The 72,089-nt window shown below is 40.7% G+C and overlaps 6 protein-coding genes across 6 annotated transcripts; all 6 read left to right on the plus strand.

Moving 5' to 3' along the window:
- Positions 1-9,955: 9,955 nt before the first annotated feature.
- Positions 9,956-10,882, plus strand: LOC116055569 (olfactory receptor 2A12-like). The gene has a single exon (XM_031307578.1). The coding sequence runs from the start codon at positions 9,956-9,958 to the stop codon at positions 10,880-10,882; it is 927 nt and encodes a 308-aa protein (XP_031163438.1).
- A 10,595-nt stretch (positions 10,883-21,477) lies between these two features.
- LOC116055570 (olfactory receptor 1-like) lies at positions 21,478-22,443 on the plus strand. The gene has a single exon (XM_031307579.1). The coding sequence runs from the start codon at positions 21,478-21,480 to the stop codon at positions 22,441-22,443; it is 966 nt and encodes a 321-aa protein (XP_031163439.1).
- Positions 22,444-27,800: 5,357 nt separating this feature from the next.
- Positions 27,801-28,810, plus strand: LOC116055571 (olfactory receptor 11A1-like). Its single transcript, XM_031307580.2, has one exon. The coding sequence runs from the start codon at positions 27,801-27,803 to the stop codon at positions 28,791-28,793; it is 993 nt and encodes a 330-aa protein (XP_031163440.1). The 3' UTR covers positions 28,794-28,810.
- Positions 28,811-41,030: 12,220 nt separating this feature from the next.
- Positions 41,031-42,136, plus strand: LOC116055572 (olfactory receptor 11A1-like). The gene has a single exon (XM_031307581.2). The coding sequence runs from the start codon at positions 41,031-41,033 to the stop codon at positions 42,021-42,023; it is 993 nt and encodes a 330-aa protein (XP_031163441.1). The 3' UTR covers positions 42,024-42,136.
- Positions 42,137-48,068: 5,932 nt separating this feature from the next.
- Positions 48,069-50,323, plus strand: LOC116055573 (olfactory receptor 11A1-like). Its single transcript, XM_031307582.1, has 2 exons — positions 48,069-49,005; positions 50,313-50,323. The coding sequence occupies exons 1-2, from the start codon at positions 48,069-48,071 to the stop codon at positions 50,321-50,323; spliced, it is 948 nt and encodes a 315-aa protein (XP_031163442.1).
- A 15,726-nt stretch (positions 50,324-66,049) lies between these two features.
- Positions 66,050-67,229, plus strand: LOC116055574 (olfactory receptor 11A1-like). The gene has a single exon (XM_031307584.2). It carries the CDS (start codon positions 66,174-66,176, stop codon positions 67,227-67,229), a length of 1,056 nt encoding a protein of 351 aa, XP_031163444.2. The 5' UTR covers positions 66,050-66,173.
- Positions 67,230-72,089: the final 4,860 nt, after the last annotated feature.

Here is a 72,089-nt window from a genome sequence, read left to right on the forward strand (position 1 = left end):
GTTCTAGGAACTGCAAAAATTCCTCCGGTCGCAAACCGGAAAAAGTCCCGACTCTCCCGGTTGCCACTCCGCTACTGTATGTGGACAGTTCTGTCCTCATTCATCTTGTTTCCTTCTTGCACAGCAGTCGTTTAGTTGGTGGTTCAGTTACCCCAGTATAGGTGACTGAGGGCTGGGTACAGAGCACCGCAAACTGCCGGTCGTGTAGCTCCGTCAGTTGAGCGGTAGTTGGTGGTGTAGTTACCCCAGAATAGGTGACTGTAGGCTGGGTACAGAGCACCGTGAACTGCCGGTGGTGTTACTCCATCAGGGCATAGAGCACGGCTCTGTTCTGAATGTCAGAGATAGCCACGCCCCCTGATTTGCATATAAGAAATGGAATAAACAAATGTGGTTTTAGGAAATAAAAGTCCACGGAAATTAATAAATGTGGACTTATGAAATAAAAGTACCATGAAATAATTAAAAGTCAAACCTTTTAATGTATTTATTTAACTAATTGATTCATTTGTATATGAATATTTACATTGATTTAATTATTTATGTATTTATAGTTTTAGTCTAGTAAAGTCGTTAAGACTAAATCTAGTCTTAACGACTACTCAAAGCGCTTTTACATAGTACAGGAACCATTCACCATTCACACACATTCATACACTGTGGCCTAGGCTGCCGTACAAGGTGCCACCTGCTCATCAGATAAACATTCACACACATTTACAAACCCATTGTCATTGTATTTTCTGACGTGCCAACCGATCTGTAATTTACGGCCTCAACATGTCCAAAATACGCATCATGTGTCAAAGTCTGCTTTCAAGTTCTGTGTTGGGAGGTTGCTGTAATTTATTTTATTGTTCAGGAACTGGCAAGGTATCGGGATCGAAAATGTTTTAACGATGTCCAGCCCAACTGAAGAGGTACATGAGTCATGACATTAGAATTTAATTTGAAGTTTCCTTGATGTGCTCTTTTTTAATTTTTGCTTTGTTTATTAGGTTTATATTGTTTTCACTTGATCTGAGAGACATGGTTTAGATGTTTTTGTTATTAAGTGGAATAGCAGCTAGATGCAAATAATAATAATAACTAAGAGCAAACTAGAAATGCAAAAGAATATGGTCCCTGTTAGAGTCAGTAACTGCTTTTGCTAGACATTTTAGAGTCAATAGCTTTATTTGTCAAAAACATTTTAGAGTTAGTATCTGCATTTGTTAAAAACATTTTACAGTCAGTAACTGTGCATGGGCAGTTCAGCTGAATACTAATGAGGTACCCACTTAACCTTGTAGTCTTGAACATATATTGAGCAGGTTTAATTTGTACAGTGGGCCTCAACATGTCCAAAATACGCATTGTGTGTAAAAGTATGCTTTCAAGTTATGTTCGGAAGTTAAACATATTAAAAAAACATTAAATGTTTGCCCTTGGCTCAATAGTGTCGGCAGTAATCATTTCTTTAGTTAACATATTGTATCAAAAGGTAGGACATTTATCATGCAGATGTCCACACAAAGTTTATCCAGTCAGTGAAAGGGAATCTCCTTATGCCTATTATTGTTGTATGCTCACATTATTATGTTTTAGTTTGGGCTGTGAATCGAATAAAATATATAAGGTACCGTTCGGTATTTATGGAATCAGGGGCGGATTGGCCATCTGGCAACTCTGGCAAATGCCAGAGGGGCCGGACCATTTTTTATAATGTGGGCTGGTTAGATTTTTTATATATTTTTTTAACATACCAATAAATTGTCTTTACAGACTGACAGCGCATCGGACGAGTTTTTCTCGCTTGCACGATTTCACTATGGTTATAATAATATTATTATTAATAATAAATATTAAGCATTTTGCCGGTCGGCAACGGGCAGCCTGGTCCCGAGATGGGCCGACCAACCCAATCAGAAGTTACTCAAATTGGGACATTCAGTCACAATCAAGCACGTCACCTTCAAACGGGATGTCCGTTTGCAGGGTTCAGACAGTACCGGACCTTCCCAGTGATCATGCTGCTCTGGGGGACCGGCTGCAGTAGCGAGAAGCCACTGCTGATGGGCAGAGAGTTCCACCGGAGCTCCACCGGACGGCATCAGTATTAAATTGACAGTTTCTTCACCGGTTAAAAAAAACTCATTGTTGCATTAAATAATAGTCCAGGTCAGTGTTTTGGTACAGTTAGTTTTAACACCTTATGCGAAGTGTAGGCCTATAGGAGTACACATGACAACCCTGAACCCTTTCTGCTGTGCCCTATTCACGTAGTGTCATGTTTTACACTATGAAGGTTAAACTCTGCAATTAATCCGCGGTTCACATGTATGCATGAACTGTGGTGGTCCATTACACTGTAGTCTCAACATCACTGATCATTTTTGATCAATAGAATGTAGAAAACATAACACTTCACAATGTTTTGTATCCATAACATGAATGTGTTATTGTACAATTTAGCAGTAAAAGCAGTAGCCTCTGTAAGTCAATCCTACTTTTATCAACTTGGGAGCAAAATGTGCTCTTTGGGGAAAAAAAGTTACCATAAAGCCTTGTTCATGCTATTTTAAACAACTGGACCTTGGGGTCAAGTGTTGTCCAATCCGGCCCATGTCCCGGATGTGAAAGCCCCCTTACTGGACTACTATATACTGAATATAATAATATTCCATTATATTTTTTACTCTAAATTGTTACCTGCCACCAGAATTTTGTGATTTCCTTGCCATAAATATAGATGTTTTTAAAATTGGTGCCCAAAAATGTATCAGAATGCAGGAATTGAAGTCTTTTACCCTCAACATCTCCTGGGGGAGACTTACATTAAATGTTTAAAAATCTGTTACATAAGGTACTGCTTATATTATTTCACCATCTGTACACAAATGTAATTAGTGAATGCATGTGTCCGTGGAAGGGGCTGCATGGTAACGTGGGCTGGTGTGGCTACAGTGTCAGGACTGAATTTTTGTCCCAGTCCTCCCCTGTACAGAATAGACCACCGGAGGAAAATAGGGGAGGGTCATGTCTTTATATTCTTTGTTGAGGGGAGGGTCACATTTTTTAGTCTAGCAGGGGGGGTCACCCAACTTTTGTATTCATAAATAAAGCAACATATCAAAGTGGCTTGTTTGGTGCATATTTTTTCATGTAGCTCTTAGTCTCTGCCCTCCTTCGTTACCAGATGGGTCTGACCCATGAGTTTGCAGGGGGGCAGAGGGAGCACTGCCCCCTGTTGGCTGAAACTGGTAATTGCATTGTTTAAAAAATTAGTGGAATAATTAATTATATCTGGCATGACCAGATATTTTATAAATATCTTAAATAACACATCACATCAGATTTCATATACTGCTTTAGTAAAAAAAATATTACCTGGCTGACGATGGGAGCAGCAGGACGCAAAAAACGAAAGTTATTGTTGCACTAGTCTGGACATCTTGCCGTGCCAACCTTGCAGTAAAGGTTTCCTAAATGCCATGTATATAAATGTGATGTCAGCTTACTAATTGATTGCGGGTTTTGTGTAGATTTGGACGTTTATACTTTTATTCCACTTTGTTTAAACGGCGAAGTGGAGAGGCCTCGTTCACCTGCTTGGAGCTGTCTGGTGAATGTGACGCCTTGCTGGATACACCGTGACTCTGTTTGTGGATTACTTTTTTTTCGTGTCATTGGATTACGGCAAAATACGTATCTTTTTTCTCAGTGTGTCTTAATGTTTTATGGTGAGTTTGGAGACTCACAGACTCAACAGACTGTAGGTCCAACACTGATTGTTCACTGTTACATTTTAGTTGAATTTCAGTGTCGGGGCATTCCGCCACATCTGTCTATTGCGTTCCAAGACAGCCGTGCCGCGATTGGATTTCATAAGGGCGAATTGTTAAATTGTTACAATGTAATTTAAAATCTGCTTTAAAAATAAACGTATATGTTTTGGAATATAATGTTCAGCTTCGGCAGCTTTACCTATGTGCTAAATATGCGACTGAGAAAGCCTAGTGACGAGTCCATAGCAACCAATGTTGAATTGGTTATTTCCCAGTGTCCTTTGCTGAATGGTCTCAATGTTTTATTGTTTTATTTCATGTGAATACTAGTTTACTAGAGGAGTAACTTAGTATTTGAAGTAATGCAGTAATGCAGAAAGTGTGCATTTAGTTTCCATGCTCATTGTGTTTTCACAACTATGTTAGTGAGTAAATCTACTGAAATGGCCCCCACACCATGACAGAGGAGTGTGATGTGTAAGATGAGAATGCAGAGGTTAACTCATGTATGTCATGGCTGTAAAAAATCAAATGGCATCTGTATATATTTGCTAAGCGCAAGCTAGCATATAAGGGCAGGGTCATGCTTCTTTTTCATATCATTTTGAAGGGTCATAGAAAAATTACTGGCGAGGGGAGGGTCAAGTCTTTTTAGCCTAAAGGTCCCAAAACTCCTCTGGTGGCCCCTTAAATAAATAATGAACTGTCCCTAATCGTGATGAATCGCATGATGTCCATATATTAAAACAATTGTTTAAAGACTGCCTTGAAAGAGGAAACAAAAGCACATACAAATCAATACACATATACACATCATTGTAAAAGTGAAAACAAAAGATGGCAATTCAATCAGATCACAGAACATGCGTGCATAAATTGCGTATGAAAGGAAATGAGTGGTGCTGAAAGGAATTTGCACTATTATAGCATTCATTTTCATAGTCCTAGTTTTAATCATATGAAGCAAAGACACATGATCTAAAACCCTAAAACGTTAGCATTCTCAGCCAAGAATGTATTAGTTGATATTTTGAAAGTTATTTGAAATATCAGCTGGTAGTCTCGCAGACCTTCCTCCACAGCACCGCAAAGGAGGGTCTGGCCAGTCCACACAGCATTCCTGGATGGGAGAAAAACGTACTCTGATTTATTGGCATTTATTTAAACCAATCACAATTGTCTTGGGCGGTGCTAAGCGCCGAACAGAGCCACAGTGTCAAAATAGCCTCTGGAAGGAACTTGTTTTGATGGAACGTTGACGTTCAAAAGTAGTTTTAGTCGTGCAAAAGAAAACTCAGATTGGACAGATAGTCTAGCTAGCTGTCTGGATTTACCCTGCAGAGATCTGAAGAGCAGTTAACCATAGTCCTCTTGAATCCACCGCAGAACGCCAACACAAAGAAAGAGGAAGGGGACAGACATCCGGCCTAAATGAGAGACATCCGGCAGAATTTCCGGTGGCACCGGAGCAATCCCGGAAACGAAACATTGTCGATATAGACCAACCAGCCGCTAAGCTAATCTTACCCTGTCTTTAGCTGCATGCTACCAGACGTGCGAAAGCAGGCAGGCTTCAAGCTAGAAAAATTACTGCAGGAATCGCCGTTCCTGCTTTTCAACGTTCTTTTCGATGGATTTCTGCTTTGTTGTGGACAAAGACACACGGAGATACACTGGTAAGAGCCAATGAGGTTTAACCATGTATCAGCTAATTTAAATAGCTCACGTTACTGTATTGTGTCAACAGTTAACTTCATTTAATATTGTATGGGGCGTTTTCTTTTGTTCCACCAAAACAACACTCTTCCTGAGACTATTTAGCAGAACGCAGCTTTAGAAATTATATTTTATGTCATTAAATTCCGCCAAACACAACAACCGGGTTGTTCCTTGGAGAATGCAATGTTAAGCTAGCTGTATTGCTGAAGATTATATTGTCTGCTACAACTTTCTACATCAACAACGGTTGGTGCAACGATGTGACAGTGACCCAGCAGCACTGTTCTCCTGACCTGGAATCTTTCATCATAAACTGTAAGCCTTTTTATTCACCCCGTGATTTTGCCTCATTCATTCTGGTCGGTGTTTACATCCTGCCGCAGGCCAACGTGCAGGTCGCATAGCGCATGCTCACCGACCAGATACTGTGTGTGGAGCGGACCAACCCGGACTCCTTAGTTATTGTCCTTGGTGACTTTAACAAGGGAACCCTCACTCACATACTCCCTAAATACAGACAGGATATTAAATGCCCGACCAGAGAGGAGAACATTCTGGATCACTGTTACACCACAGTCAGGGATGCTTATCACGCCGTCCCCCGTGCTGCACTGGGACACTCTGATCACGTCATGGTCCACCTGCTCCCCGTGTACAGGCAGAAACTAAAGCTCTGCAAACCTGTAGTGAGGACATCAAGGCAGTGGACCAGTGAGGCTGTGGAGGATCTCCAGATGTGTTTGGACTCTACTGACTGGGACGTGTTCAGCACTGCTACCAACAGTCTGGATGAGTACACAGAGGCTGTGACGTCATACTGTACATCAGCTTCTGTAAGGACTGTTGTGTTCCATTTTGCACCAGGGTGAGTTACAACAATGACAAACCCTGGTTCACAGCCAAACTCAGAAGGTTAGGGTTGGATAAGGAAGAAGCCTTCAGGAGTGGGGACAAATACAGATTTAAAGAGGCGAAGTACAAGCTTAGCAAGGTGGTGAAAGAGGCTAAACGGCGGTACTCTGAGAAGCTCCAACACCAGTTCTCAGCCAACTGCTTCTGTCTGGAAAGGACTCACCAACCACAAGCCTAAAGCCCTCCGCTCCATCAATGACCGACACCTAGCCAACGAGTTCTACAGCCGCTTTGAAAGACAAAGGGACAGTCCTGTAACCATCCCCCACGACACCTCCCAACAAAGGGACAGTCCTGAAAACCATCCCCCGCGACACCGCCCAACAGCTCCAGCTACAGTGCATCACCTCCACCCACCTCAGTGACAACTCGTTCCATCCATGAGAAGGACGTCAACAAACTCTTCAGGAGACAGAACCCCCGGGTTGCTGCTGGACCGGATGCTGTCTCCCCATCCAGCTTGAAGCACTGCGCTGACCAGCTGTCTCCAGTGTTCACAGACATTTTCAACACCTCACTGAATACATGACATGTGCCAGCCTGCTTCAAGTCCTCTATTATCATCCCTGTTCCTAAGAAGTCAAGGACCACAGGATTTAGCGACTTCAGACACACCGCCCTGAACTCTGTGGGTATGAAGTCCTTTCAGCGCCTTGTGATTTCCCACCTCAAAGACATCTCCGACCCCCTCCTGGACCCCCTGCAGTTTGCCTACAGAGCCAATAGGTCTGTAGATGATGCAGTTAACTTGGCCCTCCACTACATCCTCCGGCACCTGGACTCCACAGGAACCTCCGCCACGATCCTGTTTGTGGATTTCAGCTCTGCCTTTAACACCATCATCCTGGCTCTGCTCCAGGAGAAGCTTTCCCAGCTAGGTGTGCCTGACTCCACCTGCAGGTGGATCACTGACTTCCTGTCTGACAGGAAGCAGCATGTGAAGCTGAGGAAACACGTCTCCGACTCACAGACCATCAGCACCAGATCGCCCCAGGGCTATGTTCTTTCTCCTCTGCTCTTCTCCCTGTACACCAACAGCTGCACCTCCGGTCACCAGTCTGTCAAGCTTCTGAAGTTCGCGGATGACACCTCCCTCATCAGACTCATCTCTGATGGTGACGAGTCCGCCTACAGGTGAGAGGCTGACCACCTGGTGACCTGGTGCAATCAAAACAACCTAGAGCTCAACGCTCTAAAGACAGTGGAGATGGTTGTGGACTTCAGGAAGAACTCAGCGACACCTGCCCCCATCACCCTCTGTGACTCCACAATTGACACTGTGGAGTCTTTCCGCTTCCTGGGAACTATCATCTCCCAGGACCTCAAGTGGGAGCTGAACATCAGCTCCCTCGTCAAGAAAGCACAACAGAGTATGTACTTCCTGCGGCAGCTGAAGAAATTCAACCTGCCAAAGACAATGATGGTGCAGTTCTACACAGCCATCATCGAGTCCATCCGTACATCCTCTATCGCCATCTGGTATGCTGCTATCACTGCCAAGGACAAGGGCATACTGCAGCATGTCATTTGGTCTACAGAGAAGGTGATTAGCTGCAATCTGCTGCCGCTCCAGGACCTGTACGCCACCAGGACTCTGAAGCGTGCTGGAAAGATAGTGGCTGGTCCCTCCCACCCTGGCCACAAACTCTTTGAGTCACTCCCCTCTGGCAAGAGGCTGAGGTCCATTAGGGCCAAAACCTCACGCCACAAGAACAGTTTTTTCCCATCCGCCACTAGCCTTATCAACAAGGCCCCGAACCCACCCTGACACTCTCCACACTCCACCTCTGGCTCTACATGCCATTGTACTTACTCTGCTGTACTGCTCTTTCTAGTTTTATTTTTAATACATACTGTGTATATATATTTATACTTATATTGTTTATATTCTAATACTTGATTTTCTTAACCTTCTTATATTTAGAGAATGTGTGACATGCACCTACAACACCAAAACAAATTCCTTGTATGTGTAAAAAACATACTTGGCAATAAAGCTTTTTCTGATTATAATTCGGATTCTTTTAGAACATAAAAGTCTTTCACTATCTCTTATTGTTTCTGAATGTAGCACTTGAAGCATTTCAGCATATTTGATGAAGTTGATCTGCTTGCATCATTCTTGCAATTTTGGGTTGTATCCACATGGTTGAATGTACTTCTCATGGGTCACTTTGGATAAGGCAGCAGCTAAGTAAATGAAATGCAGTGTTTTCCCTACAGGAATCCCCGCCAAGCCAGAAATCCTTTTTTGTAATGCCAAAAATAACATCAAATATCTATTGTGTTGCCCTAATTCATTCAGTGTTGCACTGCAGCGAGTCTGTGAACGAGGCAGCTGTGTGTTGTTAGTTCACGTCTGTAACAGCAGGACAGTAGAGTCTGAACTCTAAACTGCTAAAGTCCGTTGAAAAGTAGACAGTTACAAACAGGCTCTACTGTTGTCTCTCTACATACTACTCTCTACTGTTGTCTCTCTACATACTACTCTCTACTGTTGTCTCTCTACATACTACTCTCTACTGTTGTCTCTCTACATACTACTCTCTACTGTTGTCTCTCTACATACTACTCTCTACTGTTGTCTCTCTACATACTACTCTCTACTGATGTCTCTCTACATACTACTCTCTACTTTTGTCTCTCTACATACTACTCTCTACTGTTGTCACTCTACCTACTACTCTCTACTGTTGTCTCTCTACATACTACTCTCTACTTTTGTCTCTCTACATACTACTCTCTACTGTTGTCTCTCTTCATACTACTCTCTACTGTTGTCTCTCTACATACTACTCTCTACTGTTGTCTCTCTACTGATGTCTCTCTACATACTACTCTCTACTGTTATCATCTTACAGCACCAGGGTTGAGCTGCTGCTCTGCCCGGTGCATTCCATACAGACGCTAAAGGGTGATGTTTGCGTCGGTATCTCACACTGAGACACTGACCAAGTGTTAGTATTTTACGAATTGGGAGTGAGAACTGGTTTACAGAACAGGAGGGGACAACAGAGCATTTCTGTGAACACGTAACGATATGTTGAATATATGACTTATAAACTTGAATTTGAAGTGATTACACCACTTTAAATATTTAAATATTTCTTTAGATCGCTTTTACATGAAATTGTTTTTAACTACCAACAAATTAAAACTATTTTCTGAGCCTCAGTTAGAAAATCAGTAACTGGTTTCTTTGACGATGACGTCAGTCGGCTGCTGTGGGCGTCCACTGACTCTCAACGTTTAGAAGAAGCAGAAGCAGAGTTACAGTTCAGTACGGAGGGACACACAGTATCATTCACACAACATCACAAACTGTTTGTAGTTTCTCCCCTAACCATTATGTTGTCTTTAAATAAGAGTGGTAAGTTGTAAGATGTTTGTCACACGATTCCTCACTCATTTGTTGACTGTAAGAATACTGTTTGTGTTGATGCTTTAGCTGCACTCTGTGATACATGTTAATATTTAAACAGTTGCACACTTGTAACAGACAACACGTGACATAATACTCATATTGTGATACAGTATTTTGAACCAAAAGGAGAATTATGATAAACTCTTCATATGTTTCATATTTCACTTTTGGTGCATACTTTGATATTGGACTCTTTAAATACTTATTTTTTCTGATCATTATGTGTTTTTATGCTTTAATTGTTTGTGCCAATCTTTTGTTGATTGTGGTTATCTGCATGAACAGAAGCTTACATGAACCTATGTACCTTTTTCTGTGCAGCCTGTTTGTAAATGAACTGTTTGGTAGTACAGGGTTGTTTCCATTCCTTCTGGTTCAGATCCTCTCTGACATTCACATTGTTTCTGCTCATTTTTGTTTTATACAGATTTATTGTTTGAATGCATATGCAACTATACAATTTCATAATTTATCCATTCTGTCTTATGACAGATATCTTGCTATCTGTTATCCTCTGCAATATAACACACGTATGACATATAACAAGGTTACCGTGCTTGTTGCTCTAACATGGTTATACCCATTTGTTGGAGTTGCTGTCTTGATATCTTTAAGTGCTCCTTTACAGCTGTGTGGGAACATCATTAACAAAGTTTACTGTAACAACTATTCTGTTGTCAAACTGGCCTGTTCTGACACCACAGTGAACAACATTTATGGACTCATTTGCACTTGTCTTGTAATCTTTGGTCCTCTCATTTTAATCCTTTACACCTACGTTAAGATCCTTAAAGTTTGTTTTTCTGGTTCTAAACAGACCAGACAGAAAGCTGTCAGTACCTGCACACCTCACCTTGCTTCTCTGCTCAACTTTTCTTTTGGGGGTTTCTTTGAAATAGTGCAGAGCAGGTTTGATATGAGCAGTGTACCCATGATGTTGCGGATTATTTTGTCATTGTACTTTCTGACCTGCCAACCGATCTTCAACCCTTTAATATATGGACTGCAAATGTCTAAAATACGTAGCTTATGTAAAAATCTTATCTTTGGTAAAACATAAACTGATGTTTAAAAGTATCTTGCTGGTTGGTGAACCCGTGAATGAATTTGTAGGAAAATTATGTAGAAACTAGGAACTCCCTACGCATACACATCTGTAACTCTACTGACCTGGACACATGCAAATGACTCATCAAAACCATTAAAACTTACCTCTTTAGATTATCATTTACCCTCTAATAATATTACACTCCACCTGATGTTAGTTAATGGATTTATTGTTTCACTTGCTTTCATGGTGCTTGATGTACTGGTTTTATTATAAATTGACATTCACACTGTTTCTGCTCCTTTTTGTTTCCTGCAGATTTTCTATGTGAACATATACTTATGGCAGTGTACAGTTTACTAATGGCTTTCAAGTGCTATTTTTTGGAGGTTGTTGTGATTTTGTTTTTGTTAAAAAGGATTTTGTAAAATTGGTTTCAAAGGAACTGGTATCATTTTTGAACAATAACCAGTCCTACTGAAGAGGTACATGAGTCATGACATTAGAATTCAAATTTGAAGTTAAAAGAAAACTTGAATTTTTTGTCATGAACATACAGAGGCGCAACTACCCAGTGTCAGAGGGATATGCAGCAACAATTTTGGCGCCCCCTCCCCATAAAATACAAATAAATAAATAAGTGTATCATGTATGGGCTTTAAATAATAAAGGTTCAGCCACTAGTAAGCCTACCATAATTACAAATAATGTATGTATATATATATTTGTGTGGTCTAACTACAGTAATAGAACTCCTACCTGATGTCATCACTGGTCTCATCTCTACTTGATGTCATGTCTGTCTCATTCACTCCTTGCCTATATTCTTCTCCACTAAGACACATTGTCAAACAAACATGTAATAGATTTCGCATATTAGTTTTTCCATATTAATAATAATAAGAAATTAATCTATTGGTATCACATGGCTCCCCTTATACTTCCACCTAATGTTAGACCTACCTGTTGCCTTCCCCTGTCTTTCCTGATCCACCATCCTTACACCTGAATGAAATGAACTCACTGTTAAATATAGCAGCCTAAATTCAATTCTTAAATCAGCCTAGTGATGGCATCAGATAAGACAACTATTATGCAGTAAGGTTGTGCTGCTGTTGAAATTACATTCACATTTTAGATTTTAAAAATTACCAATATGGACAGCCACTTAGCACAGACTTTCAAAGAGAGAGAGATGTGACGCTGTAATTACAGCTTCCATGTCACCCAAAAGATGTAAATATACCCTGTATGTCTGACAGCACAGCTAACATGAACAGCTAATGGTAAAACAAAATCTATTAATGATTCCATGGTAAAGGTGGTATCCTGTGCAAATCTCACATTTTGAAACTGCCGCTGAAAACGGGCAAATCTCAACAAAGCTAGATGATGACGTCATGATCTCAACTCCTAGTCTTGGTCACGCCCCAAAATTTGCATAGGCTACACCAATAACCTGAGGTCAGCTTAGTCTTCTGAATCTAGCTAGGTCATACAGATCTCCAGAGGTCTGCTATTTAATTGCATGACCTAGCTTCACTTCTGAGTCTTTTTTTATGCGAGAAATCAACTATATAGAGGTCAAATATGGGCCGTTTTATGAAAATGTATGGCTGTTTGCAAATTTTGTTAACTTTTTTTTGTTTGTTGATTCTGTGACTGTGTGTCGCAGTTCAGCAGGAGCTCAGCAGGCTACGTGACAGCAGCTGCTGCTGCCTCGCCACCCGGAGTGTCCTACTTCATAGACTCGCTGTGAGCGAGCTGGATCTCCGTCACAAAGGGAAGCCAGCGGCACTCCATACCCACGCAAAGTCACCGGTTACTGGGTTACTGGACTACAAAATGCCAAGGCCCTGATGGAGCTCCAGGGCCTGCAGCTAGCTGCGATCTTTACCCATAGGATTTAAGGGACAGTAGCAGCTAACAAAATCCCTAATGTTAACAAAAATGCATTAAATTGAAATTGGACAACATTGTTAGGTATATGTTCTATAAGTGGCGTGACGAAATTCAAACTGTAATTAAAGCTGCAAGCAGTGATAGACGGGCCCTCGCTCCTCTGCGCGCGTCGGGGTTACCGGCGGTCGCCGCTCCTTGCGACCATGCATTTGCGCGGCACTCAGACACTGCAAATCGTCACCAATGAAAAGGGAACTCCCTGCTCCGTTTAATGATACCTCACACAAGACCCTACCTTAGATGGGTCAGCATTTATGAAAGGGGGCGTGGCTTGAACATAGGGGGCGGGCCAAACCATCACCAATGAAGAAGGAACTCTCTGCTGAGTTCATTGATACCTCACACAATGGTCAACCTTAAATCGTTCAAATGTTATGAAAGGGGGCGTGGCTTAAGTATAGGGGGCGGGCCAAAACATCACCAATGAAGAAGGAACTCTCTGCTGAGTTCATTGATACCTCACACAATGGTCAACCTTAAATCGTTCAAATGTTATGAAAGGGGGCGTGGCTTAAGCATAGGGGGCAGGCCAAACCATCACCAATGAAGAAGGAACTCTCTGCTGAGTTCATTGATACCTCACACAATGGTCAACCTTAAATCGTTCAAATGTTATGAAAGGGGGCGTGGCTTAAGTATAGGGGGCGGGCCAAAACATCACCAATGAAGAAGGAACTCTCTGCTGAGTTCATTGATACCTCACACAATGGTCAACCTTAAATCGTTCAAATGTTATGAAAGGGGGCGTGGCTTAAGTATAGGGGGCGGGCCAAAACATCACCAATGAAGAAGGAACTCTCTGCTGATTTCATTGATACCTCACACAATGGTCAACCTTAAATCGTTCAAATGTTATGAAAGGGGGCGTGGCTTAAGCATAGGGGGCGGACCAAACCATCACCAATGAAGAAGCAACTCTCTGCTGAGTTCAATGACACCTCACACAGGACTCTACCTTAGATGGATCAGCATTCATGAAAGGGGGCGTGGCTTAAACATAGGGGGCGGGCCAAACCATCACCAATGAAGAAGCAACTCTCTGCTGAGTTCAATGACACCTCACACAAGACTCTACGCCATACAGTTCATTAGCTGTGAAAGGGGGCGTGGCTGACGCATAGGGGGCGGGCCAAACCATCACCAATGAAGAAGCAACTCTCTGCTGAGTTCAATGACACCTCACACAAGACTCTACCTTAAACGGTTCAAATGTTATGAAAGGGGCGTGGCCTGAGTAAGTGGGCGTGGTTATATCATAGGGGCCAGCTCATTATCACATGTAGACCACACATTCTAAGTTTCATGTAAATCAGATGATGTTTGTCATATAAGGTGCATTTCCTGTTGCCAGCGGGGGGCGCTATGACCAAAAGTCAAATTTGGCCTGTAGGTGTCCTCAGGCCTGGACCCTTGTTAATCGTGAGAATTTTCGGGCAGATACGACAACGTACACTCAAGTTACAACAACTTCTTTGTTCATCGCTAAACACTCAAAATGGCCGCCACGCCACGCCCACACCGTCTGACGAAAAGTTTTTCTTTTAATAACTTTTCATCTTTAAGGTGTTGGGATGATACAGATCAAGTTTGAAGTCCATCGGATGAAATCTCTAGGAGGAGTTCGTTAAAGTATAGCACCTTGTCTTTTGGGCCTACTTCCTGTTGCCACTAGGGGGCGCTATGACTTTAAGTAAATACCGGCCTTTATTTGTCCTCAGGGTTGGACTCTTATGAATCCTGAAAAGTTTCGAGCCAATTGGACAATGTACACTTGAGTTACACCCACTTCCTGTTTCGGCGGCGAAACGCACAAAATGGCCGCCCCGCCACAGCCACGCCCTATGACGAAAAGTTTTTCTTTTAACAACTTTTCATCTTTAATGTCTTACGATGGCACAGACCGAATTTGAAGTTGATCGGATGAAATCTCTAGGAGGAGTTCGTTAAAGTACGACGTGGAATTTCGAACTTTCAATTCGAAATGGCGGACTTCCTGTTGGGTTTAGGATATGGCTCCAATGACGTTTTGTGTGCGTCCTGACTTGATACACATGTGTACCAAATTACGTGAGTCTACGTTAAACGCACTGCAGGGGCTCAATTTTTTTAACTTTGTAGGGGGCGCTAGCGAGGCATTTTTGAGCGCCTATTCCCGAAACCCTTAAAATACGTAAATCTTCACCAGACTTGATGCGACCGCCAAATTTGGTGAGTTTTTGAATATGTTAAGCCCCTCAAAAAGCCAATTCATTTGCCGGGAAAAAGAATAATAATTCCTTCAGTTTCAATAGGGCCTTCGCCGCTGTCGGCGCTCGGGCCCTAATAATTCCTTCAGTTTCAATAGGGCCTTCACCGCTGTCGGCGCTCGGGCCCTAATAATTCCAGTTTCAATAGGGCCTTTGCCACTGTCGGCGCTCGGGCCCTAATTAAAGTTGCAAGCAGCGATGAACGGGCCCTCGCCTTCTTGCAGTCGGGGGTATTGGCTAGACGCAACATCACATGTAGACCACACATTCTAAGTTTCATGTAAATCGGAATATCTTTTGCCAAGATACAACCGTTCATGTTTTAACAGCCACCTACAGGAAGTTGTTCCTCCATAACTTGCGCACTGTTTTAGCTATCAAAATTCTTTTGATAACTTTTAGTCACGAGGGTCCACCGAGTCTATATCCAAGTTTTCATGCAAATTGGACTCACGGCCCAGGAGGAGTTAGACCAAGTATGTTTCCCATATATCACGCTGTGGCTAATTAATAAGAAAAATTCTAACAGCGCCATCTAATTTCCAGTTCTAATAAATCTTGGTAAGATACAACCGTTCCTGTTTCGACACCCACCTAAAGGTAGTTGGTCCTCTGTAACTTGCGCATTGTTTTAGCTATTAAAATTCTTTTGATAACTTTTTGTCACGAGGGTCCTCCGAGTCTATATGCCAGTTTTCGTGCAGATCGGACTCACGCCCCAGGAGTAGTTAGACAGAGTAGGTTTCCCATATATCAATATTTTACTGATTAATTAAAAAAAATTAAAACAGCGCCATCTAATGGCCGATTGATGCCAAGTTTGGCACAGATGCTAAACCGCCAATGTTGAACAACCTTGTCAAGTTTCGGGGCAATCGGAATAATTGTGCCAAGATAACGCAAATTCCTGTTTAGACAGGAAGTTGCTGTAACTTGCGCATTTTTTCAACTATCAAAATTGTCTGGATAACTTTTCGTCATGAGGGTCAACAGATACTACCTGCAAAGATTCAAGAAGATTGAAATCACGGCCTAGGACGAGTTCGAAAGAATGTAAACCACATGAAAAATGCATAATTAAAAATGGCCGCCTTCCGGTTGGGCGGAGCTAATGAAGGTAAATGGGAAATATGTTCGCAATGATTAGAGCAATATGGGTATTAAATGAGGTGAAGATCGAAGCAACTATGTCCAAGTTAAGGCCTTCCAGGCATTAGGGGGCGCTATGGAGCCCACTTACAGGTTTGGGCCAAATCGCTGTACAGTCTTGCAAAGCTCCCAGGTGTTTATGTGGGCGCCAATTTTTGTGAGTTTTCGTATATATTGAGGCCGTCAAAAATGTGCCCAATGGCTAAAACGAATTAGGGTCCCATAGGCCACGCCCACTTTGACCAATCAGTACCTTACTGTAGGGGTGGCCTCATGAGTGGCCCTAGATGGTACCCAACAAATTTTGTAAAAATCGGATTAGCCGTTCATGAGGTATAAACTTTATGTACTTGTAGCGCCCCCTAGTGGCCAATTTTCGTAAAATGTGTGGTGCACCTCCAGAGGGTCATGGCAAACAAGAATCTTAAGTTTTGCGTTGATAGCAATTGTTTTGGTCGAGATATGGCAAAGTTGGCGTTTTCATACTTAGCTACACAAATTTCTTAATGCGTAATATGTGCAATTTTTATCCTATAAAAATTCTTTGCATAACATTTTGTCAGGTCCGTCTGGAGATGCTACCTGCCAAGTTTCGTGCAGATCGGTCGCACGGCCTAGGAGGAGTTCGGCAAAGTAGGTTTTCGATAAATCGCGATTTTTCACGTATAAAAGTCTAGGCGGAAATGGGCGTGGCCTATATCAGGAGATTCAGCTGGTTCCAGGGAATATGGTTTTTGAATGTGAGATGTACGGTTTGGGACTTATAGGGCCAAACGCTTTTTTTACTGCAATAGCGCCACCTAGTGGTGGATATGTGTAATTTTTTTGAATATTTGCAATGTTCACCAGTTGTGACAGTTTTCGTGCATGCTAACCCTCTCAAAAATGCAACGAGGAATTAGTAAAAATAATCTTATGAAAAACAATAGGTTCCTTCGCACTTTCAGTGCAAGGCACCGTTGGGGCCTTGCACTTTCGTGCTCGGGCCCTAATAATTCCTTCAGTTTCAATAGGGCCTTCGCCGCTGTCGGCGCTCGGGCCCTAAATATAGCTACTCTAGTTATGCCGGCAGCTGGCAGTCAGCCAGCTCCCAAACCCGAGAAACGGTGACTTTCACTGGGTATGGAGGTTCAGGTTGCCGCTTTCTCGTCAGACTGTGTGGAGCTCCTAGCTAAAGTCCGACATGTCTTACCAAGTTTGCAATTAGCCATCAATTTTCGTAAAACGGCCCATATTTGAGCGTTATATAGTTGATTTCTTGCTTAAAAAAGTCTCAGAAGTGAATTTAATAACGAAATAGCCCAACAAACAATGTATAACTTTGCAGTGTCTGAAATATGAGACCTGCTGTCTCGTCTCCACTGTGTTTCTATGTGGTTCGCTCAAACCAATCAGCGCGCAGCTCATCTAAATATTCATGAGCATACCATATTTGGAAGAAAAGCTCTTGTTCCAAATAGAGCCATATTCACAGGGTAGTTAAGGGCCCATAAAATAGCATTTGAACAATTTCAGCCCAACCAATGTTACATACCCTATTAGGAGACCTTAAGGAACAGTGTAAAATACCCTATATAATCATTCTATCACCACTTTAAACTTTAGCTTTCTCAGCCAAGAATTTATTTGTTGATATTTTGAAAGTTATTTGGAATTGTCCATTGAGCATGGAATTAATCAGCTGGTAAGCTAACATTGCCACTAAGCTATGTTCAGTGCTTAATTTGTAAAGTGGGAGGGGGGGTGGACTGGAAAACGGGGGTTGGAGGTAACGAAAAAAAAAAATAATTACACTGCCTACGTAGCTTCTCTGACTAAAAAACCTAAACAACGCTGTGTGTACACCAGGGCAATGTTTATTTTTATTTCAGAACATGCACTGCATGGGTGCGAAATGTAAAAAATAAAAAAATAAAAATACACTGCAACAATCGTTTTCACAAGCAGCAATTATCTATATTAAATTAACCAAAAAAAAACACCGTGGTCTCCACATTCTTGATCGGCAGAAACGGTTTTTGCTTGTTTGGGATCCGACTGGCCAGCGTATTTGAAAAAGTTAAGCAAACTTTGTTGTCTTTTTGACATTTTTCCCCTGAGTGAAATGAGGCTATAACAGCAATCTCAACCAGCACAAGCGCTTGTGTCACTTGAAGTGCAGCGCCGCGCTGTTGAAGTGCCTCCCCTCCCTCCGTCCCTCTCCCTCCTCTGTCTTACCCTGAAAATTCACCTCAAAACGCATCGAAAATGCAAACACAAGATTTTTGTGGAACTTCAATGGGGAATGAAGACTAACAAGACAGATAACAACACTGAATACTACACAAACAGTATTTTTTATTTTTTTTCATTTAGGCGATTCATTTTTCATAGTGACACAGGAGGTGCCGGATCCAATAGAAAAGGTTCCAGATCCAACATCGGAGGTGCCGGAACATGTTCCGGCTCAAATTAAGCCCTGGCTATGTTGTGGCTGTTGTTTTTTTCTTCAGATTTGGGGCTTGAAGAGAGAAAGAAACTATGGGGAATTACCGAGCCAGTTTTAATTTCGATCATTTACCGCGTTTATCATGACTTTATCTTCCCAGTCTACCTGGACAGAAGGCAAGAGTTAGACAGGCTCTGAGCGGCAACTTAGTTCTTAATTATATTTTATTACAGAGCATGTCTTCTACCAATATCACAAATCCGTCTCCAGAAAAGCCTACATCGTCTAGTCCAACACTCCCCTCAACTGGTCCGTCCTCGACACCAAATAACTGGTGATGATCGTCGGAGTGCTCAATCACCTATTTTTGAGGGGGAAATAAACTTTTTTCGCCGCAAATATTTCACCGCGAAAGCATGAACTGTACTCTGGAGGACATCCACCAGACCAGCAGGCGTCCGTGGATTGTTGTCGGCCGCGGCAGGCAGGGAAAGCGGGGAGGAAGTAGAAGGATGCCGGTCGGTCCTGCTAGCCCGGCTAAGGCAACTAACACACTGTTCGCCACTGCAGAGACTACTATTCAGCAACGCGAGATGGATCGCACACAAAATGGATATATATGCTACAAATACACAGGGAACTGCTGCTTGTTGATTATTACCCAAGCCGGGCTGAACACACTCACTCATCCCAGACGGCAGCTAGCAGCTAACAGGGTAGGTGAATTTAAACAATGTCTGAGTTGAAAACGCATCTCATTGTCATGTAAGGGTCTTGTTCATGTTGCACAGACATTTTAATTGCATTTTGTGTCTGTTAAGAGGCACAAAGGCACTCTTTACCTTATACCCTCAAAACTGCCGTTTTAGCTAAGTGGGAGCTCTCGGCTTTAGCTGCAGCAGCTCCATGTAGCTAGCACCGATTCGGCTCATTTTTTTTGCTATCGACAGTACTCACATACGTATAGCGATCAAGATTAACGTTAAAATTGCTCGGAGTTCTCCTTTAACATCACTGAAACAACCGCTAAAAGACAGCTACCTTGCAGAGCTCTGTGCCAGACTGACAGCCACCCTTTCTGGGCTTAACAACACTGCAACAACCGTTAAGAAGACAGAGACCTTGCGGTCCTCTGGCCCGACTGAAAGCCAACCTTTCTCGGCTTAACGTCACTAAAACAACCGCTAAAATACAGCAAGGTCGCAGTCATCTGTACCCAGGTCACAGAATTTCGGCAGGAGGGAGATTTTCGGTTCTACTTACCAGACCTCGTTATATATAAAAATTAAATAAAATATAGCCTTTCTTCCATAAAGACTTTGTCTAAGTTTAGTAGATAGAAAATATGTTGTGATCTACAAGGTGATGTACAAAAAGTAGCTTGCCTATACACTGTACATTACACATTATGATTGCATGTCAGTTCTTAATGAAGTAGGAATCATCTTACTGTCCAATATTTCATAACCTTGAAGCTATCGATGGTAACGTTAGACTAGAATATTCCATAATGTAACATACCACACATTGCAGAGCGACCTGTAGATAACATGAGCTGTGTCCCAATTCAACAATTTATGCTACAGGGTTGCTTTGCCAAAGTAAAATTTCATGTTTCCATTATGAGTAAGTCAAACTTGCGGTCAGCCATGGCTCGCCAGGTTGATTGGTCCTTTGGTAACGTTAGGAAGTTGCATGTGTTAGCATGGCTAAGTTAGCACCAGTAGGGATCACTTCACCGGCTGTCTCTTTTTTTGTTGCGAGTAACTGTGAGTACACTATATAATTTAATGCAAGCACACAAATTAGCGTAAACTGTGTAGAATATTGATAGTTAAAATTGTTTGTGCTCATGTCAAAAGAGCTGCGTGTAGTCATTGAGGAAGAGGAAGTTAGTTTAGGACTTATATGGCATAAATGTGCATTGTGTACCAGACAGACAAGGAGAGGGAGAGAATAGATTGGCGCTCATTTCGGAGGACAACTTGTTGGACCGAGCTCTGACATGTCTGTCGCTAGGGAAACTTAGTCTCTGTGTTGTGAACCAACAGCTGTGTTGTAACTCTTATGCTGGACTCAGTAAACTTGGCTGACTGAACTCATCGTCTCCGATTGGTCCTTGTGTATGGTGAACGTAAATCCAATAAAAGAAGGCGCGGGAATTAAATAACGGGTCAGATTAGTCCGGCCTTAGGGCCTCTTTGGACAATTCCCACTACAACCGTTGTCGCTCTTAATGCTCCGTCATCTCACAGCGCCGCGGTCAAGCTGTGCGTTCCATACAGATGCTAAAGGTTGATTTAGCCAAGCATCAGTATTTTACAGAACAGGAGGGGACAACAAAGCATTACACTAAACGATGTAAAATATGTTGAATATATGATTCATATTCATATTCATGATTCCAGTAACTGGTTTCTTTGACGATGATGTCTTTGACGATGACGTCAGTCTGCTGCTGTGGGCGGCCACAGACTCTCGTTTAGAAGAAGCAGAAGCAGAGTTACAGTTCAGTACGGAGGGACTCACAGTATCATTCACACAATGTCACAAACTGTTTGTAGTTTCTCCCCTAACCATTATGTTGACTTTAAATAAGAGTGGTAAGTTTTAATAATTATTAGTATAGTACTGGAAAAGGGTTAGGATTACATTACTGTTACATTACATTATTTTTGACTGTAAGAATACTGTTTGTGTTGATGCTTTAGCTGCACTCTGTGATACATGTTAACATTTAAAACTGCTGCACACTTGTAACAGACAACATATGACATAATACTCGTATTGTGATACAGTCTGTTGAACATAAAAGGGGAATCATGATAAACTCTTCATATGTTTCATATTTCGCACTTGCTGCTTACTTTGACACTGGGTTGTTTAAATATTTATATTTCTTGCTCATTATGTCTTTGTATGTTTTCATAGTTTGTGCTAATCTTTTACTGATTGTGGTTATCTGTATGAACAGAAGCTTACATGAACCTATGTACCTTTTTCTGTGCAGCCTGTTTGTAAATGAACTGTATGGTAGTACAGGGTTGTTTCCATTCCTTCTGGTTCAGATCCTCTCTGACATTCACGCTGTTTCTGCTCCCTTCTGTTTCCTGCAGATGTTCTGTGTGTATACTTATGGTGGTGTGGAGTTTACTAACTTAGCCGTTATTTCTTATGACAGATATCTTGCTATTTGTTATCCTCTGCAATATCACGTACATATGACCTCTAGTAAGGTTGTTGTGCTTATTGCTGTAACATGGTCTCTTCCTTTTTTTGCTGTTTTTGTCACAACATTATTGAGTGTCTCCTTACAGCTGTGTGGGAACATCATTAATATAGTTTACTGTGACAACTATTCCATCATAAAATTGGCTTGCTATGAAACAAGAGTAAATGATGTCTATGAACTCGTTGCTGCTTCTCTAATAGTCTGTGTTCCTGTATCTATAATCTTTTACACTTACATTAAGATCCTTAAAGTGTGTTTTTCTGGTTCTAAACAGACCAGACAGAAAGCTGTCAGTACCTGCACACCTCACCTCGCTTCTCTGATCAACTTTTTCTTTGGTTCTTTCTTTGAAATATTACAGAGCAGGTTTGATATGAGCAGTGTACCCAACGTGTTACGAATATTGTTGTCATTGTATTTTCTGACATGCCAACCGATCTTTAACCCTGTAATGTACGGCCTCAACATGTCCAAAATACGCATCATGTGTCAAAGTCTGCTTTCAACTTCTGTTTTGGGAGGTTGCCGTAATTTCTTTTATCATTCAGGAACATGAGCCATGACATTAGAATTTAATTTGAAATTGTCCTTGAAGTTGTTTTTTAAAATTTTTGCTTTGATTGTTAGGTTTATATCGTTTTCACTTGATCTGAGAGACATGGTGTAGATGTGGCAGTGGATATGACACATGCATTTGGTGTGGGAGACCCGGGTTTGATTCCCACTGTGATACATCAACCAATGTGTCCCTGAGCAAGCCACTTAACCCCTAGTTGCTCCAGAGGAGTGTGACCTCTGATGTATAGCAATTGTAAGTCGCTTTGGATAAAAGCGTTAGCTAAATGACATGTAATGTTTTTGTTATTACGTGACATAGCAGCTAGACGCATTTGTTAAAGACATTTTAGAGTCAGTAACTGTGCATGGGCAGTTCAGGTGAATACTAATGAGGTACCCACTTAACCTTGTAGTCTTGAACATATATTGAGTGGTCCTCAACATGTCCAAAATACGCATTGTGTGTAAAAGTATGCTTTCAAGTTATGTTGGGAAGTTAAACAAATAAAACAAAGTTGATCTAGTCAGTGAAAGGGGATTTCCTTATGCCTATTATTGTTTCATGCTCGCAATGCTATGTTTTAATTCGGGCTGTCAATCGAATAAAATATATAATCATGATGAATTGCATGATGTTCATATATAAAAACAATAGTTTAAAAAGTGCCTTGAAAGAGGAAACAAAAGCACATACAAATCAATACACATCATTGTAAAAGTGAAAACAGAAGACAGGGCAGCTTTTAAGGACAGGACAAAATGGCAATTCAATCAGATCACAGAACATGCTTGCATTATTGCGCTTATTTATTTATTTTATTCATTTTAGGTTTATTTAACAGGGACAATGCACACTAATAATACATATAAAAATGTAAAATGTGCCAGAATTAGCCAAAAGGCTATTTAACATCTGCTGTCCCTGGACAGATCGTACAATGTCACACCTAAAAAGATAAAAGGATTATAATAGTACATATAGGTTTAGCCCAGTACAAGTAAAATTGACAATGAATGTAAAAATTAAACAAATGACAAGATCAACATATAAACAAGAACAGATGGTCAATATCAACATCAATACCAACACACACATACACACACAAGCTAAACGTTCAGTCCATGTAACAGACAACCTCATAGGCATAGCACAGGTGGCACAAACAGGCAGGACAGGAAAGACAAAATAGCAGCAAGATTTAGTGTCTACATGTAATGTCGACAGTCCCGATGACCTGTTAGCCACTTATTTAAGTTAAATTTAATAGAAACGTATGTTTTAAAATTTCTAATGTGAGTTGGAATGAGGTTCCATTCATGAGCAGCGCTGACTGAAAAAGCTGTTTGACTAAATGCACTTTTCCTCAACGGGACAATGCAGACCTCTTGCTGCACTCCTTGTAGATCTGTAAGCGTTTGGTACTGTGTTTACAAACTGGCTCAATACCTGAGGAGCCAGTCCATGGAGAATTTTGTACATAAGACAGAGATCTGTATATCTAATCAAATTTTCGAAACTGAAAAGATTGTATTTTTTTAAAACATGACAATGATGATAATATATGGGTTTCCTATCAAGTACTTTAAGAGTTTTTTATATAGGGAGAGTAGTGGATTGAGAAAAGTGTTGCACGTTTGTGACCAGGTTGTCAAACAGTAGGTGATATGGGATAAAATCATTGAGTGCATAAACATCATTGCAGCCCTTGATGACATGCTATTGCGGACATGTCTAAAGTTTGCCAGGTTGAACTTAATTCGATTACAAACCTTCTTAATATGTGATTTAAAATTAAGATTGTTATCAATGTATACTCCAAGGTATTTAAAATTTGAGACGACTTGTATTCTCTCCTCTGCTACGACTACATCCGGTTAAGCACAGCAACTTTTAGATTTATTAAAAAGCATACATAAAATTATGGATACATTCAGTTGAAGGCAATTGTGATTTAGCCATTCTGTTATCTTTTGCATTGAGTTTGTTAGCAGATCACAGTAACAGTGTTGGCATTAAGAAAAACATTTGGCAGGTCATTTACATACAAAGAAAATAAAAGTGGACCCAAATAACATCTGATTGATGATTCCTAACTCTAACAAACTGAGTCCGATGTGTTAAGTAAGATTCTACCCATTTAATAGTGCCTGCGCAGAAGTTAAACGTTTGTAATTTAGATAGAACTTCATGATTAATGGTATCAAAGGCTTTTTTTAAATCTAGAAAAACAGCACCAACAACCCCTCCTCGATCCAACAGTGACTTGACTTTTTCAACGAAATAGCAATTGGCTGTTTCTGTTGAATGATTAATACGGAAGCTGAATTGATTTGGTTGTAAAGGATTGGAACTGGTATTTAAATAATTTGTCATTTGTTCTGAGACAAGTTTTTCAGCCACCTTGGAAAACACCAGCAGGATACTAATGGGTCTGTAGTTGCAGATGGACAAGCGATCACCTCCTTTAAATACAGGAAAGACTGCAGCTAATTTCCACACATTTGGGAACAATCCCCGAGCAAATGAAAGGTTAACTATTTTCGTAATTGGGTAGACTAAGATTCAGAAAGGTCTTTCAACATAATAGTGTTCATACCAATGACATCTTTCGCTCGAGATGGCCTCAGAGTTGGAATCACTCTCATAACATCTGCCTCACTGATATATTCTATATTGAAAGCTGGTTCTGTCTGTCTGACTTGGCAAGGAGTATTGTTATATTCAGAGGAAAAATACTTGATGATGTTTTCTACTGAGTCAATGAAATGATTATTGAGAGCATCAGCTACTTCAGCTGGCTTGTTTATTAATTTTCCACTATCTCTGCTTGCTCTAGATTTAATGGCAGATTTTAAAGCCATATCCCGTTTTTTCATTAGATTTAAGATTTCTGTGGTTATCCAAGGAATGGTGTTCCTTTTTTTTCCTATGTCGTCTGCATGTGAAAGCATTAATTGATCGCTTCAGTTGTTGCGTAACTCTTTCTTCTTCCAAAGATTTTCCTACAAGTACGTTCTCCCAGTTGATGCTCTGAACAGCATTTCATTTCAAAGGAAATGAGTGGTGCTGAGAGGAATTTGCGCTATTATAGCATTCATTTTCACAGTCCTAGTTTTAATCATATGAAGCAAATTCACATGATCTAAAACCCTAAAACGTTAACATTATCAGCCAAGAATTTATTAGTTGATATTTTGAAAGTTATTTGAAATTGTCCATTGAGCATGACCTTCCTCCACAGCGCTGTGGAGGAAGGTCTGGCTAGTCCACACAGCATTCCTGGATGCGATATTACGAATCCTACTATGGACACGCCAAGACCCGCCTTTCAATAGAAGCTCGATTGGTCAAGGTTAGGATAGCCGATTGGTCAGGGGATAGGACCTGTACAAATCGGGTTACGTTACCTTGTGTAAGCATGGACGCCTGGCCAATAGTAGTGATTGAAGGGCGGGTCTTGGCGTGGCCATAGTAGGATTCGTAATTTCGCTTCTGTTAGAATATATTTTGTAAAAGTGTTGAGAAAAGGTTTTAGAGTTCATGGGGCTGACCTCAATGCCTCTGTTTCCCTGGGTTAAAGGAAGAGTGAGAAAGAAACTCTGATCAGGGGAGGGGACGAGGCAAAACAATGGTCAGCACTATGCAAGCGCGGGATTTGTGACACTGTATGGAAATGACCTGGCTCTCATGAAAACTCCTTAAAGTTTGCAGGAGATTAAAACACAGGTGTTCAAAATCCAACAATAGCGGCTTGCTTCTTCTGAGCTGAGAATTGGAAGTCAAGGTCATGTTTTTTATACAGTGTTACAAATTAGTCAGGAGCCGGCTGGAGCCAGAAGATCTGGACTGGATCCAAACTGATGAGGGCCCCACCAGGGATGGGACAGAAATGGATAAATAGACAGCATTTTAACTTAGCAGCACCTGATGCCAGGGGAAACTCTGTCAGTTCGTTAGGAGATAGAGACTCTGCCTTGTATCAGATCCATGTACATGTACTTGTATTTCTGCAATATCATTCACTAAACTTGTTATTAACTTTAACTGGACGAATCTTGGTCTTGATTTGATTCCTGAGTTTTATTTCTCTGATCTACCAGTAAACGAACACAAATAGTGACTAAAGAATTGGAGTCAGGTTAAGTCTGGCCTTTTTAGGGCCAGACCGGTCAAATCGGTCACTTCTTAGAACTAAATCCTACACTTTCTGGATGGGAGAAAAACATGCTCTGGTTTATTGCCATTTCTTTAAACCAATCACAATCGTCTTGCGCGGTGCTAAGCTCCGGACAGAACCACGGTGCCTCTGTGAAATAGTCTCAGGAAGGAACTTGTCTTGGTGGAACGTGTCAATCAAAAGTAGTTTTAGTCGTGCAACATAAAACTCAGATTGTCTCTCTACATACTACTCACTACTGTTATCTCTCTACATACTACTCTCTACTCCTGTCTCTCTACATACTACTCTCTACTCCTGTCTCTCTACATACTACTCTCTACTGTTGTCTCTCTACATACTACTCTCTACTGCTGTCTCTCTACATACTACTTTCTACTGCTGTCTCTCTACATACTACTCTCTACTGCTGTCTCTCTACATACTACTCTCTACTGCTGTCTCTCTACATACTACTCTCTACTGTTGTCTCTCTACATACTACTCTCTACTGTTGTCTCTCTACATACTACTCTACTGTTGTCTCTCTACATACTACTCTCTACTGTTGTCTCTCTACATACTACTCTCTACTGATATCGCTCTACATACTACTCTCTAATGTCTCTACATACAGAACAGGAGGGGACAACAAAGCATTTCACTGAACATGTAACGTTATGTTGAATATATGACAAACTTGAATTTGAAGTGATCCCACCACTTTAAATATTTTAATATTTCTGTAGATCGCTTTTAAATGAAATTGTTTTTAACTACCAACAAATTAAAATTATTTTCTGAGCATCAGTTAGAAAATCAGTAATTGGTTTCTACGCAATGACGTCAGTCTGCTGCTGTGGGCGTCCACTGACTCTCAATGTTTAGAAGAAGCAGAAGCAGAGTTACAGTTCAGTACGGAGGGACTCACAGTATCATTCACACAATGTCACAAACTGTTTGTAGTTTCTCCTCTAACCATTATGTTGACTTTAAATAAGAGCGGTAAGTTGTAAGATGTTTGTCACACATGATGCATCACTCATTTGTTGACTGTAAGAATAGTGTTTGTGTTGATGCTTTAGCTGCACTCTGTGATACATGTTAACATTTAAACAGTTGCACACTTGTAACAGACAACATGTTACATTATAATACTCATATTGTGATACAGTCTTTTGAACATAAAAGGAGAATCATGATAAACTCTTCATATGTTTCATATTTCACACTTGCTGCTTACTTTGACACTGGGTTGTTTAAATATTTATATTTCTTGCTCATTTTGTCTTTGTATGTTTTCATAGTTTGTGCTAATCTTTTACTGATTGTGGTTATCTGTATGAACAGGAGCTTACATGAACCTATGTACCTTTTTCTGTGCAGCCTGTTTGTAAATGAACTGTTTGGTAGTACAGGGTTGTTTCCATTCCTTCTGGTTCAGATCCTCTCTGACATTCACACTGTTTCTGCTCCATTCTGTTTCCTGCAGATTTTCTGTTTGTATACTTATGGCAGTGTAGAGTTTACTAACTTAGCCGTCATTTCTTATGACAGATATCTTGCTATCTGTTATCCTCTACAATATCACATGCATATGACATCTAATAAGGTTGTTGTGCTTATTGCTGTAACATGGTCTCTTCCTTTTTTTGCTGTTTTTGTCACAACATTATTGAGTGCCTCCTTACAGCTGTGTGGGAACATCATTACTAAAGTTTACTGTGACAACTATTCCATCATAAAATTGGCTTGCTATGACACCAGAGTTAATAATGTGTATGAACTTGTGGCTGCTTATCTAATATTCTGTGTTCCTGTAACTGTAATTGTTTACACTTACATTAAGATCCTTAAAGTGTGTTTTTCTGGTTCTAAACAGACCAGACAGAAAGCTGTCAGTACCTGCACACCTCACCTCGCTTCTCTGCTCAACTTTTTCTTTGGTTCTTTCTTTGAAATATTACAGAGCAGGTTTGATATGAGCAGTGTACCCAACATGTTACGAATATTGTTGTCATTGTATTTTGTGACATGCCAACCGATCTTTAACCCTGTAATGTACGGCCTCAACATGTCCAAAATACGCATCATGTGTCAAAGTCTACTTTCAAGTTCTGTGTTGGGAGGTTGCTTTAATTTCTTTTATCGTTCAGGAACTGGCACGGTATCGGGATCGAACATTTCTTAACGATACCCAGCCCAACTGAAGAGGTACATGAGTTAGAATTAGAATTAGAATTTAATTTGAAGTTGTCCTTGAAGTGCTTTTTTAAATTGTTGCTTTGTTTGTTACGTTTAAATCGTTTTCACTTGATCTGAGAGACATGGTGTAGATGCTTTTGTTATTAAGTGGAATAGCAGCTAGATGCAAACAACTAAGAGTAAACTAGAAATGCAAAAGAATATGGTCCTTTTGTCAAAGACATTTCGAGTCAGTAACTGCCTTAATTATAGACATTTTACAGTCAGTAGCTGCATTTGTTAAAGACCTTTTAGAGTCAGTAACTGCATTTGTTAAAGACATTTTAGAGTCCGTTAATGAATTTGTTAAAGACATTTTAGAGTCAGTAACTGTGCATAGGCAGTTCAGGTGAATGCTAATGATGTATATTGAGCAGGTTTAATTTGTACAGTGGGCCTTAACATGTCCAAAATATGCATTGTGTGTAAAAGTATGCTTTCAAGTTATGTTTGCCCTTGGCCGATACCCAGCCGAACTGAAGAGGTACATGAGTCATGACATTAGAATTTAATCCTTCAAGTGCTCTTTTTTAATTTTTGCTTTGTTTGTTACGTTTATATCGTCTTCACTTGATCCGAGAGACATGGTTTAGATGTTTTTGTAATTAAGTGGAATAGCAGCTAGATGCAAACTAGAAATGCAAAAGAATATGGTCCATTTGTTAAAGACATTTTAGAGTCAGTAACTGTGTATAGGCAGTTCAGGAGAATACTAATGAGGTACAGACTTGCATATGCATTGTGTGTAAAAGTATGCTTTCAAGTTATGTTGGGAAGTTAAACAAATAAAAAGTTTCAATAGTGCAACAGTAATAATTTCTCTAGTTAACAAATTGTATCAACAGGTAGGACATTTATCATGCAGATGTCCAAACAAAGTTGATCCAGTCAGTGAAAAAGGATCTCCTTATGCCTATTATTGTTGTATGCTCACATTGTTATGTTTTAATTTGGGCTGTCAATCGAATAAAATATATAATCGTGATGAATCGTATGATGTCCATATATTAATACAATAGTTTAAAAAGTGCTTTGAAAGAGGAAACAAAAGCACATACTAATCATACACATACTGTATACACATCATTGTAAAAGTGAAAACAGATCATAGGGCAGCTTTTAAGGACAGGACAAAATGGAAATTCAATCAGATCACAGAACATGCTTGCATTATTGCGCTTTAAAGGAAATGAGGAATTTGCGCTATTATAGCATTCATTTTCACACCTAGTTTTAATCATATGAAGCAAAGGCATGATCTAAAATCCGAAAACTTTAGCAGTCTCAGCCAAGAATTTATTAGTTGATATTTTGAAAGTTATTTGAAATTGTCCATTGAGCATGAATTAACCAACCGGTAATCTTGCCTTGCCAGACCTTCCTCCACAGCACTGCGGAGGAAGGTCTGGCAAGGATTCCTGGATGCAAAATTACGAATCCTACTATGGACATGCCAAGATCCGCCCTTCAATAGCAGCTCGATTGGTTAAGGTTAGGATAGCCGATTGGTCAGGGGATAGGACTATAGTGGAAGTTTTTGTTGTTAGCAGCAGGAGTGCGTATCAAAAACACCAGATGAAACAAATAAGGACGATTTGAGGATTAAACCAAAGTTTGGTCTTTGAGTATTTATTTACATTTGCAAATGCAGAGAAAACAGTTTCACAAGTGCCCATGGCACATCTGAAAGGGTCTTCTGACCCAGCTAGAAAACCATACATCTATATAGTAAAAACTCACTTAAACCACCCCCCTCCAGGATAAGTTTAGCAGCTACGCAGATGAAAAAACACCACAAACAGTCACAATGACTTTACTACCTTTCCCCTCTGATCCTGCTCTCTACTTAGCCTAAACGCCTGTTAAAGCAAGAGACAGAAGGAGACACAGAGCAAATGTTATGGCCCTTCTTCACCCTTATCTGCTAAAGGTAAACAGTAGGAACGCTGAGTTCCAAAAACAAAAAATAACTTTCACAAATAATAGCTTCACCTAGGCTCAAGGTTTTATGATGCCAGTTGCTTCTTCTCTTGGAGTCTCTAAGTCTATAACAAAACTAAAGATTATTGGGAAACTCCTGTAAAGTATATAAGAGAATCTTGTAAGATATCAAACTATAATGTTAAAATAAAATTCCCAATACAGGACCTGTACAAATCGGGTTACGTTACCTTGCATGAGCATTGACGCCTGGCCATAGTAGAATTCCTAATTTCGCTTCCTGGATGGGAGAAAAACATGCTCTGGTTTATTGCCATTTCATTAAACCAATCACAATTGTCTTGGACGGTGCTAAGCTCCGGACAGAGCCACGGTGCCTCTGTGAAGGAAGGAACTTGTTTTGGTGGAACATGTGTACGTTCAAAAGTAGTTTTAGTCGCACAACAGACAACTCAGATTGGACAGGTAGTCTAGCTAGCTGTCTGGATTTACCCTGCGTGATATGAGGAGCAGTTAAAGGTACAATATGTAACTTTTCTGCATTAAAATGTCTAAAAATGACCATACCTATGTTATATATTTTTTGGAGTTGTGTAGTTACACTATCCCAAATGTTTCCATCAAATGGCAAACCCAGAGAAATCTGTTATTTTATTTTCAGACACGTCACGTTTCATTTAGTCGCCCGTCATATAACCTTTCACCATCTAGTTACTCATAACTTCCGCCAACATGAGCACCCAGATGCTACTTTCGATACATTTATTGATTTATTTATTGATACATATCAATATTAATCCAGCTTAATGTTACTACAGTGTATGTGCTGGTTGACAAGTAGCTAACGTTAATGCTAGCTAACGCTTGGTGGATAACATTATAGGGTTACAGCATCACACTCATAAGTTATTAGTAGTATGATTTTTTTGACCATGCATAAAAGCAGCACTGCGCTAACCCACAAAAAGTTCCCTAGTAACGTTAACGTTAGCTGTATAGATAGACGATTAATCTAATGCTAATTTAGCCAGCTAGCACACCCTGCTCTGCCTGCCTCACTCCCCCGGCACAAAGAGACTTCATTCGGGATGATAGCTGACAACACAGCCGGGACATGTAACAATAGCTAGTACTGCTAACGACTCTAACGGCAGTTTAATGAAGCGTCGGGAAACAGAGAATAGCAGACCCAGGCATCCTAGGTGATATGCGAAATGGCGCTGTGTCGTGCGGTAGCCTGTTGCAGCAGCTCCTGATGTGTGTGTGTATTTTGTGTGTTTTAAGTTATTTTTTGGTCTTTAAGTTCAGTTGTTTTTTATAGTAATTAAGAACATCTGTGTAGAGATGGCTTCTGACAACTTCGGAATTTTTCTCTTGGTTCTGTTCTTACTTTGGACGACTTTTGTAAAAAGGAAATATAAGCCTGCTGTCCCAGCGATCGTTATGGGGAATGTACGGTCTCTGGGAAATAAGACGGACGAACTGGCGGCGCTCATTAAAACCCAGAGGGAGTTCCGCGAGTGCAGCATACTGTGTTTTAGAGACATGGCTACACTCGCACATCCCGGACCATGGCGTGGCGGTACCCGGCTTTTTGACGGTTCGGGTGGACAGGGACGTTACAGAAAGCGGTAAGAAGAAAGGAGGGGGGGTTGCACTGTATGTGAGTGAAAAGTGGTGCAATCCCGGACATGTGAATGTGAAGGAACGTTTCTGTAGCCCGGACATTGAACTGCTAGCTGTGGGGTTTCGCCCGTATTATCTCCTGAGGGAGTTTACGTCCGCCATAGTGATCGTTGTGTACATTCCACCATCTGCTGATGGGGAGGCAGCTGCTGACGTCATCCACACCACTGTCTCACAACTTTAAACACAGCAGCCCAATGCGTTCATGGTTATCACTGGGGATTTTAATCATGTTTCACTGGACAAATCCCTCCCGGACTTTCAACAATATATTAACTGCCCCACAAGAGACAATAAAACTCTGGACCTCCTGTATGCTAATGCCAAGGATGCATACAGTGCCACTGCCCTTCCCCCCCTTGGCAAATCAGATCACAACCTTGTCTTGCTGTCTCCTGAGTATGTTCCTCTTGTCCAGCGGCAGCCTGTCCAAAAAAGGACTGTGAGGAGGTGGACTCAGGAGGCTGAGGAGGCTCTGCAGGACTGTTTTGAGTCTACAGACTGGGACGTGCTCTGTGAACCACATGGGGAGGACATCAATAATATGACAGACTGCATCACATCAAATTCTGTGAGAATGTCACCACGCCCTCCCAGACTGTACGCTGCCTTCTCACTCACAAGCCGTGGATCACCAGTGACTTTCAGGTCATGGGACAGACAGGAGCTGAGGGACAGGAGCTGAGGGAAGCACAGCACAAACTACGGGATAAACTGAGGGAATGTAAAAACTCCTACAGGAGGAAGCTGGAGGCCAGTCTACAGGAGAACAATAATAGGGAGGTGTGGACAGGGATGAAAGAGATCACCGGGTGTGGGGGTAGAAGAAGACCAACACCAGGCAGCCATGAGAGAGCAAACGAGCTGAACTGTTACTTTAACAGGTTTAGCTCACAGCCATCCCCTGCCTCTTCTACCACTCCACCAACCCCCCACACCCCCTCTCTGCCTCCTCCCCCCCTCTCTTGCTCCCACACCTCCCCCCTCACTCCACTGTGGTCTGCCCACTCCCCCCACAACTACAGCACATCTCATCTCCCCCCACAGACACTTCAAGCACCCCGCTTTTCATTCACACCTGGCCAGGTGAGGAGACAGCTGGAGAGGCTTCACCAGCGCAAGGCTGCCGGCCCGGATGGCATCAGCCCCAGGGTCCTGAAGACCTGCGCCAGTCAGCTGTCTGGTTTTCTCCAAGATGCCTTCAACCTGAGCCTGCAGAGGGTGCCGCTGCTGTGGAAGACGTCCTGCCTTGTCCCGGTCCCCAAGAAGTCGACTCCATCTAGCCTCAAGGACTACCGCCCAGTGGCTCTCACATCCCATGTGATGAAGGTGCTGGAGAGGCTGGTCTTAGCCCACCTGAGGCCGCAGGTGAGATCTTCTCTGGACCCTCTACAGTTTGCCTACCAGCCTCATCTGGGAGTGGACGACGCTGTCATCTGTCTTCTGCAGCAAGCTCATTTGCACCTGGATGGCGGTGGCAGCACTGTGAGAATCACATTTTTTGATTTCTCCAGTGCATTCAACACCATCCAGCCACTGCTACTAGATGAGAAGCTGCAGATGATGGGTGTCAGTGCGCCCACAGCCTCCTGGATCACTGACTACCTGACAGACAGACCACAGTTTGTCCACCTGGACCGTGTTCTGTCTGATGTGGTGGTGAGTGGTACGGGGGCTCCACAGGGGACTGTGCTGTCTCCTTTTCTGTTCATCTTATACACCACAGACTTCCAGTACAACTCAGAGTCGTGTCACCAGAAGTTCTCTGATGACTCTGCAGTTGTTGGGTGTATAAGGGATGGACAGGAGGGAGAGTACAGAGCGCTGGTGGACAACTTTGTGGAGTGGTCTGGTAAGCCCTTCGGGCCCTTCGGATCCTTCGGGCCCTTCGGTACCTTGCAACTTCCTCCGGAGTCCTCTGGGATAACATATCCCGGAAAGACTCCTTCTTCAGTCCACGGTGTTCGTGGGTTACCGCCCCTTGAGGCACCTAAGACCACAGCTCCTCGCCGCAGCTTCAGCAGTGGAAACTTTGAACATTGTCCACTCGGGTTCATCTGTGGTGTAGCTAGAATGCAAGACTAGTTTATTGTCAACTACATATGGTTGTATTCATATTTGGTTTTTGAAGCATTGGTGCTTGTGTAAATTGTATTTAGTGTTGTATTTTCAACTTTAATCACATAAAACAACACAGGACTTTCACCTGGGCAGGCGGGCATCGCGTCCCGCGTGTGTTGCTTTGTTTCCCGGGGATAGTGGCGCTTTGTTTCCCGGGGATAGTGGTGCTTTGTTTCCCGGGGATGGCGTCCCCGCGTGTAGCGTTTTGTCCCGCGTGTTACTGTGTTACTGTTGCACTTTTGTGTAATTTTTCGCAGCTTTAGAAGTTATATTTTCTGTCATTAAAATCTGCCAAACGCAACAACCTGCCTGTTCGTTGGAGAATGCAATGTTAAGCTAGCAGTATACCTGAAGATTACGTGGTCTGCAACAACTTTTAGAACATAAAAGTCTTTCACTATCTTTTATTGTTTCTGAATGTAGCACTTGAAGCATTTCAGCATATTTGATGAAGCTGATGTACCGGCATCATTCTTGAGAGTTTGGTTTGTATCCACATGGTTGAATGCACTTATTGTAAGTCACTTTGGATATGGCATCAGGTAAGTAAATGAAATGCAGTGTTTTCCCTACAGGAACCCCAGCCAGGCCAGAAATCCTTTTTTGTAATGCCAGAAATAACACCAAATATCTATTGTTTCCCTAATTCATTCAGCGTTGCACTGCAGCGAGTCTGTGAGCGAGGCAGCTGTCTGTAAGGCAAGGCAAGGCAAGGCAGCTTTATTTGTATAGCACATTTCAGCAACAGGGCAATTCAAAGTGCTTTACATGAAAACAGATTAAAAAATTTAAAACAGATAAAATACAAGAATAAAAGTTACAGTGCAGTATAAGAAATGAAACATTGAAGAGCAATTAAAACAGTTAAATATATAAAAGCAGATAAAATATGAGAAAAGATGCTGGAGCTGCTACCCCCGCGACCCGTTACCGGATAAGCGGAAGAAGATGGATGGAGATAAAATAGGAATTTCTCTTTATATGCTTATATAGATTGTCATACAGTGTCAACAATGCAACTTCAGTATAAGAAATGAAGTTATTTAAAGAAAGGCAACATCAAATAGATAGGTCTTCAGCCTTGATTTAAAAGAACTGAGAGTTGCAGCAGACCTGCAGTTTTCTGGGAGTTTGTTCCAGATATGTGGAGCATAAAAACTAAACGCTGCTTCACCCTGTTTAGTTCTGACTCTGGGGACAACAAGCAGACCTGTCCCAGACCACCTGAGAGGTCTGGGTGGTTCATAGTGTACTAGCAGATCAGAAATGTATTTTGGCCCTAAACCGTTTAGTGATTTATAAACCAGCAAAAGTATTTTGAAATCAATTCTTTGAGGCACTGGAAGCCAGTGTAGAGACTTCAGAACTGGAGTGATGTGATCCACTTTCTTGGTCTTAGTGAGGACTCGAGCAGCAGCGTTCTGAATCAGCTGCAGCTGTCTGATTGATTTTTTAGGGAGACCTGTAAAGACTCCGTTACAGTAGTCTAGTCTACTGAAGATAAAAGCATGGACAAGTTTTTCCAAGTCCTGCTGAGACATAAGTCCTTTAACCCTTGATATATTTTTAAGGTGGTAATAGGCTGACTTTGTAACTGTCTTAATGTGGCTGTTAAAATTCAGGTCTGAGTCCATGACTATACCAAGATTTCTGGCTTTGTCTGTTGTTGTTAACATTATCGTTTGAAGCTGAGTGCTGACTTTTAATCGTTCCTCTTTTGCTCCAAAAACAACCACCTCAGTTTTTTCTTCATTTAATTTAAGAAAGTTCTGGCACATCCAGTCGTTAATTTGTTCAATGCACTTAGTCAGTTGTTGTATTGGACTATAGTCCCCTGGCAATAAGGTTATATAAATTTGTGTGTCATCCGCATAACTATGGTAACTTATTTTGTTGTTTTCCATAATTTGAGCCAGTGGAAGCATGTAGATGTTAAACAGGAGAGGCCCCAGAACTGAGCCTTGGGGAACTCCGCACGTCATATTTGTATGCTCAGATGTATAATTCCCACACACAAAGTAGTCCCTATTCTTTAAATAAGACTCAAACCACTTTATTACTGAGCCAGAAATGCCAACCCAGTTTTCCAATCGGTCTAGTAATATGTCATGGTCGACTGTATCAAATGCAGCACTGAGATCAAGTAATACTAAGACTGTTTAAGCACTATCTGTGTTTAAGTGGATGCCATTAAAGACTTTAACAAGAGCTGTCTCAGTGCTGTGGTGTGGTCGAAAACCCGACTGGAATGCATCAAAACTGTTGTTTAGTGACAAGAAAAGGTTCAGTTGTTGAGAAACCATTTTTTCAATGATTTTACTTAAAAATGGAAGGTTTGATATCGGCCTATAGTTGCTCATTAGTGACGTGTCTAGATTGTTCTTTTTTAAGAGTGGCTTAATGACTGCAGTTTTCAGGGCCTGTGGAAAGATACCTGAGAGAAGAGATGTGTTTACAATCTGTAGAAGATCTGGAGCCAAACAATTTGCAACATTTTTGAAAAGGCCCATTGGTAGAATATCAAGGCAGCAGGAGGAGGTTTTCAGATGTTGTATAATGTCCTCCAGGTTTTTACGGTTAATCATATGAAATTGGGTCATATTGGAATCTGTTTTGCCTGGACACTGTGACAACACATACCCTGTACTCGCTATGGAAGCACTGACTGTTTGTTTAATTTTCTGAATTTTGTCATTGAAGAAGGTGGCAAAATCATTGCTGGCCTTTGTGGATAAAAGTTCCGATGCTACTGGTACTGGAGGGTTTGTTAACCTATCAACCGTAGCAAACAAAGCACGTGAATTATTATTGTTTTTGGCAATAATGTCAGAGAAGAAGGACCGCCTTGCATTCCTCAGTTCCAAATTATAAGTGCGAAGTCTCTCTTTATAGGTGTTGTAGTGGACCTGGAGATTAGTTTTTCGCCACCTGCGTTCTGCTTTTCGACACTCTCTTTTTTCTGTTCTTACCAGTATGGCATTTCTCCACGGAGATCTTTTCTTATCAGAGACAGTTTTTACCTTAATGGGAGCAATGGCATCAATAACATTTGTAATTTTACAATTGAAATTGTCTACAAGCTCAGTGACTGAGACCCCTGAGAGGGTGGGTGTGGACGAGAAAAGCTGAATGAATGTTTCACTGGTGTTGTCAGTGATATACCATTTTCTTATTAACTTTGTTTGGACACTTTTTTGCACAGAGATAGTGCCATTAAACAAAACACAGGAATGATCAGAGAGAGCAGCATCAGTCACCACAACCTTGGAAATGTTCAAACCCTTCGAGATAATCAAGTCCAGAGTGTGCCCGTTGTTGTGTGTGGGCTCCGTCACATGCTGAGTCAGTCCATAGTTCTCAAAAACATAACACAGTTCTTTTGTCCCTCTATCCTGGGGGTTGTCAACATGAATGTTGAAATCACCAGCAATAACTACACAGTCAAAGTTAATACAGATTAAAGACAGCAGTCCACTAGAGTCGTCAAAGAAGGATGCACAGTATTTAGGTGGCCTGTAGATAATTAGAAATATAGGTCGAGAGGGGGACCTTAGCTGAAGAGCCACATATTCAAAAGAAGCAAAGTTTCCATAAGCTATTTGAGTACATTGGAACGAGTCGTTAAACAAAGTGGCGACTCCACCTCCTTTCTTATTCACTCTATTCTCACTCATAAAACTGAAGTTAGGGGGAGCTGACTCAATGAGAACAGCATCACTGTTGTTATGGTCTAACCAGGTTTAAGTTAAAAACATAAAATCAAGTTTGTGTTTAATAATAAAATCATTGATTAAAAATGATTTACCTGCCAAAGACCTGACATTTAGTAAGGCTAATGTTAGTGTGTTAAAATAATTATCTGTCTTGTTTTTTGGGACAGGCTGTGGCTGACGAGGAATGGATGCTAAATTTGCTAAGTTGGCAGTTAAGTGCTTCTTTTTCTTACTTAGCGGATTCACCATTCTTTTTCTATTACCTATCACAACATAGATTGAAGAAGAATTGAATACACAGGGCCCAGGCTTGTCCTGGAAAGAGTCATGAGTGCCACTAGGCATGCAGCCTGGGCCCAGCACATATCAGTTAAAGCTTGTTTCATTCTGTACACAAGCAGACTTATCAGTCTGTTGAGAAGGAGTTAACTGCCGTCCTGGAGGGGGCAGAGGTGCCTGGCGTTTTACTTTCAGTGGTTGAGTCCAAACAGGGTCAGTTTGATGCTGGGGAGTGATGGATCCTCAAAGGCGTCGGTGTTGGTAAGGGGGTTCGAGGAGTGTTGGACGGGTGAAGGGGGTTGAGATTTCTCATCTCCGCTCTGAGGTCCTCCATGGTCAAATCTTTGCTCAGGTGGGGGCTGTGGTGGATCACTGCCGCACTTTGTTGTGTCTTCCTCTTGTTTTGTTTGTGTTGATTTATCTTGTCCTGTGTCCTTGGCCGAGGGAGCAGATGTGTGGTGCAGAAAGTAAAGTAGGCTAGAGGTGAACAGCTTTACTCCTGGCTTGTTAAGGAAAAGTCCATCTGCTTTAAAAAGATGTATGCAGTCCCAAAAAATGTTAAAATTGTCAATGTCAGGCTTGAGCTATTGGTAGGCCACGCTCACGCAGAAAAATGTTGAAATATGGCAATAGCCTACTATGTCTACAAAAAATGTATAGTCCAGTGATTTATAAGTATCCAAGAGCCGCTGCTCATAGTTTCTCTCAGAGGAAATGTAAGATTATCAGCAGAAATATGCAAGCAGAGGCAGCAGCAAGCAGCAAAGCGTCTGCACTGTAAGAAGCAGGAAGCAAAAGAAAAAGTAGTTAGTTCACGTCTGTAGCAGCAGGACTGTTGAGTATGAAATCTAAACTGCTAAAGTCATTTGAAATGTTGACAGTTACAAACAGGCTCGGTAGTGAACGCCACACTATTGTGTTTTTGTGTTTTTACCTAAGCTGGACCATTCAAGACGTAAGCTTAAATGACATGCAGCACAACAATGGGACAGTTAGGGTTAGTAATATAAAGTGGGTGGGGTTAAAAAAAATTGCGTTTCAGTGACTTGTGTGAAGAAAACAGGGACATGAAGTCCGGTCTCCTGGGTGAAGGTTATGAGTTGTTTGACCCATCCACCATCCCAACCAACCTCCCTATGTGAATCTTCGCTTATTCATAATAATCTCTATTGATGTCTCTCTACATACTACTCTCTACTGATGTCTCTCTACATACTACTCTCTACTGTTGTCTCTCTACATACTACTCTCTACTTATGTCTCTCTGCATACTACTCTCTACTTATGTCTCTCTACATACTACTCTCTACTGCTGTCTCTACATACTACTCTCTACTGTTGTCTCTCTACATACTACTCTCTGCTTATGTCTCTCTACATACTACTCTCTACTGTTGTCTCTCTACATACTACTCTCTACTGATGTCTCTCTACATACTACTCTCTACTGTTGTCTCTCTACATACTACTCTCTACTGTTGTCTCTCTACATACTACTCTCTACTGATGTCTCTCTACATACTACTCTCTACTGTTGTCTCTCTACATACTACTCTCTACTGATGTCTCTCTACATACTACTCTCTACTGTTGTCTCTCTACATACTACTCTCTACTGTTGTCTCTCAACATACTACTCTCTACTGTTGTCTCTCTACATACTACTCTCTACTGTTGTCTCTCTACATACTACTCTCTACTGTTGTCTCTCAACATACTACTCTCTACTGTTGTCTCTCTACATACTACTCTCTACTGTTGTCTCTCTACATACTACTCTCTACCGATATCGCTCTACATACTACTCTCTACTGATATTGCTCTACATACTACTCTCTACTGATATCGCTCTACATACTACTCTCTAATGTCTCTACATACAGAACAGGAGGGGACAACAAAGCATTTCACTGAACATGTAACGTTATGTTGAATATATGACAAACTTGAATTTGAAGTGATTCCATCACTTTAAATACTTTAATATTTCTGTAGATCGCTTTTAAATGAAATTGTTTTTAACTACCAACAAATTAAAATTATTTTCTGAGCATCAGTTAGAAAATCAGTAATTGGTTTCTACGCAATGACGTCAGTCTGCTGCTGTGGGCGTCCACTGACTCTCAATGTTTAGAAGAAGCAGAAGCAGAGTTACAGTTCAGTACGGAGGGACTCACAGTATCATTCACACAATGTCACAAACTGTTTGTAGTTTCTCCTCTAACCATTGTGTTAACTTTAAATAAGAGCGGTAAGTTGTAAGATGTTTGTCACACATGATTCATCACTCATTTGTTGACTGTAAGAATAGTGTTTGTGTTGATGCTTTAGCTGCACTCTGTGATACATGTTAACATTTAAACAGTTGCACACTTGTAACAGACAACATGTTACATTATAATACTCATATTGTGATACAGTCTTTTGAACATAAAAGGAGAATCATGATAAACTCTTCATATGTTTCATATTTCACACTTGCTGCTTACTTTGACACTGGGTTGTTTAAATATTTATATTTCTTACTCATTTTGTTTTTGTATGTTTTCATAGTTTGTGCTAATCTTTTACTGATTGTGGTTATCTGTATGAACAGGAGCTTACATGAACCTATGTACCTTTTTCTGTGCAGCCTGTTTGTAAATGAACTGTTAGGTAGCACAGGGTTGTTTCCATTCCTTCTGGTTCAGATCCTCTCTGACATTCACACTGTTTCTGCTCCCTTCTGTTTCCTGCAGATTTTCTGTTTGTACACTTATGGCAGTGTAGAGTTTACTAACTTAGCCGTCATTTCTTATGACAGATATCTTGCTATTTGTTATCCTCTACAATATCACGTACATATGACATCTAATAAGGTTGTTGTGCTTATTGCTGTAACATGGTCTCTTCCTTTTTTTGCTGTTTTTGTCACAACATTATTGAGTGCCTCCTTACAGCTGTGTGGCAACATCATTACTAAAGTTTACTGTGAAAACTATTCCATCATAAAATTGGCTTGCTATGACACCAGAGTTAATAATGTGTATGAACTTGTGGCTGCTTATCTAATATTCTGTGTTCCTGTAACTGTAATTTTTTACACTTACATTAAGATCCTTAAAGTGTGTTTTTCTGGTTCTAAACAGACCAGACAGAAAGCTGTCAGTACCTGCACACCTCACCTCGCTTCTCTGATCAACTTTTTCTTTGGTTCTTTCTTTGAAATATTACAGAGCAGGTTTGATATGAGCAGTGTACCCAACATGTTACGAATATTGTTGTCATTGTATTTTCTGACGTGCCAACCGATCTTTAACCCTGTAATGTACGGCCTCAACATGTCCAAAATACGCATCACGTGTCAAAGTCTGCTTTCAAGTTCTGTGTTGGGAGGTTGCTTTAATTTCTTTTATCGTTCAGGAACTGGCACGGTATCGGGATCGAACATTTCTTAACGATACCCAGCCCAACTGAAGAGGTACATGAGTCACGGCATTAGAATTTAATTTGAAGTTGTCCTTGAAGTGCTTTTTTAAAATGTTTGCTTTGTTTGTTACGTTTAAATCGTTTTCACTTGATCTGAGAGACATGGTGTAGATGCTTTTGTTATTAAATGGAATAGCAGTTAGATGCAAACAACTAAGAGTAAACTAGAAATGCAAAAAAATATGGTCCTTTTGTCAAAGACATTTCGAGTCAGTAACTGCCTTAATTATAGACATTTTACAGTCAGTAGCTGCATTTGTTAAAGACCTTTTAGAGTCAGTTAATGCATTTGTTAAAGACATTTTAGAGTCAGTAACTGCATTTGTTAAAGACATTTTAGAGTTATTAACTGTGCATGGGCAGTTCAGGTGAATACTAATGATGTATATTGAGCAGGTTTAATTTGTACAGTGGGCCTCAACATGTCTAAAATATGCATTGTGTGTAAATGTATGCTTTCAAGTTACATTTGCCCTTGGCTCAATAGTGTCGACAGTAATCATTTCTTTAGTTAACATATTGTATCAAAAGGTAGGACATTTATCATGCAGATGTCCACACAAAGTTGATCCAGTCAGTGAAAAGGGATCTCCTTATGCCTATTAATGTGTTATGCTCACATTGCTATGTTTTAATTTGGGCTGTCAATCGAATAAAATATATAATCATGATGAATCGCATGATGTCCATATATTAAAACAATAGTTTAAAAAGTGCCTTGAAAGAGGAAATAAAAGCATATACTAATCATACACATACTGTATACACATAATTGTAAAAGTGAAAACAGATCATAGGGCAGCTTTTAAGGACAGGACAAAATGGCAATTTAATCAGATCACAGAACCCTCACCTAAAACGAGTCCGACTTACTGCCGAGAACCCGGACACAGCTCTCGCTTTGGTCGTACAGAGATTGGATGACCCTGAGAAGAGACCACCTCACCCCATACTCCCACAGCACCTCCCACAGTATCTCCCGGGGGACCCGGTGATACGCCTTCTCCAAATCCACGAAACACACGTAGACCGGTTGGGCATACTCCCAGGCTCCCTCCAGGATCTTTGCGAGAGTAAAGATCTGGTTCATTGTTCCACGACCAGGACGGAATCCACATTGTTCCTCTTCAATCTGAGGTTCGACTATCGGCCGAACCCTCCTTTCCAGCACCTTGGAGTAGACTTTACCGGGGAGTTTGAGAAGTGTGATTACCCTGTAATTGGCACACACCCTCTGGTCCCCCTTTTTGAAAAGGGGAACCACCACCCCGGTCTGCCACTCCTTAGGCACCATCCCAGACTTCCACGCAGTGTTGAAGAGGCGTGTCAACCAAGACAGCCCCTCCACACCCAGAGCCTTGAGCATTTCTGGACAGATCTCATCAATCCCAGGGGCTTTGCCACTGTGGAGTTGTTTACCTACATCAGTGACTTCCGCCAGGGAAATTGACAACAATCCCCCCATCATCCTCCAGGTCTACCTCTAACATAGTATTAGTTGGATTCAGGAGTTCCTCAAAGTGCTCCTTCCACCACCCTATTACCTCCTCAGTCGAGGTCCCATCCTTACTGTACACAGCTTGGATGGTTCCCCACTTCCCACTCCTGAGGTGGCAAACGGTTTTCCCGAAGCACCTTGGTGCTGACTGAAAGTCCTTCTCCATGTCTTCTCCAAACTTTTCCCACACCCGCTGCTTTGCCTCTTTCACGGCAGAGGCTGCAGCCCTTCGGTACCTTGCAACTGCCTCTGGAGTCCTCTGGGATAACATATCCCGGAAAGACTCCTTATTCAGTCGGACGGCTTCCCTGACCACTGGTGTCCACCACGGTGTTCGTGGGTTACCGCCCCTTGAGGCACCTAAGACCACAGCTCCTCGCCGCAGCTTCAGCAATGGAAACTTTGAACATTGTCCACTCGGGTTCAATGCCCCCAGCCTCCACAGGGATGCACGAAAAGCTCCGCCGGAGGTGTGAGTTGAAAGTCTGTCGGACAGGGGCCTCCTCCAGACGTTCCCAATTTACTCGCACTACTCGTTTGGGCTTACCAGGTCTAGATATATATTATATATATATATATATATATATATATATATATATATATATATATATATTATAGACAATCCATGACTAGCACAGAAGTCCAACAACAAACAACCACTCTGGTTTAGATCAGGGAGGCCGTTCCTCCCAATCACGCCTCTCCATGTGTCTCCATCATTTTCCACGTGCGCGTTGAAGTCCCCCAGCAGGACTATGGAGTCCCCCACTGGAGCCCCATGCAGGACTCCATTCAAGGTCTCCAAGAAGGCCGAATACTCCGAACTCTTGTTTGGTGCATATGCACAAACAACAGTCAGAGGCGACCCTCTCGTCCACCGGGGTAAACTCCAACGTAGCGGCGCTCAGCTGGGGGCTTGTGAGTTGGTTGGTTCCAGAACCGAGACTGTGCGTAGAGGTAAGCCCACCAGATCTAACCTGTAGCGTTCCACCTCCCGCACCAGTTCCGGCACCTTCTCCCACAGAGAGGGGACGTTTGACGTCCCCAGAGCCAGCGTCTGTTGCCCGGGTCTGGTCCGTCGAGGCCCCTGACCTTCATTGCCACCAGTGTGGCAGCGCACCCGACCCCAGCATTTCCTCCCACAGGTGGTGGGCCCATGGCCCAACTGAATAACTAATTTAGATACTTTTTGGAAGAAGTAACTAGTAACTGTAACTAATTACTTTTTAAAAGTAACTTGCTCAACACTGTGGCTCACTAGCTAACTGGTCAGCTAGCTGCCAATACAGATTGAATCAAGAAAAACTTAATTATATTGTGGAAACTGCAGTTATTTTATTAGCATGACATGAATAAACGTAACGTGATTAAACTTGAATGGGTAAACTCGTCCGTGAACAGATGCATTTTAATCGATAGTGTTTAGCAATAAAAACTCCTATAATTCCACGCAACTTCCCAACGTCATCAAACGTCTGTGTTTGCAATCCATTGTTTTGGTTGAGAGACCCCTAGCGGCAGAAAATTACATATTGTACGTTTAACCATAGTCCTCAGAAATCCACCAGAGTTTAGAACGGCAACACAAAGAAAGAGGAAGGGGATGGACAGCCAGCCGAAATGAGGGACACCCAACGTTATTTCCGGCGGTACTGGAGCAATCCCGGAAACGAAACACCGTCGATATAGACCAACCAGCTGCTAAGCTAATCTTACCCTGTCTTTAGCTGCATGCTACCAGACGTGCGAAAGCAGGCAGGCTTCGATATAGACAAAATACTGGATGAATCGCCGTTGCTGCTTTTGATTTTGATAGTCTAAATTGAAAGCTCATTTTAATGGATATCTGCTTTGCTGTGCACAAAGACACACAGAGATACACTGGTAAGAGCTAATGAGGTTTAACCATGTATCAGCTAATTTAAATGGCTCACGTTACTGTATTGTGTCAACAGTTAACTTCATTTAATATTGTATGTGGCTTTTTCTTTTGCATGGTGCAAATAGATAGATAGATAGATAGATATATAGATAGATAGATAGATAGATTTTTTATTGATCCCAAAAAAATGGGAAATAACATTGTTGCAGCAGCAGCAAAATTTCAGACACACAGCACACGTACAAAGTAAACATTAAATAATAGGAAAAAATATACATGAAATAATAATAGAATAATACCCTAGCAATATTTAAAAATATATACAATTTGGAAATAAAATGTTCCACCAAAACAAGTTCCTTCCTGAGGCTATTTAGCAGCGCCACCGTCACTCCGACCATTGTGATTGGTTTAAAGAAATGCAAACAACCCAGAGTTTTTTTTTTCCTATCCCAGAATTCATCTGTGGTGTAGCTAGAATGTAAGACTAGTTTATTGTCAACTACATATGGATTTATATTTGGTTGTTGAAGCATTGGTGCTTGTGTAAATTGTATTTAGTGTTGTATTTTCAACTTTAATCACATATTTTGACATTCTTTTAAGCACCTGTTCATGTTGGTTTTATGTCAGTTACTTTTCTCTTCTAATGTACAAGAGATGTGACGTTATTTTAATCTATTGATACGTGTTCACGGAGACGTTTTTGTCGTTTTTTACGTGGTGGACAGTACGAAAATGTGAAGTAATGTATTTCAATGGTTAAGCATATTTCGTGGTCAGAGCACGAAAATGGCAGGGAGTAGTATAAAAAGCCGAAAATCCGCGTAGGGAGGTTGGTCGGGGTGGTAGATGGGTCAAACAACACAGGACTTTCATCCGGGCAGGTGGACATCGCGTCCCGCGTGTGGTGCTTTGTTTCCCAGGGATAGTGGCGCTTTGTTTCCCGGGGATAGTGGCGCTTTGTTTCCCGAGGATGGCGTCCCCGCGTGTGGCGTTTTGTCCCGCGTGTTACTGTGGCGCTTCTCCCGGCATGTAAGGCGCCCTTTCCCCGTAAGGTTTTTCCTAAACCCAACCTCCGCCATCCCGTTATTGTGGCGCGTCCCCAACGGGCCGCCTCACGGGCGCCTCCCGGCTTATGGAGCGTCCTTTTCGGGCCGCCTCCCGGCGTCCTTTCCCCGAGAAAATTTACATAAACATTTACACGTAAAAAACAAGAAAAAAACGTCTCCGTAAACACGTATCAATAGATTAAGAATAACGTGACGTTTACACGAACTGTGTTGTATTTAGGACCTACTTGTTTGCACATTTGTGTAATTTTTCGCCGCTTTAGAAATGATATTTTCTGTCATTAAATTCTGCCAAACGCAACAACCTGCCTGTTCGTTGGAGAATGCAATATTAAGCTAGCTGTATAGCTGAAGATTACATGGTCTGCAACAACTTTTAGAACATAGAAGTCTCTCACTATCTTTTATTGTTTCTGAATGTAGCACTTGAAGCATTTCAGCATATTTGATGAAGCTGATGTACTGGCATCATTCTTGAGAGTTTGGGTTGTATCCACATGGTTGAATGCACACTATATGTGTTTTTGTGTTTTTATCTAAGCTGGACCATTCAGTTGAAACAGATCGAAGACGTGAGCTTAACTGACATGTAGCACAACAACGGGACAGTTAGGGTTAGTAATATAAAGTGGGTGGGGTTAAAAAAAATTGCGTTTCAGTGACATGTGTGAAGAGAACAGGGACATGAAGCCCGGTCTCCTGGGTGAAGGTCATGTGTTTTTTGACCCATCCACAATCCCAACCAACCTCCCTATGTGAATCTTCGCTTTTTCATACTACTCTCTACTGTTGTCTCTCTACATACTACTCTCTACTGTTGTCTCTCTACATACTACTGTCTAATGTTGTCTCTCTACATACTACTCTCTACTGATGTCTCTCTACATACTACTCTCTACTGTTGTCTCTGTACATACTACTCTCTACTGTTGTCTCTCTACATACTACTCTCTACTGATGTCTCTCTACATACTACTGTCTAATGTTGTCTCTCTACATACAGGAGGGGACAACAAAGCATTTCACTGAACATGTAACGTTATGTTGAATATATGACATAAACTTGAAGTTGAAGTGATTCCACCACTTTAAATATTTTAATATTTCTGTAGATCGCTTTTAAATGAAATTGTTTTTAACTACCAACAAATTAAAATTATTTTCTGAGCATCAGCTAGAAAATCAGTAATTGGTTTCTACACGATGACGTCAGTCTGCTGCTGTGGGCGTCCACTGACTCTCAACGTTTAGAAGAAGCAGAAGCAGAGTTACAGTTCAGTACGGAGGGACTCACAGTATCATTCACACAATGTCACAAACTGTTTGTAGTTTCTCCTCTAACCATTGTGTTGACTTTAAATAAGAGCGGTAAGTTGTACGATGTTTGTCACACATGATTCCTCACTCATTTGTTGACTGTAAGAATACTGTTTGTGTTGATGCTTTAGCTGCACTCTGTGATACATGTTAACATTTAAACTGTTGCACACTTGTAACAGACAACATGTGACATTGTAATACTCATATTGTGATACAGTCTTTTGAACTGAAAAGGAGAATCATGATAAACTCTTCATATGTTTCATATTTCACACTTGCTGCTTACTTTGACACTGGGTTGTTTAAATATTTATATTTCTTGCTCATTATGTCTTTTTATATTATCATAGTTTGTGCTAATCTTTTGCTGATTGTGGTTATCTGTATGAACAGGAGCTTACATGAACCTATGTACCTTTTTCTGTGCAGCCTGTTTGTAAATGAACTGTATGGTAGTACAGGGTTGTTTCCATTCCTTCTGGTTCAGATCCTCTCTGACATTCACACTGTTTCTGCTCCATTCTGTTTCCTGCAGATTTTCTGTTTGTATACTTATGGCAGTGTAGAGTTTACTAACTTAGCCGTCATTTCTTATGACAGATATATTGCTATCTGTTATCCTCTACAATATCACGTACATATGACATCTAAGAAGGTCATTGTGCTTATTGCTGTAACATGGTCTCTTCCTTTTGTTGTTGTTTTTGTCACGACATTATTGAGTTCCTCCTTACAGCTGTGTGGGAACATAATTGATATAGTTTACTGTGACAATTATTCCATCATAAAATTGGCTTGCTATGACACCAGAGTAAATAATGCCTATGATCTCATTGCTGCTTCTCTAATAGTCTGTGTTCCTGTAACTGTAATTTTTTACACTTACATTAAGATCCTTAAAGTGTGTTTTTCTGGTTCTAAACAGACCAGACAGAAAGCTGTCAGTACCTGCACACCTCAACTTGCTTCCCTGCTCAACTTTTCTTTCGGGGTTTCCTTTGAAATATTACAGAGCAGGTTTGATATGAGCAGTGTACCCAACATGTTACGAATATTGTTGTCATTGTATTTTCCAATATGCCAACCGATCTTTAACCCTGTTATGTATGGCCTCAACATGTCCAAAATACGCATCATCTGTCAAAGTCTGCTTTCAAGTTCTGTGTTGGGAGGTTGCTGTAATGTCTTTTTGTTCAAAACTGGATTTTCTAAAATACGGTTCAGAAAAAGTATCATGTGATAATGTAATGAATGTTGTAATAGAAAGAACATTTCTTGTTATAACTTGATATTGATAGCTTTTCTCTTTTTCATGTGTGGCACCACTATGTTTCAGTACAAATTCACAGTATCAGTAATTTGGTTTTGAACAATACTAAAGTTAAATGAGTCAAGACATTAGAATTTAAATTTGAAGTTAGAAGAAAGCTTAACCTTCTAGTCATTAACTTAAATAGAGCAGATTTGTCATGTCCAAAATGATGTCTGTGGTTTGTTCCCCCGTGGGATCTTCTAAACATTCACTAATGGCGCAATTGTGTCTGAGCAATTGTAATTCACAGATTCCACTTGCAGTTAGTTTATATGCTGACTTTGCTATGTCTGAAGGTCTGACGTAACAGCTCTTGGAGTGTAATCAGTGGAAAAAAGAAGAACTGAAACTAAACTTTTTAGAGGAAGATAACAGGGTAGAATTGCCAGACATCAAGAATATATTTGATAAGATGCATTGTGTGTGAAACTCTGCTTAATAGTTATATTGGGAAGTGTAGCTTTGTTCAGCTTGAGTTAAACAAATTGAGAAAGCAATAAATGTTTGCCCTTGGCTCAATAGTGTCAACAGTAATCATTTCTTTAGTTAACATATTTTATTTAAAGGTTGGACATTTATCATGCAGATGTCCACACAAAGTTGATCTAGTCAGAGAAAGGGGATCTACTCTAGTTCACATCGTTATGGTCTTATTAGAGCTGTCACCGATGATAAAAGACCCAATTACACAAAAACAAGCCTATAAAAATGTGTTAAAAGAAGTGATTGCAAAGTGACATGCAAATAACTTTAGTCTTGTGGAGAGAACCATCTGGAAGGGCTTTGAAACTCAACTTGCCATTCCTGCTGTAGTGGGGCTCTAAAAGGCTCTAAGGCCAGTCTAATCTGACTCCAGTTAATTAATTCCCCTGCCTTCTTTTATTGGACTTACGTTCACCAAACACAAGGATCAATCAGAGACGATGAGTTCAGTCAGCCAAGTTTACTGAGTCCAGCATAAGAGTTACAACACAGCTGTGGGTTCACAACACAGAGACTAAGTTTCCCTAGCGACAGACATAAAGTCAGGGCTTGGTCCACCAAGATCTCGTCCGAAAGTGAGCCCCGATCTATTCTTGTCTCTGGTAATGTTCCAGCTGTTTTTAAACATGTTGTTGTGTAGCGTTTGTTAAAAAAGGAAAATCTCAACTCCTCTGTTCTGTCTAATTTCAGGCCCATCTTGAAACTGCCGTTCCTCTCTAAAGTCCTAGAGAAAGTAGTTTTGACCCAGTTGCAAACATTTTTAGATATTCATAATGTTTATGAAAAGTTTAAGTCTGGTTTTAAACCCCATCATAGCACTGAAACTGCTCTTTTAGAGTCTTTAATGACCTAATCTTTTTTTTTTAAAGATTATTTTTTGCGGCTTTTTCCCTTCATTGACAATGGATAGACCAGAAAGGGGGAGTGAGATAGGGGATGACACGCTACAAAGGGCAGCAGGCAGGTCGGATTCAAACCCTGCGCCGCTGCAGGACTCAGCCAACATGGGGCGAATGCTCTTACTGGGTGAGCTAGAGGCCTCCCCTAATGACCTAATCTTAACTGTTGATTAAGGAGTCCCCACCATCCTGATACTCTTAGACCTCACTGCTGCCTTCAACACTGTTGACCACTCAATCCTCTTGTCACGCTTGGAACAGTGTGTAGGAATCAAAGGAACTGTACTCAGGTGGTTCCAATCATACCTCACGAATAAGAGCTTCTCTGTCCACCTTGGTGATTACCTTTCCGAGACAGCCCCATTAACCCGCAGTGTCCCTCAAGGCTCTGTCTTAGGCCCTATGCTATTCTCATTACACATGCTGTCCTTGGCGTCCATATTTGAAAAACATGAGGTCTCTTTCCACTGTTTTGCAGATGATGTACAAATTTATATACCTTTAAAACTAAAAACTAAGTGCTTATTGCTGCCACTGCTTGATTGTCTAAATGACATTAAAAGATGGATGAGCCTAAACTTCCTCAACCTCAACAGAGACAAAACCGAGGTTATAGTGTTTGGACATCACGATCTGGTTGATGTCGGCACCCTAGGACCACTAGCTCCTAATATTTGCTCCACTGTAAAGAGTGGAGTCTATTTCGACAACGCCTTCACATTTGAGAAGCAGATTTCCTCCGTTGTCAGGTCTAGCTTCTTTCAGCTGAGGAATATAGCCAAGGTAAAGGCCTATTTACGTCCTAATGACTTAGAGAGGCTGGTCAATGCCTTCATAACTTCGCGACTTGACTATTGTAATTCTTTGTATATGGGTTTAGACCAGTCATCTATTCAACGCCTGCAGCTAGTCCAAAATGCTGCTGCCCGCCTCCTGACAGGAAGAAAGAAGAGGGACCATATTACACCTGTGTTGCGCTCCCTCCACTGGCTACCTGTTCGCTACAGGATCAAGTTTGAACTCTTACTATTAACTTTTAAAGGACTGGCGCCGCCTTACCTGCCGAGGTCCTTCATGCTCATACTCCAGCAAGAGTGTTGAGATAGGCCAATCTGCTCCTCCTGGATGGGCCATTAACCAGGCTCATAACCAGAGGTGATCAAGCCTTTTCTGCAGCCGCCCCTAACTTGTGGAACAGTTTATCATTTCATATTAAAACCGCCCCTACTCTCAAACACATCTCTTTTCTCTGGCCTTTCCTTCCAGCTAAGGAAAGATATTATTACCCTTGTTTGTTTATTATTTTTCTGTTGTGATGTAATCTGTATTCAAATGTTTCATTGTTGTTTTTACCTTGTAAAGCACTTTGGTCAACCCAGTTGTTTTTAAATGTGCTATATAAATAAATAAATAGAAATATTCTCTACCTTAATCTTTTATCCTCCCCTCACATGGGGGTATCTTCTTGTTTCTAAGCAGAAACTGTTATCTTCACACACACACACACACGCCAAGGTCGGGGCCTCTGTGTGGTGCAACTTCCTCTTCCGTTCTCATAACTTTAACTGTCTCAATGACTGATTTTACAAACTACTGGTTTGCCCAAGGCCCAAATCACAAAATGCACGTGCATTAATCGTCAAAGAAAATGAGTGGCGCTGTAATGAATTTGCTCTTTAATCGCATTCATTTTGGCAATCCTAGTTTTAGTTATATGAAGCAAAGGCTAACGATCAAAAGTCCTAAAATTTTAGGTTTCCAGCACTTGAAGCATTTCAACATATTTGATGAAGCTGATGTACTGGCAATATCCTTGCAAGTTTGGGTTGTATTCAGCTGGTTGAATGCACTTATTGTAAATCACTTTGGATAAAAGCAAATCAAGTCCGTCAATCAGCCATGTAAATGTAATGCAGTTTTTCCCCTATGGGAACACCTGCCAAGCCAGAAATATCGTTTTTGTTATGCCAAAAATAACGACAAATATCCATTTTTATTTCCCCTTTACTCATTCAGCGATGCGGCACCGTGGGTCACCCGTCCGTGAACGAGGCAGCGTCAGTGGTTAGTCCACGTCTGTAACAGCAGGACAGTCGTGTGTGTAATCTAATCTGCTGAAGTCATTCGAAATGGTTACAAACAGTCTCTGTAGTGAGCACCATGCTGTTTGTGTGTTTTTAACTGAGCTGGACCAGAGAACACTTAGTAAACCCTAGCACATGTAGGTCAGCGCTTTCACCTGCGCAGCCCAGTCTCATGGCAGTTCGTGAAATGGTCACGTTATTGAATCTATTGATTTGTGTACTGAACACGTTAATGTTGTTATTTTCGTGTGGTGAGCACGAATTTTAATGTAATGTATTTCATTGGGAAGCATATTTCGTGATCACAGAACGATTATGGTAGTGAATAGTATTGATAAGGCAAAAATCCGCGCAGGGAGGTTGGTCGAGGTGGTGAATGGGTCAAACAACACAGGACTTTCACACCGGAGACCGGGGATCGCGCCTCGCGTGTTGCAGTTCCTTTCCGCGTTATTCTCTTCCTAACCACAACCGTCCTGTTGTTGTCGGCGTGTGACGGTTCCTTTCCCAGTTCTTCTTTTCATAACCACAACAGTTGTTGTTGTTGTGGCGTTTCATGTCCCCGTTGTTGCGTGTCACAGAGACCGTGGATCTCTACTGATGTCTCTCTACATACTACAGGTCCTTCCTGTGCAGTCAGCACACTGATAAGAATCTGACCCAGCTCATTACTGACAGAAGTCATGCACAGTGCCTTCCCCTTTGCTGCCCCTGACAGCTTCTTGGTGATCTGTCATTACACATATAAAAAAAAAGAGTGGTCGATTCATATCTTAAATAAACCTGCTGTGGCAACTAAAATAATACAGCATTTTTTATGCTATATTTGTATATGTTATGTTTGTCTTATAATAGACCCAAAGACATAAGTGATTCTGGCCTTTATGTGGTCCATCCTACTCATGATGTCTTTTTTTTTTGGTCTTAAGCCACCTGTGGGTTGGTACAGCTACGGGCTCTGGGGGCTCCTGACAGACTACAGGAAGAAGGTTAGGACGATCCATAAAGGCTGAACACTCGCCAAAGTACCTGGCCAGGCGCTGCAGCCACTCCTCACTGTGGTTCTCCTTTAACTGCTTGGCCAGGAGGGCAGAGCTGTTCCCCAGTGTCCTTTCCCTCAGTAGGCGTATGACATGACTGTCACATGCATACCTACATAATGCAAAATGAAAATCAAACAGAAATCAGGGGACTGTGACAAGATATGGTCAAGAGAAGAAGAATGTCATTCATGCTTGATGGTGTTTTTTGCCTCCAACGGCGCCTTCCAGGCAGCTAACCCTAACCTTAACCCTAAACATAACCCTTGCCGCGCTGCCTGGGAGGAGACGTTGGGGGCAAAAAACACCAAAGACCGTCAGTGATTTTGTTTTTGGAATAAGGCACGAGGCTGGGGAGGAGAAAAAGACTGTGATAATTATAAAACATTGTGTGTGGACAGACAGCAGCTCAGTTGTGTGTCAGGATGATGCGGAACTCTGACCGGTGATGAAGGTCCAGCTGATCTAAAATACTGATGACCGAAGACAGGTAGGATGCCTTGCATCCTGAGTTGCTGCACCTGAGGGTCTCCGTGATCATCAAATAGTTCCCGTCAATATCTAGTACCTGTCGTGCCCTTTGTGAATACCCCCTCCTGTGAGGTGCCCTCCACATTTTGGACAGATCACTCTGATCTTCCACAGGTGGTACGGCATCCACGCAAGAAGGCGGTGGAAGAAGAAGCGTTCTGGAGTGGGGACCTGGTGATAGATCAGGGATGGGGTAGGTGGATCATACCAGAGTTTCAGGTCATCCCTTAGACCAGGGATGTCGTTAGGCCTATTTTAGGGGTGCTGAAGCTACCCTAAAATGTTCATAAGCCCCCCTAAATAATAATAGGAACAACAATAATAATTCGATTTTTTTTTTTTACAGTGCACCCTGTATCACTAACTACGGTGAATCAGTCCTCCTTCGCCATTCATCTGTGTGTCGGTGTGTAGTGTGTCTGTTTTAATTCTATTTTACAACTGTCAGCTGGTCGAAATGGCTGTTATATAGAGGCTCAACGAGCGCCTACGTGCACGGTAACGGTATGTGGACGAGCGAGGTAGAGAGTTAGCTAGGCCTACTGAAGAGAGCCAAGCAGCATTTAAACAAAACAGAGAATCAAAGATTCTGCAACTGTATCAAGCATCTCATTCTCACTAACCGTATCCCCCATTCATATTTAGACACAACAAATGATATATATCCAGCTACAAAATAGCAGAAAAGTCACACACACCTTAGGTTTAGCTGCCTGGAAGGTGCCGTTGGAGGCAAAAAACACCATCGAGCGATACACACGCAGATGGATGGTGAAGGAAGATTGATTACACGTAGTGAGTGATACATAATGACCTGCTTACCTTTTAGCTACGTTTTCTTGAGGTAAAGGAAAGGGGATATTTTGGTTTACTATGGAAAACAATAATATGCCAATGATAATGAGATAATATAGCCTATCTCTATAGTATTATAAAACAATATCAGTCCCCATAGAATGTTGTTAAATGTCATAGGGTCCCTGTTAATGCTATTGTACCGGTGTATCCTTCAATTCATTGAGCAGATGGATAGTCGAAGATATTTTAGCAGAGAGAAAGAGAAGCAGGAGATTGGCAGGGCAGTTGATTCAGAGGGAGCCGGCGTGATTGAGGTCAGTAGTGGCTATAGGTCTAAGGAAATGTGGGGTGTTTCTTTTTTCTTCTAACAATAAGCATTTGTTGGCAGGTTTAGGCACTAAGGCATAGCCTAAACTAAATTATTTCATTATATATGCTAGCTATATTCTGACCAACTTAACTTTCTTGGCTGTGATAAATTAAATAAATATGTAGATGTTGCCTAAATGTAAAATTCTGGTTTTTGGGTTATACTGTATGCAAGCCAAACTACACGGCAAAATGACTGATTGAACCAAGCCACAGCGCAGTTACAGTGATTAGTGTAATTAAATAGCATTCTTTGGACAATTTATCTTATAGAGAGGAATTAGATATATTATGCTATTACTTTATCACACATTTACATGAGCAGACAGATAGCATTTAAATCATTGCTCACAGAAGAACTCAGCAGGAGCACAGTCTGGCATAAGTAAATTCCCCCATGCAGCTTTGATGTGTCTAAAGGCTAACATTACAGTAACTTTTGTAGTATACTAGCTATACTACTAGTAACTTTTTTGAGTATAAATGGAAGAAGAGGATATGTCTGTCACTTTTTACTTGTTAACATGTTGGTTTCATGACTGGTTGTTGACATAAGTGTAGCTCTAATACAGTAACAAACGATGTGAGTGCAAAGATAGTGACGAGTGAAGTTACAAATACCCTGGGGGCTAAGCACCCCGTCTTTAAATCCTAGTGACGTCACTGCCTTAGACGCTGGTTTCGCCACAATGTAGAGGGAGATCCACTGCTGATCTTGAACAGGGAGGGTATTTCTCAGTTTGACAGGCAACCAGGATTTATAGGATCCAGATGATGCAGGCAGAGGCACTACTGGGGCAGATGAAGTAGATCCATCCTAATTGACAGAAAGAAAGAAAGAAAGATTGGTGCTTAAAAAAATAGCTATTGTAAATGTAAAATGTAGAATAAAAAGAATAAGTAGTGTAATGTAAATGTGAAACAAAAAAAATAAAAAATTACAGAGCCAGCAGAATCTGAGGGGATATCAGTGTCATGGCGCTTGTTGGTCCTCACAGAGACCGTAGTAGAGGAAGGGGGAAGAGATAAAGGGGAGATTGTCCTCATGATTTTAGGATTGGACACAGAATGGGAGACAGTGGGACTGATAGAGGCCGTAGCAAGGTTTGACAAAGGTGCAGGAGGGATAGTGGTTCTTGTTGCAGAGGCGTCACTCAGACTGCCAGATGATGTGGTGGCAGTGCTGGAAACGACCTGGAAGAAAAGAGAAACTGCTTGTACAGTGCCATACAAACTATTCTCCCAAAGAGATACATTTTTAATGTTTCAAGTTCAACACAAAGTCAAATTTCAATTCAGTTTATTTAAGAAAAAGAGAGTTTAAACTAATACAATGCATTATTATACATGGGTTACACAACATTAGAAAATGGCTACCACATTCATTAACCAATAAGTGGAATCATCCCTGAGAAGGTTTCCTGGCCACACTGAGCTTGGGCTTCAGTGTTGCGGTGTGTGAGCCTCCAAACAGTGGTTTGAATAACTGGGGGAGGATGAAATGTCACAAGTTAAATGATCACAGAGTTGTACAGGTCAAAGCAATATACATGCAATTAAAGTGTTTGGAACTTTATCATTGTGAAAGCCACCGTTTTGCAGGCTTTGATTCTGTTTGTATTTTTCATTAAATAGTAGTGCAGGGTCCATTCGTTGTATCCAAAAAGACAAAACTATTGTATAAGATTTAATCAACTAATTATATATTACAGGCATGACCATGGAATTGCAAATTTCTATCATCTAAATCTATCTACAATTTTCTTCTAGTAAAACAATTTGTAACATTGCTAGGAAAGGGGCTTGAGGCATAAATGAGGCTTCTTATAAGCATTATTAATATTATTATTATATTACAATACAATATTATATTTTGTTTTCTTGTCAACAAATACTGCAGTGGACTGAAGTTAGGGCAAATGTTTGAATGCTAGTCTAAAAGTAATATAACTTAAATGGGATTGATATCAATTCAATTTCAATTCAATCCACTATCAATTCTATCTCTCTCTAATGTTACTAACAATCGGCTAAATTATCAGAAACTATTGTGTTGTTTTGAATAACGTTATATAAAATTACAGCTAACGTTAACGTAAGATACTGACGTTACTTAACATAGTTGACGTTACTTTACACATAACATTTACCGTAACGTAATAACCATGTATCCTATTGACTAACGTTATACTTTTCCTAACTAGAAAAGTGCACCGAAACATGACATCGCGGGCAAATAAATACGTACATTAAATGAACATGCAACAGGTTTAATGCACGACATTTGACGGTGACGTTAGTCAAGCCTACTGTAATACACTAGCTACCGTTTATAGTAGCAATAGTGTTATGTCCTTTTTCTTAACTAGCAAAGGGCACCACAATATGACATCGCTGGATAATAAATACTTCAATTAAATGAACTTTTGACAAGTTTAACACGCGAGATTTGCCAGTAATAAGTTACTTTATTTACTGTGGAAAAATTCCGAGATGAATCTTCTCCATAGGTCTTTTCTTGCTGACGTTGAGCAGAAAGACCGTTTTGATTGGTAGGAAATGGAGATGGGCGTTGGAGGGAGGAGGCGCTTTTTGGATTGATAAGAAATGGATGAGGTCTCTTCTGATTGGCAAATAATGGAAGCGAGCTTTCGGTTTGATTGGTAAGGAATGAAGATGAGAAAGTGGACGATTAGGTTATGGGTGGCATGTTCATTATAAACACTCTGGTGCACTAAACAGCTGATTCTTTCTGGAGATAAACACGGCTCCTCCGGTCTACACAGGACCCCGGGTAGAGAAACACTGTTTCCCTTCTGCAGATTTGAAAAACATGAGGTGCATGTTTTACAGGACCCACTGGTGCTTCCAACACCAAAATTAAATCCACTTTGTGTCAACAATGGAAGTTTTGGCACAAGCGGAAAAGCGTGCTCAGCCTGTGGATTTTCCACGTAGGCCAAGATCTCTTTGCCTGTGGCTCCATGTGTTCTTTTGTTTAAGATCAGTTTAATTCTTACTTTCCTCGGTCCCAACATATCTTTCTTCATCCTACTCTGTACTGATGTCTCTCTTCATACTACTCTCTACTGTTGTCTCTCTTCATACTACTCTCTACTGTTGTCTCTCTACATACTACTCTCTACTGTTGTCTCTCTTCATACTACTCTCTACTGTTGTCTCTCTACATACTACTCTCTACTGTTGTCTCTCTACATACTACTCTCTACTGCTGTCTCTCTACATACTACTCTCTACTGCTGTCTCTCTACATACTACTCTCTACTGTTGTCTCTCTTCATACTTGATCTTACATCTTACTTTCACTGAACATGTAACGATATGTTGAATATATGACTTATAAACTTGAATTTGAAGTGATTCCACCACTTTAAATGAAATTGTTTTCAACTACCAACAAATTAAAACTATTTTCTGAGCATCAGTTAGAAAATCAGTAATTGGTTTCTTTGACGATGACGTCAGTCTGCTGCTGTGGGCGTCCACTGACTCTCAACGTTTAGAAGAAGCAGAAGCAGAGTTACAGTTCAGTATGGAGGGACTCACAGTATCATTCACACAATGTCACAAACTGTTTGTAGTTTCTCCTCTAACCATTGTGTTGACTTTAAATAAGAGTGGTAAGTTGTAAGATGTTTGTCACACCTGATTCCTGACTCATTTGTTGACTGTAAGAATACTGTTTGTGTTGATGTTTTAGCTGCACTCTGTGATACATGTTAACATTTAAAACTGTTGCACACTTCTAACAGCCAACATATGGCATTATAATACTCATATTGTGATACAGTCTTTTGAACCGAAAAGGAGAATCATGATAAACTCTTCATATGTTTCATATTTCACACTTGCTGCTTACTTTGACACTGGGTTGTTTAAATATTTATATTTCTTGCTCATTATGTCTTTGTATGTTTTCATAGTTTGTACTAATCTTTTGCTGATTGTGGTTATCTGTATGAACAGAAGCTTACATGAACCTATGTACCTTTTTCTGTGCAGCCTGTTTGTAAATGAACTGTATGGTAGTACAGGGTTGTTTCCATTCCTTCTGGTTCAGATCCTCTCTGACATTCACACTGTTTCTGCTCCATTCTGTTTCCTGCAGATTTTCTGTTTGTATACTTATGGAGGTGTAGAAAGTTGGACCTTAGTCATCATGTCTTATGACAGATATCTTGCTATCTGTTATCCTCTGCAATATCACGTGCATATGACATCTAGTAAGGTTGTTGTGCTTATTGCTGTAACATGGTCTCTTCCTTTTTTTTCTGTTTTTGTCACAACATTATTGAGTGCCTCCTTACAGCTGTGTGGGAACATCATTAATAAAGTTTACTGTGACAACTATTCCATCGTAAAATTGGCTTGCTATGACACCAGAGTTAATAATCTCTATGAACTCGTTGCTGTTTCTATAACAGTCGGTGTTCCTTTAACTGTAATTTTCTACACTTACATTAAGATCCTTAAAGTGTGTTTTTCTGGTTCTAAACAGACCAGACAGAAAGCTGTCAGTACCTGCACACCTCACCTCGCATCTCTGATCAACTTTTTCTTAGGTTCTTTCTTTGAAATATTACAGACCAGGTTTGATATGAGCAGTGTACCCACCGTGTTACGAATATTGCTGTCATTGTATTTTCTGACATGCCAACCGATCTTTAACCCTGTAATGTACGGCCTCAACATGTCCAAAATACGGATAATGTGTCAAAGTCTGCTTTCATGTTCTGTGTTGGGAGGTTGTTATAATTTGTTTTATCGTTCAGGAACTAGCACGGTATCGGGATTGAACATTTCTTAACAATACCCAGCCCAACTGAAGAGGTACATGAGTCACGGCATTAGAATTTAATTTGAAGTTGTCCTTGAAGTGCTTTTTTAAAATTGTTGCTTTGTTTGTTAGGTTTGTATCGTTTTCACTTGATCTGAGAGACATGGGGCCTGTTTCACAAAACCAAGATAAGGGATTAAACCGGGATTTATCAGTTATCCTGGATGATTTAAGCCTTGACTCGGTTTCACGAAAGCGGAGGCACATAAATCACCATGGAGATTTATTCTGTGCAGCTAGCCTGCTCCCGACCAGGCTAACAGCCAGGATTTATTAATCCTGGAGCCTTTTCTGATCACCCAGCAGTGGTTTTACCCTATTGTTATCAGCCTGGATTAAAATACAACAGGTGCATATTGCTGTTCCTTTAAGTACTGTTATTATTTAAAGTTGGGGCCATAATTTTTTTTAAATAATTATTCATGTGACAGTCATCGTTACTGTTATATTGCTGTATGAAGACTGCTGTTCATATTGTTGTTAGAAGTTTGATGAATATATTATGACAGTTGTTGAGATAATTGGAGAAGGCTGATACAATTTCAAATGTTTTTTAAATGAAGTCTGTTACTAGGGGCGATACATACAACGCTGTACATTTCTATAGTCGACCAATGCACCTTGAATTATTTTAGTTGATTTTTTTTTTTTAATTCTTTAACAATAAGGATCATGTTTGTTCCACTTCCATGTGCATTGTATTTGGCATTCTTAGCACACAAATTGTGTTGTCCAGTAAACTGGGACTATAATTTAAAGAACATGTCCTAATTGTACAATCCTCCCAAATTATAGTCTTAGTTCACTGGACCAGTAACTATCTAGTGTTGTAGGCTACTGTACATTCATGTAACAACAGGGAGAGGACACCCCAATGGTTTTTGACCTTATATTTAGCTGGGTGGGGGGGGGGGTGATGATGAATATACTCTGTTCAATTCATGTTTACAGTGTGCATGGAATTTATCACTTAATTATCTTTATAGTTTCTAGATTTTAGAGTCCAGTTTCTTCAGTGTCTTTATTTTCTATGTCCATATATACAAGGGAGCAAGGCATATAATATGTAGAGAAGGAAACTCGTCCTCGTGGCAGATAATAGCGGACAGACTGAATGTCTAAAAATATACATTTATGAACTACTGCTCTTAACTGAAACCATTCAATGAGTCACTTGTCATTTGCAAAAACGAACAGTTGTACACTTTGCATTAAAAGCAAGCAGTGGAAGTTAATATGACTTAGGAAATTTATATTTAGCCCATGAGAGAGAGGGAGGAACAGAGTGAAAGAGATCACGCATCATATTCTAGTGTTGTAGAAAATGGATCTTCATGGTAAATTTCCTGACTAACATTATCGTCTGCTTACTTTTAAGGCAAAGAGTACAACTGTTAATTTGTGCAAATGATTAGTAGCCTAATCCTTGAATTTGATTATGATGGTTTCAGTTCAAAGCAGTGGTCAGTTAATGTATATATTTAGGCTACTTACGTTTCAGTCATTCAGTCGGTCCGTGATCGTCTGCTACGCTTTCTCTCGCTGTTTCATACAGCGGTCGTGTTTCTTTTCTTTTTATACAAATAATGTGTTTCACGTCATCATACTTCCACAAGAAGCTGCTGCTCACTCTGTATAAAGTATGTACAATGCGTATTCTCCATTTTGGCATCAGTAAATCTGTGATCGACCTCCGGTCTTTTGAGGAAAGCCGTGGACGCTCATCTATCTGAATTACTTCAGCCTTGCTCGACCTAGTCGCTCCTCCTCAGCCTGTCTTGGCCTTCGTGAAACGCACCAAGCCAGGATGCTCAGATTAGGCTAGGTCAAGCCTCGCTTTATCAGTTATCCTGGATTTATATATTCTGCTTTTGTGAAACAGGCCCATGGTGTAGATGTTTTTGTTATTGAGTATATTAAGTATTTAGCAGCTAGATGCAAACAACTAAGAGCAAACTAGAAATGCAAAAGAATATGGTCCCTTTGTTAAAGACATTTTAGAGTGAGTAACTGCATTTGTTAAAGACATTTTAGAGTCAGTAACTGTGCATGGGCAGTTCAGGTGAATACTAATGAGGTACCCACTTAACCTTGTAGTCTTGAACATATATTGAGCAGGTATGTTGACATTGTTATGTTTTAATTTGGGCTGTCAATCGAATAAAATATATAATCGTGATGAATCGCATGATGTTCATATATTAAATCAATAGTTTAAAAAGTGCCTTGAAAGAGGAAATAAAAGCACATACAAATCATACACATACTGTATACACATCATTGTAAAAGTGAAAACTGAAGATAGAGCAGCTTTTAAGGACAGGACAAAATGGCAATTTAATCAGATCACAGAACATGCTTGCATTATTGAGCTTCAAAGGAAATGAGTGGTGCTGAGAGGAATTTGCGCTATTATAGCATTCATTTTCACAGCAAATTCACATGATCTAAAACCCTAAAACTTTAGCATTCTCAGCCAAGAATTATTAGTTGATATTTTGAAAGTTATTTGAAATTTTCCTTTGATCATGAATTAACCAACCGGTAGTCTTACATTGCCAGACCTGGTCTGGCTAGTCCACACAGCATTCCTGGATGAGAAATTACGAATCCTACTATGGACACGCTAAGACCCACCCTTCAATAGTAGCTCGACTGGTCAAGGTTAGGATAGCGGATTGGTCAGGGGATAGGACCTGTACAAATCGGGTTATGTTACCTTGTCTTGGGCGGCGCTAAGCTCCGGACAGAACCACGGTGCCTCTGTGAAATAGTCTCAGGAAGGAACTTGTTTTGGTGGAACGTGTGTCAATCAAAAGTAGTTTTAGTCGTGCAACAGAAAACTCAGATTGGACAGATAGTCTAGCTAGCTGTCTGGATTTACCCTGCAGAGGTCTGAGGAGCAGTTAACCATAGTCCTCACAAATCCACCGGAGGTTAGAACGCCAACACTAAGAAAGAGGAAGGGGACGGACAGCCAGCCGAAATGAGGGGCACCCGGCAGAATTTTCGGCGGTACTGGAGCAATCCCGGAAACAAAACATCGTCGATATAGACTAACCAGCTGCTAAGCTAATCTTACCCTGTCTTTAGCTGCATGCTACCAGACGTGCGAAAGCAGGCAGGCTTCGATATAGACAAAATACTGGATGAATCGCCATTCCTGCTTTTGATTTTGATAGTCTAAATTGAAAGCTCATTTTAATGGATATCTGCTTTGCTGTGCACAAAGACACACAGAGATACACTGGTAAGAGCTAATGAGGTTTAACCATGTATCAGCTAATTTAAATAGCTCATGTTACTGTATTGTGTCAACAGTTAACTTCATTTAATATTGTATGTGGCTTTTTCTTTTGCGTGGTGCAAATGTTCCACCAAAACAAGTTCCTTCCTGAGACTATTTAGCAGAGCCACCGTCGCCGGAGTTTAGCACCGCCCAAGACCATTGTGATTGGTTTAAAGAAATGCAAACAACCCAGAGCTGCTTTTTTTTTTATCCCAGAATGCATCTGTGGTGTAGCTAGAATGTAAGACTAGTTTATTGTCAACTACATATGGATTTATATTTGGTTGTTGAAGCATTGGTGCTTGTGTAAATTGTATTTAGTGTTGTATTTTCATCTTTTATCACATATTTTGACATTCTTTAAGCACCTGTTCATGTTGGTTTTATGTCAGTTACTTTTCTCTGCTGATCTACAAGAGATATTATTTAGTACCTACCTGTTTGTACATTTGTGTAATTTTTCGCAGCTTTAGAAATTATATTTTCTGTCATTAAATTCTGCCAAACACAACAACCTGCCTGTTCGTTGGAGAATGCAATGTTAAGCTAGCTGTATAGCTGAAGATTACGTGGTCTGCAACAACTTTTAGAACATAGAAGTCTTTCACTATCTTTTATTGTTTCTGAATGTAGCACTTGAAGCATTTCAGCATATTTAATTGTAAGTCACTTTGGATAAGGCATCAGCTAAGTAAATGAAATGCAGTGTTTTCCCTACAGGAACCCCAGCCAGGCCAGAAATCCTTTTTTGTAATGCCAGAAATAACACCAAATATCTATTGTTTCCCTAATTCATTCAGCGTTGCACTGCAGCGAGTCTGTGAGCGAGGCAGCTGTCTGTTGTTAGTTCACATCTGTAAGAGCAGGACAGTCAAGTCTGAAATCTAAACTGCTAAAGTAAGTTGAAATGTTGACAGTTACAAACAGGCTCGGTAGTGAACGCCACACTATTGTGTTTTTATCTAAGCTGGACCATTCAGTTAAAACAGATCGATGGGGTACGCTTAACTGACATGCGGCACAACAATGGGACAATAAGAGTTAGGAAAAGAACGTGGGTGGGGTTAAAAAAATTACATTTTAGTGAAGTTTGACAAGAACAGGGACATGAACCCCGGTCTCCTGGGTGAAGGTTATGAGTTGTTTGACCCATCCACCATCCCAACCAACCTCCCTATGTGAATCTTTGCTTTTTCATACTACTCTCTACTGTAGACTCTCTTCATACTACTCTACTGTTGTCTCTCTACATACTACTCTCTACTGTTGTCTCTCTACATACTACTCTCTACTGTAGTCTCTCTACATACTACTCTCTACTGTAGACTCTCTTCATACTACTCTCTACTGTTGTCTCTCTACATACTACTCTCTACTGTTGTCTCTCTACATACTACTCTCTACTGTTGTCTCTCTACATACTACTCTCTACTGTTGTCTCTCTACATATTACTCTCTACTGTTGTCTCTCTACATACTACCCTCTACTGTTGTCATCTTACAGCGCTGTGGTCAAGCTGCTGCTGTGCCCGGTGCACTCCATACAGACGCTAAAGGCTGATGTTTGCGTCGGTATCTGACACTGACCCCCAATTTCCACTGGTTGCGGAACGTCTGTGGAACGTCTCCGGAACGTCGACGGAGTCATTAGGTTTCCATTAAAGTCAATGTGTGTATTTCCACTGACTGCGGAATGTCTGTGTCCTGTCTCCGTCCCAGCTCCGGCCATCCCCAGCCCTCCGGAGCAGATACGCAGAGGTTCTATTTCTGCCGGATGTCGGATAGCTCAGCAGCAATTCAGCACACGGCAAATAGTGCGGGACAGGAAGTCGAGCACAGAAACAAAATAAACATCTGGTTACTTTTCAAAATAAAATACACTGTGCTCACAGCGGATCATATTTCCCTGCACTACACCTTGAAAACACCCCTCTACTCCTCTTGATGGAAACAAACTGTTGTTGGTTTTGTGGTTCTATTCTACGTGAACATGTGAGATCAGTCATGGCCGCAGCCGTGCCGCAACAAATCCGGACCTGCTGGGTATTGACGGACGGTGGAGTATGCAGCCGACACGTAGCGGAGCCGGTCGTTCTGCATTCAGTGGAAATCCGGAGTGAGAGACACTGACCAAGCATCAGTATTTTACGAGTTGGGAGTGAGAACGGGTTGACAGAACAGGAGGGGACAACAAAGTATTTCACTGAACATGTAACGATATGTTGAATATGACTTATAAACTTGAATTTTATGTGATTTTACCACTTTAAATCTTTTAATTTTTTTTGGATCGCTTTTACATGAAATTGTTTTTAACTACCAACAAATTAAAATGATTTTTTGAGCATCAGTTAGAAAATCAGTAACTGGTTTCATTAACGATGACGTCAGTCTGCTGCTGTGGGCGTCCACTGACTCTCAACGTTTAGAAGAAGCAGAAGCAGAGTTACAGTTCAGTATGGAGGGACTCACAGTATCATTCACACAATGTCACAAACTGTTTGTAGTTTCTCCTCTAACCATTGTGTTGTCTTTAAATAAGAGTGGTAAGTTGTAAGATGTTTGTCACACATGATTCATCACTCATTTGTTGACTGTAAGAATACTGTTTGTGTTGATGCTTTAGCTGCACTCTGTGATACATGTTAACATTTAAAACTGTTGCACACTTGTAACAGAAAACATGCAATATTATAATACTCATATTGTGATACAGTACTTTGAACCAAAAAGGATAATCATGATAAACTCTTCATATGTTTCATATTTCACACTTGCTGCTTACTTTGACACTGGGTTGTTTAAATATTTATATTTCTTGCTCATTATGTCTTTATATATTTTCATAGTTTGTACTAATCTTTTGCTGATTGTGGTTATCTGTATGAACAGAAGCTTACATGAACCTATGTACCTTTTTCTGTGCAGCCTGTTTGTAAATGAACTGTATGGTAGTACAGGGTTGTTTCCATTCCTTCTGGTTCAGATCCTCTCTGACATTCACACTGTTTCTGCTCCATTCTGTTTCCTGCAGATGTTCTGTTTGTATACTTATGGCAGTGTAGAGTTTACTAACTTAGCCGTCATGTCTTATGACAGATATATTGCTATTTGTTATCCTCTACAATATCAAGTACATATGACATCTAATAAGGTTGTTGTGCTTATTGCTGTAACATGGTCTCTTCCTTTTTTTGCTGTTTTTGTCACAACATTATTGAGTGCCTCCTTACAGCTGTGTGGGAACATCATTAATATAGTTTACTGTGACAATTATTCCATCATAAAATTGGCTTGCTATGACACCAGAGTAAATAATGTCTATGAACTCGTTGCTGCTTCTCTAACAGTCTGTGTTCCTTTAACTGTAATCTTTTACACTTACATTAAGATCCTTAAAGTGTGTTTTTCTGGTTCTAAACAGACCAGACAGAAAGCTGTCAGTACCTGCACACCTCACCTCGCTTCTCTGCTCAACTTTTCTTTAGGGGTTTCCTTTGAAATATTACAGACCAGGTTTGATATGAGCAGTGTACCCAACATGTTACGAATATTGTTGTCATTGTATTTTCTGACATGCCAACCGATCTTTAACCCTGTAATGTACGGCCTCAACATGTCCAAAATACGCATCATGTGTCAAAGTCTGCTTTCAAGTTCTGTGTTGGGAGGTTGCTGTAATTTCTTTTTGTTCAAAACTGGATTTTCTAAAATGTGGTTTAGAAAAAGTATCATGTGATAACGTGATGAATATTGTATTAGAAAGAACATTTCTTGTTATAACTTGATAAATTTGTATGTTGTAATAACTTGAAAATATCTTGTTGTAACGTAACAACATGACATTGATACCTTTTTTTTCTTTTTCATGCGTGGCACCACTATATTTCTGTAAAAATTCACGGTATCGATAATTTGGTTTTGAACGATACTGAAGTTAAATGAGTCAAGATTACAATTTAAATTTGAAGTTAGAAGAAAGTATCCACATGGTTGAATGCACTTATGAAAGCATCAGCTAAGTAAATGTAATGCAGTATTTCCCCTAGAAAATACTGAAAATCGTTTTTGTTATGCCAAAAATAACAACAAATATTCATTTTTCTATTTCCCCTTTACTCATTCAGCGATGTAGGGCAGTGGGTCGCCCGTCCGTGAACGAGGCAGCAGTCAGTGGTTAGTCTGAAACAGCAGGAATTTTTATCTGAATATTTGTCCGAAATAAGGCCCTAAGGCCTGTCAAATCTGACTCCAATTTATTAATTCCCTCGCCTTCTTTAATCGGACTTAAGTTTACCAGAATAAAAGGATCAATCTGAGACAAAGAGTTAAGTTAAGCAAATTTACTGAGTACAGCATAAGAGTTACAAACACAGCTGTGAATTCAAAAACAGCATCTAAGTTTCCCTGGCAACAGACATTAAATCAGAGCTGGTCCACCAAGATCTCGTTCGAATTATGAGCCCCGATCTGTTCTCTCCCTCAAGCTTTTATCCTATCCTCACAAGGGGGTGTCTTCTTGTTTTTTAGACAGAAACTGTTATCTTACACACACACACACACCAAGGTTGGGGCCTCTGTGTGGTGCAACTTCCTCTTCCATTATCGCAACCTTCAAACAATGCACCTCTATGCCATAAAAGCCTAAACTATTTTTTTATGACTTAAGCTTAACTTTCTGTGCATCAGAGGTCACCTGGAGTACTTTTAACCACTTCCTCAATGACTAACACAGCTCTTTTGCAACGAGCACATACACACATTTTGTTAATAAAATATTTCTACAGTAGTGAGCACCATGCTAACGTGTTTTTGTGATTTTATCTGAGCTGGACCGGAGAACATTCAGTTAGCACATGTAGGTCAGCACTGTTGCCTGCGACAGGAGAAACACATACTTCATTTAGATTATTTAATATCTCCAGATCAATACAGTATAGAGACTTAAGTTTTTTTAAATTGGAAGCAGAGAAATTCAGCATTTCAACGAGGTCCTCTGACGATTGTAGGCCATCCAGAAACTTTTTTAATCCATCATGAATTTACAGTGTCTCTGTAACATGAATAAATGATAATGAATCCAAAGATCAACTTGCGTATGTTCTGTTTGCTTCACAACCCTTTGGACCCACCATCTCCCCGTAGCTGTAGCTCTTTAGCCGACAGCTAGACCGTTCTAAAGAGTCCTTTGTGTTGTGTTATGTTTAGTAATCTGGCCGAGAAGACGGTGACTTTTCGGAGACTTTACACAATAATTCCAGAGCGATTTCTCTTGTGGGAATTACTAGAATTGTTGGGTCTTTGTAAATTAGTGTAGTGAGTGTGGTCTAGACCTATCTGTAAAGTGTCTTGAGATAACTCTTGTTATGATTTGATACTAAAAATAAAATTGAATTGAATTGTCCAGCTATTTACTGTATTTAGTCATTTTTTTGTAACAAAAACCGATGTCTTCGTGTTAGCCGGCTGCCATCTTTGATAGGGGGCACCTTGACTGACAGCTGGCTTGTGCAATCACATCGAGTCATTTGGGGGATCGAGTTCATCCAGAGAGCCAGAGAGGGCTTTATTTACTATGTCTGTGTGTATTGGAAGGTGTGGCACCAGGTTTATGAGGTTAATGTTAATTTCAATCAGGAGAGACTTCGTTGCAGATATGCAAGATTTATTTGTAAGTTACATATGCAAAATATGAATTGTACATAGTCTTTGGAGATTAGACTTCATCATATAAAATGTAGATATATTTTAAAGGGTTTAGGAAAACCCAAACATATCCCCAATGGAGTCTAGACACTGGTGATGGTGGTGAAGGGGGCATGAAGACCAGAACTAAGGAGTCGAAGGGAGCGGTCAGCCAGAAGAAAACCGAGAATGCCGTGGTTGCCAATGCCGGAGGTGAAAGGGAAGGAGGAGGGTCGCACTCTTCCTGAAATGACAACTGACAGTCGCAGAGGAGAGAACAGATTTAAAACATGGATGTCATGCTGTGATTGGCTTGTGAAATACGAGGCCGAACTGAAAATCTATTCTCTCGAAAACAGCTGATCCGTTTAGGAGAAAAGTGGTAATGTTATTGAAGTCTCCCTGAAAGAATTTACGCTGAGCTACATTTCAATCAAGAGAGACTTTGTTGCAGATATGCAAGATTTATTTGTAAGTTACATATGCAAAATATGAACTGTACATAGTCTTTAGAGATTAGACTCCAACGTATAAAATGTAGATATATTTTAAAGGGTTTAGGAAAACCCGACCATATTCCCCAAACTTCAAGCGAGATACGTGATTTGAAAGACATACATACCTCATGAGCAGCAACAAATCTGTACATGATACAAAAAGAAATCATTAAAGCAGGTGTAGTAATACATATAAACAGAAATTAAAACTAGGCCCAACACCCTGTGACAAAATACCTCTAGGCCGACGGCCAGAGGCAAAATAAGTATTAGCCAATGAACAAAAACCGTGGCAAATGACAACTCGGCAATTCAGGCCGGCAGCAACGTGAACCTCGGCAATTAAGGCCGGAAAAATAACAAAACCTCTGCCATTTAGACAGGCAAATAAGAAAGGCTAAATGAATCTCGGCAATTTGGGCCGGCAGCAGAACAAAACCTCGGCAATTCAGGCCGGTAACAAAATAGGAAAAGCAAAATACTCTCGGCAACCTAGCCGGTAGCAATATACTCAATGCCTTCATGCATGATGGTAATCAGGCCAGCAAACTTAATGCAACTAATATACACATTATGAATTGATTGATAGAACGACAAATCAAATTACTCAATTGTTACTTAATATGTAAATAATTATTGACCAATAAAATACCCCACCACCAGTTATATGCATGCTTACCATAAGTTATGGTTTGAAGGATCTCTGATTTGTGCGAACGTCACATAAGTCAGGGCGAATATATCTTTTGTAAGTTAAATATGCAAAATATGAAAGTACATAATAATGGGAGAAGACACAATTAGTGACCATAAAAATACCCCACCACCAGTTATATGCATACTTATCCGCAGTATGGTTTAAGGCATCTCTGGTTTGCGAGGAAGTCATGGACGTCAGGACGAATATATGCAGAGGATCATGCCCATCGTCCAAGTTGTTGTAGAGAAGTACTTGGGGCAATTCAGGCCGGCAGCAACATGAAACCTCGGCAAATCAGGCCATTTATGTTATCCTCGGCACAGTGTCTGGTATTGGCAATTCTAGCCAGCAAACAAAAAGCACAATAATTAACATAGATAGAATAGATAAATGCCAACATGAGCAGGAATAACTCCGTAGATGTGAATTATACAAAAACAGCGTGATGAAAACACACCACCACCAGTTATATGCATGCTTACCGAAATTTACACTTAGGGATCTCTGATTTGCGAGGATTTCATGAAGAATATAAGAGGAGTAACAGAAATACATGTAGTTACAGCTAAGAAAGACAGTCTCCAGCAGTGTAAAAGTAATTTGCACTCCTCCCCACTAGGTGGCGACATTAACCAGTAAATGGCAGAGTGAACTCTGAGGGCAGAACTAACCTGAGTTCTCCTTAGTTTTGCAAGAGGTTCAGCCATTACGCTAGTAGAAACTACAGTGCAACTAAATGTCCTTCTGTTAATTACATTATGAATCAAAAAATGATAATCCTTTAGTGAAAAGTGTTCCTGACGCGTGTTTTTATAGTAATCCGCTGATAACATCACACATAATACCGAGGGTTAAAACATATCTGTGAAGTTCTCTGTGAAGTTAGCAGGAAGAGATCTAATGTAGCGTTTTATGTGGAGTGAGCAATGTGCCGTACTCTGTTTAAAAAATAGCCTTTTAAATGCATAACAGTAGAAGCAGCTTTAAAAGTGACGTATGTTCTTTTTAAATAAGAGCTGTGTGGTGGATCCAACTCATGCCGATGTGAAGAGTGGTTCATGGGGATTTGACACGTATTGCTAACGGGATTTGATGTGGTGTTGACAGCACCCCCATGCCGACACCCTCCCCGCCAGGCTAAAGCAGTCAACCTCGAGGAATCACTGAGCCAGGTCCAGTTGCAAACCTTCCTTGGATAACTGTAACGTGGATGACTCAGAAGCTTCAAAAACATGTTAAAAATGACTTTAATTTTGAAAAAACTAAATGTTGCTGTGATGTTTCTCTCCAGCACTTTAATCAAACACCAGTTCCTTGAAAGACCTCTGCAGTTAAACACCAACTACAGTAGACAACAGATTTGATTAAATAAGACTAACAGAGCTAAGGTCTGTTTCCAACAGATTATAAATTATTCTTTATTTTGTTCTTTCAAGGAAATTAGAATTAATTAACTGATTTAATTCCAGGAAACCTCCAAGAAAGTTAATGTAATGTAATTTCCATACACAAAGTTAACAGCAGTGATCATAGATGTCGACACTCGTGGAGTCAGAGGCATCTCTTTATTAGTGTCAGTCAACCTGATCACATCTCTCTCCTGATCTACACTTTAACAACAGACGTTTACATATAACATAGATTTTGGACATTTTCAGTCCGTACATCACAGGGTTAAAGAGCGGCTGGCATGTCAGATAGTACAATGATAAAACAG

The sequence above is a fragment of the Sander lucioperca genome, chromosome 5 (genome assembly GCF_008315115.2).
Source record: "Sander lucioperca isolate FBNREF2018 chromosome 5, SLUC_FBN_1.2, whole genome shotgun sequence".
Classification (NCBI taxonomy): Eukaryota; Metazoa; Chordata; class Actinopteri; order Perciformes; family Percidae; genus Sander; species Sander lucioperca.

Coding starts and splice junctions, on each gene's coding strand:
- LOC116055572 (XM_031307581.2), top strand. CDS start 41,031: ATGATAAACTCTTCATATGTTTCATATTTCACACTTGCTGCTTACTTT.
- LOC116055569 (XM_031307578.1), top strand. CDS start 9,956: ATGATAAACTCTTCATATGTTTCATATTTCACTTTTGGTGCATACTTT.
- LOC116055570 (XM_031307579.1), top strand. CDS start 21,478: ATGATAAACTCTTCATATGTTTCATATTTCGCACTTGCTGCTTACTTT.
- LOC116055574 (XM_031307584.2), top strand. CDS start 66,174: ATGCAATATTATAATACTCATATTGTGATACAGTACTTTGAACCAAAA.
- LOC116055571 (XM_031307580.2), top strand. CDS start 27,801: ATGATAAACTCTTCATATGTTTCATATTTCACACTTGCTGCTTACTTT.
- LOC116055573 (XM_031307582.1), top strand. CDS start 48,069: ATGATAAACTCTTCATATGTTTCATATTTCACACTTGCTGCTTACTTT.